Below are 69323 nucleotides of genomic sequence, written 5' to 3'. Positions count from 1 at the left end.
CAGTAGTAGACCGTTGTTCAATAGTCACAATTCGATTAAGCAAAAACAAATCAGGATAACAAACTAAAACCGAGAGAAACGCATATGACAGGGATGATGTAGTTTTAACTCAAATAATATTATATGAACTGTGTCAAAACATTTGAAAATACTGTCAATTTATACTACTACATCTATTACAATGTCGCAAGTGGAACATTTATTAGATTAAAAAGAATGGTCATTAACGCCATTATTCTTTCAGCATCGAACTCTGGAGGGTCAACAGTAAGGAAGTCATCCAGTAAATGTAGAATAATGTAAAACAAATCGCTGCAGAGGTATTGTCAAATATTTTTGGGCTTCTTCGGCTTCAGAATAACAATCGCAAACACAAATAATAAAGAGATTCCCATTTAAAACAAAATAATGGCCATTGATACGGTAGCACTGGACATATTTTAAATGCATTTCGAATGTCAAACTTTTCATAGTTTTTTGTCCCTTTCCCGTATTTAGTAATGAGACGAATTACGTCATCTATCTTGACATAAGACATAGAGCATACATCTTCGTCTATAAAGTGGTTGATGCTAACGTGTTTATCGTTGTGCGGTGCGAACAAGTTAAAAAATAAGTCGCTTTTTGAAAGAATATTTACCTTCTGCAACTCCGAACGGACTTACTCGATAATCACCAAAAGGTAATTTTTCAAACGGACCATAAACACAGCCGTTACATAGTTCTTTGTGAATTAGATCTAAAACTGTATCTTTCTGTGACCTATTGCTTTCTTTATTCCTACATTCCATTGTTTAAATGTAATCATATTAAACCATAGCATCAGAGCCATATTGTAACCCATTACATAAATAATTAACGAAATATTTGTCGGGATGATTCATTATTATTTCACTTTTAAGCTGTTTGACATTGACCTGGGTTGTATCGTTCATGTCAAATTAAGGTAGTCACATTTTGCGAGATGTCTTTGGAGTTTCTTTGTCAAACGGAGGTGTCTGAGCGGAGGAAAACGTTGCTGATGGGCGTTTCCCGCAAAGAGCCTGTGAATGTCCTGGCGAACAGCATTTGGTGCGTTTTGTACACCCTCTAACGCTATTAAAGTTATAACAAATTTCTTTACCGTCCGGAAAATATTTTGGTCGGCCGCCACGATCATCGTTTCTGAAACTATTAACATCTTGATAATTGACTTTGATTCTGAGCTGCAGTGGACACAATTCTGTAGTGTGATCGCTCATGTGGCATAATTTACATACGCTGATTTGAATTCCTGCCGCTACGAGGGTGAATAAGTCACAGTCACGTTTACTCCAATCTTCTTTAACGTGATGTTCGCTAAGAAGTGTCGACGCTTTGGCTGAAAACATTTTATTGTAATCATAATACTTATACCCGTAAAATTACTAATGTCAATAATGTCTTCTTCGTACGCACTTAGTTCGGCGCGTTTTTCTGAATAAGCTTTTGACATTATCCTTTGGTATTTGCCGATTGATTTGATAAATTCCTGAATAGTCAGTGTACCGGATAATCTTATGTCGGGTTTCCCAGGGAGATTAATTTCAATGCTGTCAGCGATTACTGTATGCGAGTGTGGGCATTCATAATTTTGAATAAGTAAGACAGCAATATTAACATCCTTACCATCAATAATCTGTCGCTGCAGTGATAAAGATACAATATCTATACTGATAAAATCATCTGATCTGGCTCCGTGTTGGTGTCTACGGATACACAATTCTCCTGTATTGCGGAATGAGAAAAAGTAGAGTTGTCAACGGTACTAGACTGATTGTACCAATTTTGTAGGGTAAATCCGTCTTTCATTGTGTTTTTCTGCTTTTCTCCGGGATTCTTCAAAAGAAGTTGGGCAACAGTACTTTGTAAACCCGTAAAGCATTGGAACATTAAAACGAACGCATTACACATGTTATTCATCGGAATAGCCTCCGGTTTTGGGTTGAAGACTGGGCGTTGCTCCGGGGTGGATTGTTGGGTTCCGACATCTGGATTTACTTCTGCTTCATTTTCAGTTACGGTTGACTCTTTCCGTTTGGATTTAATGTCACTGTTGAATATTTGTAAGATGATGGGCTTATTAAGATCGGCAGGAACTTCTATATCAATCCCCTTAATTCCTGGATTAGTTATGTCTTAATTAATCCACATGGATGGGTCCTCGCTATCGTCTACAGGCGGACGTTCGTAAGGCATTTTCCTTTTTGTTTGTTCTTACGATTTTGGTAGCCATTATGTTAATAAATGAAACTTGATGATAATGTTACAATATAGATGATGTTTTTTCACTAAATAATTCAAAATTTGGTGACTATGTGGAACGCATCTATCCACTCGAACTAGAGATAACGGATACTACAGATACAGTTAAGTCGGCCTCATATCTTGACTTACATCTAGAAATTGACAATGAGGTTCGGTTGAAAGCAAAACTTTACGACAAAAGAGATAATTTCAGCTTTCCAATTGTGAACTTTCCATTTCTAAGTAGCAACATTCACGCAGCACTTGCATACGCGGGGTATATATCTCCCAATTGATACGATATTCCCGTGCTTGCTTTTCATATCATGATTGTCTTGATAGAGGGTTGCTGCTCGCAAGGAAGCTATTAAACCAAGAGTTCCAAATGGTGAAGTTGAAATCATCTCTTAGTTAATTTTACAGGCGCCATCACGAGTTGGTTGACCGTTATGGAATAACCGTTTCACAAATGATATCGGATATGTTCCTTACGTCGTGACTACAAATCCCCTTCCCTTTCATGAATGTGACCTACCGAATTTGACTATTTACCGGATTTGTTATCACATAAGCAACACGACGGGTGCCACATATGAAGCAGGATCTGCTTACCCTTCCGGAGCACCTGAGATCACCCCTAGTTTTTGGTGGGGTTCGTGTTGCTTATTCTTTAGTTTTCTATGTTGTGTCATGTGTACTATTGTTTGTCTGTTTGTCTTTTTCATTTTAGCCATGGCGTTGTCAGTTTATTTTCGATTTATGAGTTTGACTGTCCCTTTGGTATCTTTCGTCCCCTTTTCTTTTACAAAAATAAGATACCACTCACGTGTGGAAAACGAATACGAATATCTAAGTTTACTTAAATCAAAGGATGGAAACAAAATCAAAGCTTAAACTTCCGATCTAGATTACGGTTGATATGCAAAAACTCTCAATCGTAGATTAAATGAACAATAAATACTGTTATGGTATAGCACAATTAAAGAAAAGATTTGCTTTACAATATAAAATAGCGTCCTTCTTTCTAAACAGAATGATCAAAGATGAATTCTGCCACGTGTATCTCTTCTGAATAAGGAACAACCAATAAGACTAGCAAGCTAACATATATACTACATTTGTAAAACATCAATTAAATTGGTGAAAACATTTACAATCATAGTACTGTAACAAATTGCAAAATAAAACAGCAGAGCAAATACATATATTTTAACTACGCCAATGATCCAATGTTTATCGATCCCTTATTCTAATGAAAAATTCATAAATATCGCATAACATGTGTATGAAAAGTAACAAAACCAAACCAATGATTAAGCTTGCGATGAAGATGGTAAGTTTTACTCTACTGTCTACGGCGACAAAAGAGCGAATTCCGTAGTAAAACAAAGACTTGGTAGTAGAGAAAACGGCTTTCAGCATGTTGAACCAATCTTCAAAGTGCATAACTGAATCATTGGGTTCCGGTGTCAATATCTGAAATGATAAAGGATTAAAAAAAAACAACAGAAATGATAAAACATTGTGTAAAGACAATTCTGGAAATACACACTGGGATCCCCATTATTGTCACATTAATGATTACGTGCTTTCTGTATGCCATTTATTTTGTTGTTGTTGTCATATTTGTTTGTTAATATTGATTAAGATTATATATGACACAATAATGATTGCTGTACCCCTTTTTTACATTTCTACCTATTTTGTCTAATTGTTTTGTTCACAAATTGTTGTCAATATAGTGGAGTGTTATGCGACTGTCATCCATCTGATAGTTTTATCTAGGTTTAAAACCGGTTTAACCCACCATTTTATTTTACTTAAAATGTCTTTTACCAATTCAGGAATATGGCAGTTGTTATAAAAAAAAGTCAATATCTTAATCGTTTAATTTTGTCACGTTTTATAAACTTCAAACCTTTTTTAATCAACCTGAGAGTTCGGTATCTTTGTCATTACATTTTTTGTAAAACAGATGACTAAGTTCTCAACGCTCAAAAGTAAATTATCTACTTTATAAGAAGAAAACACACACATCACAACACACAAACAAAATCATTTAGATCAATACGCGCACACACAGTCACACATACACAAACACACACGCACTAATTATGCACTTAGAATATTTTCTTAAACCATGAAGTAATAATATGTTGATCCTTTGTAAATGAAAAACCCAAACAACTGGTACATAGAAACTTATTTACATATGGTTGTTCGGTAGTCACATATGCAATTTAGCAACCAGACACATAATTGGTAAAACATTTTTTCTTGTCATTTCTTCAAAACGGGCTTTACTTAGGTGATCATCACATGTTTTACCCATTTGTTTCAAGAAATATAAACGCAGATTCAAACATTACCTGGATTTAATCAGCAGTAAAGTGGAATTGTAACATGAGAGAAATCGTAATGCGAAAGTGTTAAGTTATTTCCGAATGAACAAAAATCTACCTCTCTTGTCTTTTTTTATTTGCTTAGTTTAAATTTTTGCATATTTTGTTTACTTGTTTTGTTTTTGTTTTAACTTTTTGCGAATTTTGTTTACTTGTTTAAATTTGTTTTGCTTAAGCTTTTGCGAATTTTGTTTACTTGTTTTGTTTTGCTTAAGCTTTTGCGAATTTTGTTTTGATTTTTTATTTTTATGAGGGGGGGGGGGGGAGGAACAAAGTTACAGAAACTATACTCCCGTTTTCTATTCCGTAATTTTATTGAAAATTTTATGTACTTAACGATCAGGATAAAAAAAGAGAGGTTCTCTCCATACATTAGTGGTTGGTTGGGCGTTTTTCTTGGAAAACTATATGTTACTTTTTCTTAAGTTGCAGCCTTTCATGTTTATGATTAAATATTTGTTGATTAATAGGTTACATTATACACGATTTCTCCTCATCTATATTCCTTAACTGCACGAACACCAACATAACAGACAATACTTCGGAATTATTTCGTAACGGGACATGCAATTACAAGTATGAAACACAATTTTGGTTCTTGTATCTTGTGCTTGTTATCGCAATTAAATTACAAACGGTTGCATTTAAAAATAGACTTTTGGGCAATACCTGTCTCAAAAGCCTCAGAACGGGTACATCGACAGCTGGTAATAGAATATCCTCAAAAGATCGATTAGGATCCACAGCTGTGCAGTAATTAATTACATTTGCCAATCTATTTCCAGGTAAACCAAGGTATTCTCTTAACAGTTTCTCCCTTTCTTGTACTCTGTTACCACATTTTTCTCTACATACATCAGCATGTGTCATTACTCCATAAAATGTTACGTCTATAAAATTAGATATACAAACGATCATTCGTTAAGACTGGCTCATTCGAGTGTTATTGTTTAAGCAATACTGGAACTCTGTACTTCATACAATTTTGAACCATTTCCTTTTCTTACTGCTAATAACGATAATTTGATCGAATAGCTAAACGCCAGTAACATGACTAATGAAGACTTTAATTGCAATGACTATATTTGATCTTTGTAGCATTTTATATTTAATCCAGTTACATATGCATTATGAATTGTGCCTTAGTGATTGATTAAAACACTTGCTTGAAGTAAAATTTAAATATTTCAATGCATTTGCAAAATGAGCTCATGCAATTCATTAATGCATTCCATTCTGTATTCCATTGATCAATATCATTAAAATCAATCAGTCAACTAGGCAAATGTTAGAACTAATGGCGATATAGTTCGTGTTGCTTAGTCTTTAGATTTCTATGTCTTGTGTAGTATTATTTGTCTGTTTGTCTTTTTCTTATTTATGCATTGCGTTGTCAGTTTATTTTTGATCTATGAGTTTGACTGTCCCTCTGTTATCTCTCGCCCTTTTTTTTTTTATAGTTATAGTTAATCACATCAAATTATAGAAGACTTCATCTAATTTTGGCAGCTTTTGACGTATCCATCAACTTTGGATTTAAAGTCGTAATTCATCAGATCTTGATCCACATTTATCTAAACTCGACCAAGAAGAGAGAAGCAAATCAAGGTTGCAAACAGAAACTGAGGAAATTGCATGAATTTTATAAGAATCGAGAAAAGTTTCGACTTTTTGCACTCATCATTTACAATGAGAATCTACACTCCATCAACATTTCACAAGCACGTATCAAGCACAATCGCACAAATTACAGATGAAACGTTTATACTAATATCTATAAATTTAAGATCTATTTAAAATCAATTGATGGTTGCTTTTAAAAAATGGCTTATTATGTACAATGCATATCTTACAGGACTCCCAAAAACTCTTTTAACAAACTAAAATAAATTAAAGCAAGTGATATATATGTTAATATTACATGAAGCTTTAAATTTTATCATTATATAATAAAGTAATATTTATATAGTTTCAAATGTGATATCTAGTATATATATTACCCAATTCATTGGCAACATTAACCACTGTTTTTAATAGTGCAGTAGGAATGGCAGAATCTGGATTTGACGAAGACACAATGATGATCCTATCTATTAGTCTGTATGAAAATAATCTAGTTCTATACATCGTTCTCATTGCTGCAATTCCGTTCAATCTTCCGTATGTTACAATGTCATTTAACGCCTCCTTTTCTTTAACTTTTCCACAGAAGACAAGATATAAGAGTTCTTCTGTTATCACCGAATCATCATTTTCAAATCCAGGCATATCTATAAATGTAGGTAACATACACTGGTCGTTCTGTCTATAGTATTCTTCTTTTGAAAAGCTGAAATATTATAGAAAACAAATAGTGAAGGGGACATTGATTTGATTAGCTTTAATCCCTTTAGTGACCTGAGAACAAGAGTTGCAATATAAATGTTGTACTAATCAATTTACACCCACAAAGACTAGAAAGAATCATATGTTAACATTTATTTATCTTATCTTTTTATTTTTTGTAGAGATAAGATGTTCCATTTGTATATAATAAACTCATCATAGATACCAGAACTAAATTTTGTATATACGCCAGACGCGCGTTTCGTCTACAAAAGACTCATAAGTGACGCTCGATTCCGAAAAAGTTAAAAAGGCAAAATAAAGTACGAAGTTGAGAGCATTGAGGACCAAAATTCCTAAAAGTTTTGCCAAATCCAGCTAAGGTAATCTATGCCTGAGGTAGAAGAGCCTTAGTATTTCAAAAATTCTAAATTTTGTAAATAGTTAATTTATAAATATAACCATTTCAATGATAATTCATATAAGGTTGTGTCTGTTATAGTAAAATAAAATGACCAATGTTTTATCTGATCATTTTAAAATAAAAAAAAAAGAAGAGATCAATCAGATTCTTTCATGTTCTCTTATGAGAGCAAACATGCAAAAGTTAATGGAAGAAATTAACATTATGCAAATTGAATGTCTATCATTCACTAGAAGTATACCAACAATTCTAATATGACGAGCTATTATCGTCAACTAGTATAATCACAATATATCTACCTCTATCCCAAACGTAGTAATAAACAAAAAACGGCTGTCCGTGTTACGACCAACTTATTTATACTACCAGATATTCTCAATTTTTGACATCAAGCCCCCAGTTTACGTAGGCCAAGACTCAGATACAATATTTATCTCTTTAATACAGCAAAATTAACAAATCAGTCCATTTCAATTTATTTTTCATGGTTAAAAAATCATAAAACAAAAATTCAGCGAAATGATGTTATTGTCTTGGCATGGCAACGAAACAAGGTGACGTCACAAGTATGTTTCCGTAAACAAAAAAATCAAATGTAAATACCGGGCGTTTTAAAGCTTCTTGTACGCCTCAGAGCAAATTAAATTACAAGAAGAAAATATATAAGTGATCATGAAAAATACGATTAAAAAAAAAAATCATTGAATTATGTAATATAACTAATATTGTCAAAATTGGATAAAACGGAACTGCAAAACAGTATCGTATGTATAGGGCTTTCACGGTTAACAAAATTACCGAATTTGTCAAATTATAATCGAAATAAGTTATTACTGGTTCTAATATGCATTACCTATAACAACAAAAAGTTTAAAATATGTTGACAAGAGTCATGGCAGATATGAAAAGCTTTTGTCAAATATTCAAAAAAGAGAACATAAATATAATTGATATATAGATCCGAAACCCTTAATAAAAAAAAAGATTACCTTCTCAGACGTCTTGTAACTTGCCTACCCATGACACCTTCATGGTTTCCAAATTTACCACTTTTAGCATATTCGTACCAGCGATCACTGTTTAGACTAGCAAACATAGTATTAAGGAACGAGTCGACGATGTACCACATCCTGGTGGTCCAATGATAGCAACGTTCAATGGCTTTCTGGCACTTTCTGTTAAAAGCTTGCAGTCATGAAGAAGTTCTTGTTTCCGTCCATAACAAGAATCCTTCTTCTTCTGTTAAATCATGATTTACCTCATTTGCATCTACAAAAAAAATTATCTTCATAATACGGATTCCGTGAGAGAACGATCCCTGAGCGACCATTAAACAATTCCTATATACTTTGCCAGTCGCTGATACAGTATGGAGTTAAGCATCGTCATACATTGATTTTATTTTGAAAACCTCCCTGCATGTCAGTAAATGGTTAACGTGGAGATGTCACACATTTTGTAATTTATTTAAGCCATATTTTAACATTGACATATAAGCGGGAGGTGTGGCTATCCATAACACCAGATTCAACCCACCATTTTTCTTAATTTTTTTTGCACCAAGTCAGGAATAACACAGTTATTATCAAATAGTTCGTTTCTATGTATGTTGGTGTTTTTGTAGCAGTTCAATAGTTCTGATGTTCTGTTTTTTCCTCTTATAGTTGATGTGTTTCCTTCGGTTTTGGTTTATATCCCTGCTTTTTTTTAAGTAAATGCCTTATTTTATTTTAACTCGATAAATGCTATATATGCTATGTCATTACCCTTTTATATATGTTTATAAACTCATCATAAATACCATGATAGAAATTTAAAATTTGCGCCAGACTCGCATTTCGTCTACAAAAGACTCACCAGTGACGCTCGCGTAAAAAAGCGTTAAAGGCCAAAGAAAGTAAGAAGTTGAGAGGCATTGAGGACCAAAATTTCTAAAAGTTTTGCCAAATCCAGCTAAGGTAATCTATGCCTGAGGTAGAAGAGCCTTAGTATTTCAAAAATTCTAAATTTTGTTTACAGTTAATTTATAAATATAACCATATCAATGATAATTCATGTCAGCACAAACAGTGCTGACTACTGGGCTGGTGATACCCTCGGGGAAATAAATCTCCACCAGCAGTGGCATCGACCCAGTGGTAGTAAATAAACTCATCATATAAAACAAAGCACTGTTGAATATTTGTAAGATGATGGGCTTATTAAGATCGGCAGGAACTTCTATATCAATCCCCTTAATTCCTGGATTAGTTATGTCTTAATTTATCCACATGGATGGGTCCTCGCTATCGTCTACAGGCGGACGTTCGTAAGGCATTTTCCTTTTTGTTTGTTCTTACGATTTTGGTAGCCATTATGTTAATACATGAAACTTGATGATAATGTTACAATATAGATGATGTTCTTTCACTAAATAATTCAAAATTTGGTGACTATGTGGAACGCATCTATCCCATCGAACTAGAGATAACGGATACTACAGATACAGTTAAGTCGGCCTCATATCTTGACTTACATCTAGAAATTGACAATGAGGGTCGGTTGAAAGCAAAACTTTACGACAAAAGAGATAATTTCAGCTTTCCAATTGTGAACTTTCCATTTCTAAGTAGCAACATTCACGCAGCACTTGCATACGCGGGGTATATATCTCCCAATTGATACGATATTCCCGTGCTTGCTTTTCATATCATGATTGTCTTGATAGAGGGTTGCTGCTCGCAAGGAAGCTATTAAACCAAGAGTTCCAAATGGTGAAGTTGAAATCATCTCTTAGTTAATTTTACAGGCGCCATCACGAGTTGGTTGACCGTTATGGAATAACCGTTTCACAAATGATATCGGATATGTTCCTTACGTCGTAACTACAAATCCCCTTCCCTTTCATGAATGTGACCTACAGAATTTGACTATTTACCGGATTTGTTATCACATAAGCAACACGAAGGGTGCCACATATGAAGCAGGATCTGCTTACCCTTCCGGGGCACCTGAGATCACCCCTAGTTTTTGGTGGGGTTCGTGTTGCTTATTCTTTAGTTTTCTATGTTGTGTCATGTGTACTATTGTTTGTCTGTTTGTCTTTTTCATTTTAGCCATGGCGTTGTCAGTTTATTTTCGATTCATGAGTTTGACTGTCCCTTTGGTATCTTTCGTCCCCTTTTCTTTTACAAAAATAAGATACCACTCACGTGTGGAAAACGAATACGAATATCTAAGTTTACTTAAATCAAAGGATGGAAACAAAATCAAAGCTTAAACTTCCGATCTAGATTACGGTTGATATGCAAAAACTCTCAATCGTAGATTAAATGAACAATAAATACTGTTATGGTATAGCACAATTAAAGAAAAGATTTGCTTTACAATATAAAATAGCGTCCTTCTTTCTAAACAGAATGATCAAAGATGAATTCTGCCACGTGTATCTCTTCTGAATAAGGAACAACCAATAAGACTAGCAAGCTAACATATATACTACATTTGTAAAACATCAATTAAATTGGTGAAAACATTTACAATCATAGTACTGTAACAAATTGCAAAATAAAACAGCAGAGCAAATACATATATTTTAACTACGCCAATGATCCAATGTTTATCGATCCCTTATTCTAATGAAAAATTCATAAATATCGCATAACATGTGTATGAAAAGTAACAAAACCAAACCAATGATTAAGCTTGCGATGAAGATGGTAAGTTTTACTCTACTGTCTACGGCGACAAAAGAGCGAATTCCGTAGTAAAACAAAGACTTGGTAGTAGAGAAAACGGCTTTCAGCATGTTGAACCAATCTTCAAAGTGCATAACTGAATCATTGGGTTCCGGTGTCAATATCTGAAATGATAAAGGATTAAAAAAAAAAACAGAAATGATAAAACATTGTGTAAAGACAATTCTGGAAATACACACTGGGATCCCCATTATTGTCACATTAATGATTACGTGCTTTCTGTATGCCATTTATTTTGTTGTTGTTGTCATATTTGTTTGTTAATATTGATTAAGATTATATATGACACAATACTGATTGCTGTACCCCTTTTTTACATTTCTACCTATTTTGTCTAATTGTTTTGTTCACAAATTGTTGTCAATATAGTGGAGTGTTATGCGACTGTCATCCATCTGATAGTTTTATCTAGGTTTAAAACCGGTTTAACCCACCATTTTATTTTACTTAAAATGTCTTTTACCAATTCAGGAATATGGCAGTTGTTATAAAAAAAAGTCAATTTCTTAATCGTTTAATTTTGTCACGTTTTATAAACTTCAAACCTTTTTTAATCAACCTGAGAGTTCGGTATCTTTGTCATTACATTTTTTGTAAAACAGATGACTAAGTTCTCAACGCTCAAAAGTAAATTATCTACTTTATAAGAAGAAAACACACACATCACAACACACAAACAAAATCATTTAGATCAATACGCGCACACACAGTCACACATACACAAACACACACGCACTAATTATGCACTTATAATATTTTCTTAAACCATGAAGTGTTAATATGTTGATCCTTTGTAAATGAAAAACCCAAACAACTGGTACATAGAAACTTATTTACATATGGTTGTTCGGTAGTCACATATGCAATTTAGCAACCAGACACATAATTGGTAAAACATTTTTTCTTGTCATTTCTTCAAAACGGGCTTTACTTAGGTGATCATCACATGTTTTACCCATTTGTTTCAAGAAATATAAACGCAGATTCAAACATTACCTGGATTTAATCAGCAGTAAAGTGGAATTGTAACATGAGAGAAATCGTAATGCGAAAGTGTTAAGTTATTTCCGAATGAACAAAAATCTACCTCTCTTGTCTTTTTTTATTTGCTTAGTTTAAATTTTTGCATATTTTGTTTACTTGTTTTGTTTTTGTTTTAACTTTTTGCGAATTTTGTTTACTTGTTTAAATTTGTTTTGCTTAAGCTTTGCGAATTTTGTTTACTTGTTTTGTTTTGCTTAAGCTTTTGCGAATTTTGTTTTGATTTTTTATTTTTATGAGGGGGGGGGGGAGGAACAAAGTTACTGAAACTATACTCCCGTTTTCTATTCCGTAATTTTATTGAAAATTTTATGTACTTAACGATCAGGATAAAAAAAGAGAGGTTCTCTCCATACATTAGTGCACGTGGTTGGTTGGGCGTTTTTCTTGGAAAACTATATGTTACTTTTTCTTAAGTTGCAGCCTTTCATGTTTATGATTAAATATTTGTTGATTAATAGGTAACATTATACACGATTTCTCCTCATCTATATTCCTTAACTGCACGAACACCAACATAACAGACAATACTTCGGAATTATTTCGTAACGGGACATGCAATTACAAGTATGAAACACAATTTTGGTTCTTGTATCTTGTGCTTGTTATCGCAATTAAATTACAAACGGTTGCATTTAAAAATAGACTTTTGGGCAATACCTGTCTCAAAAGCCTCAGAACGGGTACATCGACAGCTGGTAATAGAGTATCCTCAAATGATCGATCAGGATCCACAGATGAGCAGTAATTAATTACATTTGCCAATCTATTTCCAGGTAAACCAAGGTATTCTCTTAACAGTTTCTCCCTTTCTTGTACTCTGTCACCATATTTTTCTCTACATACATCAGCATGTGTCATTACTCCATAAAATGTTACGTCTATAAAATCAGATATACAAACAATCATTTATTTAGACTGGCTCATTCGAGTGTTATTGTTTATGCAATATTGGAATATTGTACATTTTTGAACCTTTTCCTTTTCTTACTGCTAATAACGATAATTTTATCGAATAGCTAAACGGCAGTAATGAAGACTTCAAAATAAATTGTTGAAAAGGACTATGTTTAATCTTTGTAGCATTTTATATTTAATCCAGTTACACATGCATTATGCAATGTGCCTTGATTATTGATTAAAACACTTGATAGAAGTAAAATTTAAAAATGTCAATGCATTTACAAAATGATCTCCTGCAATTTATTAATGTATTCTGTATTCCATTGATCAATATCAATAAATTCAAACAGTCAACGTAGCAAATGTTAGAAACAAATGGCGATATAGTTCGTGATGCTTAGTCTTTAGATTTTTATGGTATGTCTTGTGTACCATTACTTGTCTGTTTGTCTTCTTTTTCTTTGCATGACGTTTTCAGTTTATTTTCGATCTATGAGTTTACCTGTCCCTCTTGTATCTTTCGCCCCTCTTTTATAGTTATAAATAACCACATCAAATTATAGAAGGCTTCATTTAATTTTTCCAGCTTCTGATAAAATTGAGAAAGGAAATGGGGAATGTTTCAAAGCGACAACAACCCAAACGTAGAACAGACAGCATCCGAAGGCCACCAATGGGTATTCAATGTAGCGAGAATTCCCGCACCCGTAGGTGTCCTCAGCTGGCCCCTAAAAAATATGTATATTAGTACAGTGATAATGGACGTCATATTAAACTCCGAATTATACACAAGAAATTAAAATTAAAATTAATACAAGACTAACAAAGGCCAAAAGCTCCTGACTTGGGACAGGCGCAAAATTGCGGCGGGGTTAAACATGTTTATGAGATCTCAACCCTCCCACTATACCTCTAGCCAATGTAGAAAAAGAAAACGCATTACAATACGCAATTTAAAATTCAGTTCAAGAGAAGTCCGAGTCCGATGTCAAAAGATGAAACAAAAGAAAATAAATAAAATGACAATAATACATAAATAACAACAGACTACTACCAGGCCTCAACTAAACTGATTGAAATATTATGTCTTCATCATATAAATATCAGGCACAATCCCTCCCGTTAGGGGTTTAGTATCATACTATCATAAATGTATTCATCAACTTTGGATTTTAAGTCGTAATTCATCATATCTTAATCAACATTTATCTAAACTCGACCAAGAAGAGAGAAGCAAATCAAGGTTGCAAACTGAAACTGAGGAAATTGCATGAATTTTATCAGAATCGAGAAAAGTGTCTCTTTTTTGCATTTTCTTTTACAATGAGAATCCACACTTCGTCAACATTTCACAAACATGTTTCGAGCACAATCGCACATATTACAGATCAAACGTTTATACTTATATATATTATCACTGAACTAGTATATATTTGTTTAGGGGCCAGCTGAAGGACGCCTCCGGGTGCGGGAATTTCTCGCTACATTGAAGACCTATTGGTGACCTTCTGCTGTTGTCTTTTCTATAGTCGGGTTGTTGTCTCTTTGACACATTCCCATTTCCATTCTCAATTTTATATATCTTAGATCTTTCTTTAATCAACTGATTATTGCTTTAAGACATGGCTAATTATGTACAACGCATATCTTACAGGACTCTCCCAATATCTTTTAACAAACTAACATAAATCAAAGTGATATCTATGGTATTATTACATGAAGTTATAAATTTTATCATTATATATATATAAATATAATTCACGAATAAGTTTCAAATGTGATATCTAATATCGGTATTACCTAATTTATTGGCAACATTAACCACTGTTTTTAATAGTGCAGTAGGCAAAGCAGAATCTGGATTTGACGAACACACAATGATGATCCTATCTATTGGTCTGTATGAAAATAATCTAGTTCTATACATCGCTTTCATTGCTGCAATTCCATTCAATCTTCCGTATGTCTCCATGTCATTTAACGCCTCCTTTTCTTTAACTTTCCCACAGAAGACAAGATATAAGAGTTCTTCAGTTATCACTGAATCATCATCTTCAAATCCTGTCATATCTATAAATGTAGGTAACATACATTGTTCGTTCTGTCTATAGTATTCTTCTTTTGTGAAGCTGAAATATTATAGAAAACAAAAAGTGAAGGGGATATCAAATTGATTAGCTTTAATCCCTGAAATGACCTGAGAACAAGAATTTCAATATAAATGTTTTACGAATTAATTCACACCGGTAAAGACTAAAAAGAATCATATGTTGACATATATTTATCTTATCTTTTTTTTTGTAGAGATAAGATGTTTCATTTGTAAATGTCGTGTACAAGTTGCGATTTTGTACAGGTTATAAAAAGTAAAATCACAAAAATACTGAACTCAGAAGAAAATCAATTAGGAAAGTCCATAATCACATGGACAAAAATAACATGTACAAAAATATTGTACATGTTATAACTTGTATGATGCAAAAATACAAGTTATAACATGTACAAAAGTACCCCATACATGTTATAACCTGTACAAAATATTGCTTAAAAATGGTTTTAACTTGTACAAAATTTAAAATAAATCTTAAAGAAGTAAAATATACATTTAAATTCACCAATGCATAAAGAACAACAATAAATAGGCTAATATATCTTTATATCAATATCTTTGGATCTATTCTTCAACATTGTTGGCCTTCAGCATGACTTATGTAAATTTATAACTCACTTTTTGTTTTTAAACTATAATATCATTGCATGAGGCGAATGTCATTTTGATGTTTTAAATATTTATCATTTACTTTGAAAGCATGTATTTGTCGTCTTTGGATGTTGTCTGCTCCATTTGCGGGTTGTTGTCGTTAGACACATACCCAATTTCAATTTTCAATTTAATTTGTAGACACATCTATCCTGGATATCCTCTTATGTCTTTTAGTGTCAACTAGAATGAAAGTAGTTTACTATTGCCTTCAAAGTGGACACTCACAATTATAATTCATCAAATAAAGATGTCCATAAATAGGCATAAGATGATCTTAAGACATGTCCTAAGATACAAATGTATATTGGTCGTTTTCAAAAAATGTCGAATTTTCAGTATACCCATGCTAACTTTTTTTTATTTCTAATGGAAATTTCAGTTGTAATGGTTTAAATGAAAGCTTGTCGATTTGTGATTCAGAACATTAATAATAAACACACCTTAAATCTATTTTGATAAGATTAAACTGCATTTAAGACCCATTTTGGGGGTATTTGTCTGCGTAGTGTCAGAAAATCACAATTCAAATGATTTTTTTGCAAAATGGAGTACTTTTGATATAGAAGCTACGATTTTTCGTTAAAGTAATATTTAACGTTCTTAAAAAGTACCTTTTGCAGATATCAAACCGATCAGAAAATTGCAAAAAAATCATTTGAATTGTGATTTTCTGACACTGTACGCAGACAAATACCCCCAAAATGGGTCTTAAATGCAGTTTAATCTTATCAAAATAGATTTAAGGTGTGTTTATTATTAATATTCTGAATCACAAATCGACAAGCTTTCATTTAAACCATTACAACTGAAATTTCCATTAGAAATAAAAAAAGTTAGCATGGGTATACTGAAAATTCGACATTTTTTGAAAACGACCAATATACATTTGTATCTTAGGACATGTCTTAAGATCCTCTTATGCCTATTTATGGACATCTTAATTTGATGAATTATAATTGTGAGTGTCCACTTTGAAGGCAATAGTAAACTACTTTCATTCTAGTTGACACTAAAAGACATAAGAGGATATCCAGGATAGATGTGTCTACAAATTAAATTTAAAATTGAAATTGGGTATGTGTCTAACGACAACAACCCACAAATGGAGCAGACAACATCCAAAGACTACAAATACATGTTTTCAAAGTAAATGATAAATATTTAAAACATCAAAATGACATTCGCCTCATGCAATTATATTATAGTTTAAAAACAAAAAGTGAGTTATAAATTTACATAAGTCATGCTGAAGGCCAACAATGTTGAAGAATAGATCCAAAGATATTGATATAAAGATATATTAGCCTATTTATTGTTGTTCTTTATGCATTGATGAATTTAAATGTATATTTTACTTCTTTAAGATTTATTTTAAATTTTGTACAAGTTAAAACCATTTTTAAGTAATATTTTGTACAGGTTATAACATGTATGGGGTACTTTTGTACATGTTATAACTTGTATTTTTGCATCATACAAGTTATAACATGTACAATATTTTTGTACATGTTATAACCTGTACAAAATTGCAACTTGTACACGACATATATAAGGTTCTCTCATGGGAGCAAACATGTAAAAGGATATGCAAATTATTAACCCTATGTAAAATGAAAATCATTTACTACAAGTATACCAACTAATAAGTTAATACTTATTCTAATATTCATGACCTATAGCAACAAGAAGTTTGATATGCTGACATATTGTTGACTTAAACTTACAAGAGTCATGGCAGATGTCTTTTTTTTTTATTTATAAAATAATATCTTCATCTTCTGGCAGATGTCAAAAACTTTCAATATTTAAAACAGAGAACATAAATTAATTGATAGGCAGATCAAAAACCTTTAATTAAAAAAAGATAACCTTCTCAGACGTCTTGTAACTTGCATACCCTTGACACCTTCATGGTTTCCGAATTTACCACTTTTAGCATATTCGTACCAGCGATCGCTGTTTAGACTAGCAAACAGAGTATTAAGGAATGACGATTTACCACATCATGGTGGTCCAATGACAGCAACGTTCAATGGCTTTTTGGCACTTTCGGTTAAACGCTTGCAGTCATGAAGAAGTTCTTGTTTCCGTCCATAACAAGAATCCTCTTCTTCCTCTGTTAAATCTTGATTTACCTCATTTGCATCTTCAAAAAAATATCTTCATAATAAGAATTCAATTTTTTCCCTCTAGTTGAAAAATTGAAGTTGAGTCAGTTAGTCGCTGTCATTGTTGATCACCAATTAATACAAAACATTCTCTCATTATGTCAATTTTGTTGTCAAATGTGATTACAGACTTCGAAAAACATATTGTGTAAACATTTATTGAAATTAAAACTTATATCCGTCAACTTAAGTTTGTTTTAACTAAACCTTCCGTGTTATAGAACGATACATGAGCGATCATTACAAAAATCCCCCATATCCTTTGTCAGTCGCTCATTGTGTACTGATGCGGCATTGAGTTCAGAATCAGCATACATTGATTTTATTTTGAAAACCTCCCCAAATGGTTAACGTGGAGATGTAACACATTTTTAAATGTATTTATGCCATATATTTAAATTGACATATAAGCGGGAGGTGTGGCTATCCATAAAACCAGATTCAACACACCATATATTCTTAAATCTTTCTGCAACAAGTCAGGAATATGAGAGTTTTTATCAACTGGTTCGTTAATATGTATGTTGGGGTGTTTTTGTAGCAGTTCAATAGTTCGGTTGTTCAGTTTGTTCATCTTATACACTCATCAGTGACGGTCGAGTAAAAAAGCGTTAAAAGTCAAAGAAAGTTTGGAGTTGAGAGGCATTGAGGACCAAAATTTCTAAAACGTTTACCAAATACATCTAGCATGCAGCTAAGGTAATCTCTTTCAGAGGTAGATAAGCCTTAGTGTTTAAGACATTTAAATTTGTAAACAGTTAATCTATGATAATTCATGTCAACAAAGAAGAACTGACTACTTGGCCATGTTGGCTGGCAATATGAAAATCATTCGAATCAAATTCTGAAACAGAAAGTGTATATCAATAGAATATGCCAACCAGTTGTGTTGATCATGGTGCATATTTTGAAAAATAAAGGAAGAAAAATGTGGAGTAAAACTTAAAATAGAATTTGGAAATACCAAAATATACTTATTATATATTGAAAGTTGTATCAAAATATTTATTCAATGATTGAACAACAGTTATGCAGACAACGTGCATGTAGACAATCTAACACATGCATAGATGAATAAACACATTGATTACCGATCAAACAGTTCATTACATAACATTTCGTTTTTTCTATTCTATATTGTATTGTTTAATCCATTTTACAAATGCCAAAATGATAATGACATAAACAAAAATGTAAAGACATTTTATTTAACAGGTTCTCAAAACGTTGTTTAAAATTTGTTTTTCTATCAACATATTGTTCTTATCAAATAAAAAGGTTGTGGTAATCATTTGAAAATCCTTGTTTGTAATAAACACCTACTATATATACGTATGTTTTCAATTCTAAAATGCTGGGTTGGGGGAAAGGGATATCTATGAACCTATATTGGGTCTTTTTCTCATTACACATCCTCATTCATTAAACGTATTTCCCCATTTAAGATTTCAAACGGAAGGACATTTAAAATCGTCAAATTCATTATAGTTTAACTACTGATGTATTGATTTAATTATGTTCCCACTAAACCTCTGTAAAAAATGGTATTGAAAGAAAATATACCAAAAAATAAATAGTATGTACTAGTATCTGTTTGTTTTTTGGAAAACAATATTTTCTTATTCAAATTTACATGACAGTGCATTTCAATGATCTCGAATTTATTTTTTAAAAACATATATTTGTAGCAAAACATTCCAATCTTATGTTATACAAAATAATTTATAACTTTGTGTGATTACAATACTCCTTCTCACTTGATTTGAGTAAAACCTCTGAATTATATTAATAAGTATAGAGTACCTCGTTCGTGAATTAGATCTTCGATGGAGTTTTCTTCATACGATTCATCCTCATCCATGTTTAACTACTCTCTTTTTTCACTAGACGTTCTTGTTGAATTAGCAGACTTTTGTTTTTGGAACGATCCTTTGTTCACACATATACATACTTGACAAATGAAACGATACATACGAATTAGTTAATATGAATTTTGAAACATAACTTATTCGAATCAAAGTTTTGGATTCACCTTTATGGAAACTTTTCATAATCATATCTTATTACAAATATTTCATACTCGATTATACACTTTTATCATATGTTAAGTAGTAAATACAGTAGTTTTGAATATTTGATAAAGAGCCTGCTGTTTAATCCATATCGCGCAACTTTGATGCGCACCCTTTATCGCATACCCTTTATCACACCCTTACTTTTTTTTAAAAATAAAGTTAGTTTTTATTATTTGAACTTAAGAAATATTCTTTCTTAAAATAGGTCAAATAGAACGGTCATTCGGGCGTGACGCAATTTATTGAATGACGTCATTGTTTGGTATAAACATGTGACGTCACGAACGTCAAATTTTCATATTTTTGACATACTAAATGCAATTATATAAAATTCAAAACACACAAAAAAATACAATAATAGGTGTAATACCACCATTGATTTTCCCCTATTAGTCTTTGTTAAATTTGCACTTTTCCAAAAATTTTGTACAATTTATCTTTGTTTCAAATAAAGAAATACTTGGCATGAGTAAAGTTTTATCCTGTCCAGTTCTATAGAAAAAGTTTCACATACCATTTCATTGCATATAAGAAAATAACCATCATTGGAAGTTAACCAATCAAATCTCTCCCCTTATTCTATCTGTGTACAAGGTTTAGTCACCATGTAACCTCAAGATTACAAAATTTTATATAGAAATCACTCAGAAATAAATTAACTGCAATAAAATGTAGGATTAATTATCTACAACGGTCAAATTCAAGGGAATATTTTTTTAGACCTACTTTCGTATGCAACCGGATGTGACGTACCATGATTTGGTGGTATTACACCTAATAAACATTTTTTTTAAAACAGCAGCACGCAAATTGTAAGGTAACACAGGTGCTTTGGATTAGTAATTGAGCAGTTCTTTGAAGGCTTTGAAACAAAACAAAAGTAGAACTGAAGGTAACCCCGTGCTATAGATCAGAAAATAGTCCATGTAATATAACTCTCCTGTTGAAATACATGATAAAGCGTATAATACATGGCAAAATCCGTATCACATGCCGTATCACCATCGACCAATATCATCCCTTAGGCCTAAAGGCCCTTGGGCTGATATTGGTGTCTCGGGATGATACGACATATGATACGGATTTTGGCATGTATTATTCTCTATGTATTGAGACATCTCATTAAAAAATAAATCAATTTCTACTTACAAAGTTCTTCCTCTGATGTATTTTGTCACATTACCACTCCCATGGTTTCTACAGTAAACATAGGATACTTCATGCATTATTGACACTACTTTCACTTTTCATTTTCATTAAATATACGTAATTGGTCAGGCCTAGTGAAGTAATCCCATTAAAACATGGTAGTATGCATAATTTTGTAATTATAACATCGAGTTACACATGTATAACTGTACTTCACAGAATCAATCAGAAAGTATTGGAAGCAACAGGAGCATGGAACTGAATAAGAAAATCGAGAAGAACATTTCATTTTTTAAATTTGTGGGCCATTCAAGATATACCTTTCTATATCTCCTGAAAATTCCAATTATATATAAAAAAAAAACAGTAAACATTTTAGTATTTATATTCCTTTGTTGAAACAATATTCAAGAGTTTTCTTTTCCTATTACAATTTGCGTGTCAGAAAGTTGCTGCATATATTGAGCTTTACATATCAAGAGTTTCAAGTGGCTATGGCGAAGTTATAACGTCATTCATTTGAGAGAGAGACAAAAATACAGACAACAACACGAGTTGGTTGAATATTACTTATCTATTTCACAGGTAAAGAAGATGATCCAATTGTTACGATTACCGAGTTCTATTTTTTTTGAACGTTTCATTCCAAGTTTGACTGATAAAAATTGTGTACATGTGCAACACGACCATGTGGCATGTGAATAATTATCTCACTTGAACAATCTTTTGGTATCTTCCGACTCTCTTTAGGAATGTTTGGTCCTCAATGCTCTTCAACTTCATACTTTATTTGGCCTTTTAACATTTTTTGATTCGGGCGTCACTGATGAGTCTTTTGTAGACAAAACGCGCGTCTGGCGTAAATATAAAATTTGTATGCTGGTATCTATGATGAGTTTATTTACGTATACTGAAAACGTATACTGAAAGAATGCTGCCTCAAACTAGTATTTTTATAAATATTCTTCTTCTAAATACTATTGTCGTACTTACCGATATATCAAAAATATGTTATATGTGTTTTCTTTAGAATCGACAATTTCATATTTGAATTCGTGTTCTAAAAGTCAAATCTTACTTACAATGTGTATGTTTGAGCGGATGATATGATTCCTACTGTCTTCAAACCTGTGCAGTATGTTTGTCATACTTATAGTTTATTTTTATATTGTATTGTTATATCACTGTCCCAGGTTATGGTGAGGATTGGGATCCCGCTCATATGTTTAACCCAGGCACATTATGTATGTATGTATGTGCCTGTTCCAAGTCAAGAGCCTGTAATTAAGTTGTCACCGTTTGTTGATATGTTACTTTTTTCATTCATTGTTGTACATAAATCAGGAAATTGGTTTTCTCGTTTGAATGTTTTACATTTGTCATTTTGGGGCCATTTATAGATGAGTATGCGGTATGGAATTTGGTCATTGTTGAAGGCCGTAAAGGATTGTAAATTGACTCATAGTTGTTAATTTCTGTGTCATTCGGGTTCTTATGGAGATATATATCTCTTTGACAATCATACCACATCCTCTTTTTTTTTTTATAGGTATTCAATCTGAGAACGATTATGCAAAACAATAATTTATCGAACTTAACATTACACACTAAAGAAAGAGTATCCCCAAGTCAGTATCCCAAAGTTCGTGGGCATTTGAGATTATCCGGAATGTTAAGCAGGTCCTTTTTAGTCCGTGTCAATGATTAGTATCCATACCTGTCTTTTACTCATACATTATGTGGAACTAAGTATTGAAAAACCTTTAAAAAATATATAAACATATATTTATTTATATCTGACCTCAACTGTTGCATCTGTTTACTTTAAAATTTGGATACGTGTTATTTGATATAAAGAAATAAAAAGATAACCTTAGTGATAATGACAATTATTGACCTTGCACTTGTGACGTGGCTAATGATTACAACTAACAGTGTTGTAAATAAAGAAGTGATCGATATTGAAAAAAGTTTTAAACTGGTTTTTATCTGAGAGGGGTCGTTTAGGATTTGAGATGCATTCCTTACTATGCTCATGCAGAATGAAAAGATGAACGTAAGTATTTCAAAAATATTACAATGATTTTCAAATTTCAAATTTCGTTTACACATTACCAACTCAGTTATTCGTGTATGATGAAATGTCTTCCTGTGCGCTGTTACATATTAAGTTACACGTTACAAAATATATCATATAGTATAAAGCAGTTTGCATATTCGTATCACTGAAATATATCCAAATAGGATTGGAGTAAATATTTGAACTTTGCAAATGATATGTAAGACTATCCTTTGTAGGTAATTTGTACATTTACATGGTAGATGTGATTAACAAATTTTTATTCCAAAACACAAAGCTGTGATAAGAAAGGACATAAAGGAGAAAATACTTTAAATTTATGATATATATTTTGAGATAAGCATACGTTTGTATTACATTGAATAATAGGTAACTTGTTCATGCTTAATTGATGAAAGTGAAAATACATACTATTATCAAGTGATAATTGAAACCATTCCATTTTCGCTTGTTATTCTCGTTTTCATTTTAGAAATAAAGTATTGGATCACGTGGTTGGTTATCGATATGTCGTCTTCTCGTATATTTTTTCCGTATTGTTATGATGGTTAAACGATTTATTGATAAAAAAAGATATATACGTACAGTCAAAAAATAAAGTATAATATAATAATTTTATCAATACCCGCAGACAGCTTGCTGTTTAAAATGAAGTTAAAATTTTAAATACTGGGTACTAGTATAAATTAATAATGTGATAAATCTATTACTGCTTTTGACGCTGATCTAAAATACAAAGTATTAATATGACATTCAAAACCAGAACAAAACACACTCTACACTGCAACTGTAATATCCTTAAGGGGGCTCGCGGGTCTAAATCATTTTTTTTTAATTTAATATAGGATTTCGCCTTATTTTTGTATATATGAACTTTATCTTATACTTAATTGAAAAATGAAATAAAAAAATGGGGTCACCGTTTATTTACGCTCACAATCTCCCTTCGAACGGGACATACTTTTTTTTAATGTTCTTTTTTTCTGTTGAATTAATAGGAGAAAAATCGGTAATATCGAAATAAAAAAAGAACCTAATTACAGAAATCGCTTAAATTTTACAATTATTTAGTTTATGTACAGCTTTTTCGAAAACAACCATAAAAAATATAGGTCACCGATGAGTTAAAAAAGATATTACAATTTTAATGCCAAAAAATGGCATTTTTGCACCAAAGGGAGGTAATTTGGAGCTTTTCCAATGATATATACATTTTAAAAGTCACCTTTTGCCAACACGAAAAGATTTTTTGGAATGATTTTTGTACCCTAAGATAAAGTAACAACTACTAAATGTAATTAATAAAATTTGAAATGAAATATAAAAGTTTTTTTCTTCTTCTGAAAATCTTATACCCGCGAGCCTCCTTAAGATGTTTGATATCCAAGTGGTCTTTACGTCAGACTGTAGAGGTTATACAGTCAATTTCTGGACCCTTTTTTCTTTAAATTAATACAAAGACTTGACAATTTACCCTAAATTACCCCATTATAAACTTCCCATTTTCAGTAGTTCCTGATGAAGGTAAATCCAGTTAAGCGCTTTGGACGCAAAACAATTTAACACGCGTTGTTTTCAATTTTTTATTAGTAGTCTGCCTCGTCGAAAGTCCTTACATTTGACAGTTGTGTGCATATTCAAATCATACGTACTTAATCAAAAGTTGGACACTTTTAACGAAAAACTATAACAGCAATACAAATTAGTTGATCGAAACGGAAACGCTGTGTCGATGACTCAACTCTATAAAAACATTTTTTGTGGTTTATATCACAAGGAACTGTAAATGTCATATCTATAAATTTCCTAATTATTTCATATATATTATTATTCCCTATTATTACAGTTACACTATGTTTGCTTAACAAAGCAGGTGCTGCTAGCATTATTTGAGGGGCTAACCCTAGCGAGATTCATTATCTTACAATTTTGTATTAACAAGCTTTATTATTGGTTTTGTCACATTTATGAATGAAGTCTTTACAAAGCTTTGGATTGTTCAAAATGTTAAGGATTTTCTATCTTAGGAGTAAATAATTTTGCAAAACCATTCGTAATTTTGGGTCCCCAAAGCACTTCATTCCAATACTTTATTTGGCCAATTGACTTTTGGATTTGATCACTGATGAGTATTAATAGTCTGAAGCATGAACAAATCTTGCAATTTAAAACATACATACTGTTTTAGCGACAGGTAAGCACATGCATGATGTTGGATTCTCTTAATACTTGTTAAGTTCCCCTAAGGTACGATGTAAAAAAAGATAACACATTTAAAGCATGTCGATATTACCAGCAAAACTGTGACAAATATGACTAACCAGATTCACATAACATAATGTGTTTAACAATGACCTTTTTCGGTTTCAGATTAGCAGAATTTTTTGTTTAGGTGCAGTTCAAATTTTATAGTGAAATGGATAGCTCATATGGACAAGCTTCAATTGGTAAAATATTTTCCTAATCTATAGAATAGAAAATAAATTAGAAAATATCTTAATAATTTAAAATCAAAACACTTTAATAAAGCAATTACCGGCCCATCAAGGTTATGATAAATATAATGAACTAAAGTAAAAATACAACAATGATAATGAATATGATTATATTGATTTAACTAGAGGTTGTTGTTTCTTAGTAAGAACTTAGGTCATATCTCTTCATGTTCATAAAAATTTTGGTTTTCACTAGATTCGAAAGAACAAACTTTTTGCATGCTTTTCTCATTGTCAATCTTTCATTAACGAACCTGCTCAATAGGTTATTTATGAGCACTAAACCTCATTTTTGTCGAATGATTAACAATAGTAATATTAGTCTCTGTATTGAAAAAATCGTTTAATTTGAAATAAGTTTGTTATTTTCTTTTTCACTGTAGCATTTTGTATAAATTTGCAACCGTTCTCTATTATATCGCAGTTCATTTTATCAAAATAATGTTTCATGTATGTATGTAAATATGAAAAAAAATAATTAGATTGCACATCTATCGTGGTATGATGTTATTGCCAAATTTAATGTTTAGCCATGATGAATGGATGTTGATCGATGTTTAAAGCATTCATTATATTCAAATTGTAGAAAGCCTGAAACAACAGGCATCTGAAGCAGAGAAAAGGGGAAAACATAAGGAGGCTCTTGATATTTACTCAAATGCTTTAAAAGTTGCGACTCAAAGTAAACTTAGCAATAGTGAAATCGCAAACCTGCATTGCTGGAGGTCAAAAGCATATCATAAACTTGGAAAGTACACAAAAAGCATTGAAGAGGCGACTGAATGTATAAAACTGTCTCCAAAATGGGCAATGGTAAGACATAAGTGGAAATTAATTAATAATGATTTATATAAGAACATCATAAGTGGTGAGAGATATTTTCATAACTCTCAACTGTTTTAAATGAATGAAAAACGACCATTAATATCACAAATTTGTCAAAAAACATTTTTTTTATTAGTGTGAAAACATGACGACTTGTCATAGAAGAATACCATGACAATTTATTATATATAGTATCAAATAACCGTATGATATTCTATGAATAAAAACAAAGTCTTTGTCAATGTTCTAATTGGTTGCATACATTGCACTGAGTTTAACTAATAGTTAAAATGTCCTGTACCAAATCAGGAATATGGCCATTGTTATATTATTGTTCGTTTCTGTGTGTGTTAGATTTTAACGTTGCGTCGTTTGTTTTCTCTTATTTTTAAGTGTAAATTCACCTGGCGATAAGACGTGTCACGGCACTTGTCAATCGCAAATTCATGTATTTGGTTTTGATGTTATATTTGTTATTCTCGTTGGATTTTGTCTTATACTTGGTCCGTTTCTGTGTGTGTTACATTTTAGTGTTGTGTCGTTGTTTTCCTCTTATGTTTTATGCGTTTCCCTCGGTTTTAGTTTGTTGGGCCGAATTTGTTTTTTGTCCATGGATTTGTGAGTTTGAACAGTGGTATACTACTGTTGCCTTTATTGGAATATGTTGGGAAAATACTTGATGCTTTTTTATTTTTATTTGACAGGGATATCATAGAGAAGGAATGGCCCAAAAGATGCTAAAGAACTTTGTTAATGCATTACATTGTTTTATAAAAAGCATAGAAATCTCTCTACAAACAGATAAAAGAACATCTTACCAATCCTATTTTTATGCAGAAATAATTAATATCGTATGTGAAACGGAAGGTAATAAGCAAAGATATGATTTGTATACATCATACACAATGAATGGTTTCAACATCAAATTATATAAACCAAAAAATAATTGCATATTGGCAAGTTTTATGAGAATTCGTCTTATAATAGATTATGACAGTCGTGGATATTTGTAACATACTAAAATCATGATAAGATACGTAACGCCGAGGAATCTAGGAATATCATATTAACGGAGATAAATATATTGAATGATTTCAGCATCAGATTTTTGTATCTTAATGATTTATGATTTTTTTAACTTTCTAAGATGTTTTCAGAAACAGAAATAGGGGTCAAAATTATAAACACCCACGTGACTTTTATAAATTCTATTTTTCATGATATACTTATTCTAACAAATGTCAGCAATCAATCACCCAATTTGCATTTCTAGTAACTTTTTTGTTTAAGTGTATCCTGCAGTTGTGTAATAATGGATTTGTTTTGTAATCATAGATTTGGAGGAATCAATTGATATAGATCATTTGGTGCAAAAACCTGAATCTGATAGATTGAAACAAGCCATAGTACAACACTTATCTACTACACAAAATTGGAATGGTGTTTGCTATGCAATCATTGGAAATACGAAAGGAACTGACTCAGAATTTGCCGGTCTTTTCTCAAAATGTTGTTGTCGTAAAATTAATGTTTGTGATTTACTAAAAAATACATCGACAAGGCAAAAGAAAGAGTGGGGATTGAGATTGTCGATAGAACTATTGAAAAATGGAGCTTTACTGGACAATTTTGAAAGTGAAATGCAACAGAGTCGTATTCATTATGGAATCCAGATATCACTTGAGACAGGTCAGATGTATTCGTTGTTTCATTTGGTTAAATAGGATAAATCATGAACATATTAATAAAAGAAAATGCAAATGAAATAAAAGAATGGAAATCCCAATTTGCAAATCACTGTTAAATGGTCACGTGAATCAACTTAAGTAATCACCGAAATATATGTATCATTAATGGGCAACTTTGAGTGAAAAGTTGATCAATTTAAACTGTTAGACTAAATTAAAACAAATTGATTTAGACTAATGCAATGTAAATCATTTGCCGTATTTATGATTCGACGCTTTGCTTTCTATTTAATCAGGGAAAGTGGAGTTCTTAAAATACCTATTGTCAACTAGTTCAAGCTCACAGAGAAACAATGTTGACATAAAAGGAGACACAGGATTGCATCTAATCGTGAAAAGCAAGGATATTTTGGCCACCACTCTCGGTGATACTCTCCTTAGATTGCTGATCAATCATGAATGTGACGTTAATCTAAAAGACAGATCTGGGAAGATTCCAATTGAATATGTGAAGAACACTGATACAGCTTGTAAGTCGGGTTAAAATAAAAGCTATAAAAAAAGCATTCAAGGTATTTAAAACGAAACGGTAAAAAGCATAAAGGCCATGTAGATAGTATAGTGGTGTATATAAGATAACTATTCTAAAAGCATTCAGATTATTATTTAAAATTTAAATCTGAAATTATAGAATTTCTAAAAGAGGGACGAAAGATACCAGAGTGACAGTCAAACTCATAAATCGAAAATAAACTGACAACGCCATGGCTAAGAATGAAAAAGACAAACAGATGAACAATTGTACACATGACATAACATAGAAAACTAATCTAACTCAGCATGTACTTAAAGATAGGGATGACAAGGGGAAATGGCATTGGTTTCCTGTCGTTCTTGCCATTGGTGTGTTAAAAGAGAAGTTTGATGAGCACATTCAATGGAAGTGAGTAATAAACAATAAATAATAAAGATCACTGGAGTCGGAACTATTCATTCTGAAGTATTGAAACATATAATTTAGCGAAATGTTCATTAAGCCGTAAGTGATAGTTATACAAATGCATGTTCTGCAAATAATACGAAAGTATGTTATACGAATTAGTTTTTGAAAAATGAAAAAAGAGTTTTGAATGTTTTTCGATAGTATTATAAAATATCTTTTTTCGATTTAGATGCTGTTCTTCTGCCAAAGAGTGAAAAAACAGTTATTGTACCTGAAAAATTGAAAACTAAAAATTTCGACGAAAGTGCATCCGTTCCAACTTCAACGGTAGAGGAGAGAGTAACTTTAAACACGTGCAGACAATGCAGAGCTTTGTTTGCAAAATGTAAAACGAAAATCATAACGGATACTGCGAATACCTTTACAGAGTTGGTCAAATTGTGCAAAATTGAAAATCACAATTCAGAAAAACACACAGAAATTGTCGAACAGTGTATGATATTGATATCTAATACAATTACACTAACAGACAGATGTAGCCCTGGTTAGTATGACATAGCTTTTTATAAAATGAAATAAAACTTAATTTTTCCCTTCGAAACGCAATATGTTTTAAGATATCCTCTAAGAGTTAAAACATATTTAGAATCATTTTCATAACAGCGTAGACAACCACTATATTTATGTTGGTAATAATACTGAATCATTTACTTTTAACTTGTTCGTCATTGGCTAATGATAACAGAGATTTTACGCGCACTCTGTTTGTCAGATTCCTTCCAATGGGGATTTGAATATAATAAAAGAGAAAGTACATGCAAGTGCACGAGAAGAAAAAAAAAGTTCAAGTATTCAACATTTAAATCAATACACAAGATTAAGTCCTCTGCTAGTTATATATATTCTTATTATTTGATTACTGCGTTTAGAACCTTTGGTAACCCCATAGTTTAAATGTCTGTATCAGGTACGATATGACAAGTGGGCAATACAGACGAATGCTCATATAATCTGACCGACTCAATTGATAACCTGAGCACACCAAGAATGGTCTTGTCAACGCTGTTATGACAATGCTACTTGTAGTCATCATTAGAAATATATCTTCACACAAAAATACGCTTTAAAAATAGGCTTTGGAAACATGCTGTACATAGCTTATACAAATCCGTTTCCTTGAAATATCAACTGCAATAGTCATTTTGGTCTCTTGTGGAGAGTTGTCTCATTGACAATTATACCACATGTTCTTTTTTTATTTTCAAGTAACTATTTGATGAACACAACAAGCAATATTACAACGATATAGAACAAGAATGAATATTAAGTAATTACATGAAATAGGAAAAATGAAAAAAAATCATAATGAAAGAAAATGAAAATACAACAAAAGAAGAAATAAAAAATAAAAAAATAATAAAAAAAAAATAAAGAAAATTAAAAATACACTCAAATGCTACACAAATGTCAAGTTAAAAGATTCCCTTCTTTTGTACGTATTATTTTATTGACAGCGTATAAATGAGATAAACATTATATGCTCTTTTTGTCATATTCATCTTAATGTGTTTACGTATCTTTACATGTCATGGTTTTCTATTATAATGTTTGATTTTTCCAGATAGGAATTTTCCTTAAAACCAGGTTTTATCCACTATTTTCGTCAAAAGGAAATATATGTATCAAGTCGTGAACGGTGTTTTTGACCTTTCGATTTTGCCATTTAATTAAGGACTTTCTGATTTGATTTTTCTTTGGATTTAGTAGTTTTGTTTTTTTACTTTTTCTAATTTTATCGCTTTGGACGCCCGAATTTTATATTTAAAGTGGTATTTTTTATTAGATTTATAAATGGCCATCCAATAAGTCATTAAACTATTCTACTAAAATAAGACATTGCTAATTAAGATATTATAACTATAAAAAGTTTGGGTACAACCGCAAAATATAATACAACAATCAAATTTTCATTTATGACTTTTATATTTGTATACAATGTTACGATGCAATATGCCAACAGTTTTTTTTAGAACGAATGTAAGTCTGAAGTAAGATCTTTATATTAAAACAATTTGTGTTCTGTTGAACATTTATGGAATGTCAAGGTTCAATAATAATTGCTAGCAATTAACGTTATATTTATGCCATACAAAAGACTATTATCTTTATGCAGAAATTGTAAGAGCTCTGTGTGGCTTACCTAACGAACTGTACAGACGAATTATTGAAGATCTGATAAAACAGAAAAAGTGGTTAAAACTGAACATGATTGTGAATGAACATTGGAAGGAATTTAATGAGTACTGTTTCGCAGATTTTGCCAAACACATTTCTGTTGATTCAGTTATAACACATCTGACGAAGACCAATATTCCGCAAGAAAATATTTTTGAGATTGTCTCAATGTTGATTAATCATGGTTGCATCTTATATAATGGTATTTATTTATTATAATCTTTTATTGAACGAATAACGAGATAATGTGCGGAGAAAAATCACTCGTCAGAATGTCTAATTTCATGACTGTCTAGGTGAAGATTTGTTTAAGACATACTTTTATGTTTCACAAATACCTTTTTTTCATGTGACACCGGGGGTCTCGGTGGCCGACTGGTCTAAGTAGTTATTACTGTAATCACTAGCCAGTCAACACTGAGGTTTTAAGTTGTTCAAATCCCGATCGTGTGGGTGCACTCGATTCCAATCTTAATTGACTAGGATTGTCAGTTTTCCTATCGAGGGTCGTTAGTTTTCTCCGGACACTCCGGCTTCCTCATCCAATAAAAACTGGCAACCACGAAATAGCATAAATGCGGTGCTAAAAAAAGACGTTAAAACACCAAAAATCAATCAATCATGTGACTCGGATATGCTTTCTTAAAATGTGTTGATATCATTTTGTATGTCATTTGAATTTCGGAACACATCACTCTAATGTATAGTTTTAATTCCTTGTACTGGTAGACTTTTATGTTGGTCCGTTTTTGGTATTGTCAGCTCTCCAATACTTGCATTGTTAAAAGTTCCATTTCAGAAAATGCACCAACAATAAATCGCCTCCCTGACGGGTTGAAAAGTCAATCTTTCAATGGAATTTTTCTTTTGTTTTATCAGAAAGTACTTTCCATTAAAGAAAAAAAAATCATTACACTATTGATTTATGGCTTTGGTATAAATGCTAGTCCTCTATTTTTTTCTTTTTTTTGCTTGAATTTTATAGATGGTAAATCGTGTATTAAACATGCTATTCGACGAAAACAGTATCTTTTGCTGGAGAAGTTTATTTGTGAACAAAATGCTGATCCTCGTCATGTAAGCCTGTCAATCGGTGATACTCCTATCCATGCAGCTTTAGAAATTGATATGAAAATAGATAAAGGTAAGAGAATTGTGTAGAAAGGAAATGTATCCTGTATTGATCAATTATGTATTTTTAAGATGTTTAATGTGTCTCTAAATGTGATTTTGTTGGCAAATATCAGGGGTCAAAGAATAAAGTTAGGAAATTCTGTACGCACAAACGACGACATTGATTCACCAGTATGATAAAATATAGATTGCAGAACAACTTGGGCTTTCATATTGAGGAAGTCGACAGGTAGGCTTACTGTTGCGGGGATTTGTATCAGAGATTGCTTTGTTTAGGTTCATGATGATTAGTATAGATTTCAAATGCGGAGAGTAACGACGTGGCATGAAAGTATATACTTATACGTTTTGATGATTTAATCAATTGGTCTATAGTGAAAACGAATGAAACACTTTAACAGACCAAGGGCAACATCAGGAGATATATCAATTCAGAAAGATAATTAAAATACCATCATGTTTTCAATATAATGACATATGTTGAGATCAGAGAAAATGTCGATACTTTGAAGTGAACATTACAAGAATTATATCATAAAATGAATGTTTTAGATAAAGTTTAGGGCTCTATAAAAACTTTTTGTAGTCTCTCAAAACATATTGGGGGTTTTAAGTCAACTGTTTTGATTATTTCACAAACACAAGTTCTAAAGAGTTGTCAATTCCAAGATCAATGTCGACATTTGTATTCGAGTCTGGTCAGTATCAGGTGATTTTTTTAAAAATTGTATGTATTAGGAGAATCTTGTGAATATGTAAAAGCCTTAGTACAATTAATGATTTGGAAAACAAATCTGACTTAATGATACTTAAACATATAAAATAATTAATATAAAAACATTAAAATGTAAAAGAAGGACGAAATATACCAAAGGGACAGTCAAACTCATAAATCGAAAATAAACTGACAACGCCATGGCTTAAAATGAAAAAGACAAACAGACAAACAATAGTACACATAACACAACATAGAAAACTAAAGAATAAACAACACGAACCCCACCAAAAACTAGAGGTGATCTCATGTGCTCCTGAAGGGTAAGCAGATCCTGCTCCACATGTGGCACCCATCGTGTTGCTTATGTGATAACAAATCCGGTAAATAGTCTAATAGTCTAGAAATGATCAGAGTGAGCAGAAAATATATATTCCAGTTATTATTTTTTTTGTATTTCATTGCCTAAGATGTACGGCTCGTATTTCGTTTTATTTCAACAAAGTTTAGGAAAAGTATTGGCACAGTAGCCCGTACTTTGATAATGGAACAAAATTACGCATATTTTTTTTTATTTGCTGAAATAAAGATTTCGAAATAATTTCCAATTAAGGAATATGTCCTCCTCATGCAAAGCTCTTATTTCTTGTCATGGTTTGGCTGCCCTATTGGTTCTCTTATGATTTTATCATCGTTTTAAAGTTTTTATTAGTTTTTGATTTTAAATAGGGCTGGCCTCGACCATCACTGAATAACATTACTTGCATCTGGAGCTACTAGTGTTATTAGTACTATTTGATCGACATTACTGCTAGTAGACTTTTATTTCCCGATTGTATCATTAGCTTAGTATACGAATCTCAATCTTTTCTTAATTGGTTGCAATTAATAACATTTGGCAATCATAAATGAGCATAACTCGCTGCCCTACAAAAGACAACGGATAAAAAGCCCCTTTTAAATCCGGGCTTTGTTGCGTTATTTTACATCTCACACTTCTAAACGGACACCGGTCTTCAGTATTAGTTAAACTGAAATTCAGTTGACCCGTCAACCCTTTAGATTAAATCAATTTGTATTAAGTGGAAAATGTCATCTGTAATCCAATCGGTGAATTTAGCAAACAAAATTAACCAAACTAATAGATTGTCACATATATTTTTCAACAATACTTCCAATTCATATTGAACGAAAGCAGATAAACCACAGTTGAAAACGTTTGGTCTAGTTGTCTGGTCAGTCGGCTTGCTTCAAAAAGTAATGTTTCTTAGTACTACATGTATTATAATCATAATAAAATCGAATGTAACTCAATCATATTTTTTAAGTTTCCTATTAAAATAGAACATATAAAGCCCTAAAAGTCAATTTGACAACTATCACTGTATCACCCTCTGCATGATTCTTAGATGTAGCCATACTTGACAGTTACAATTGTTTGGTTGTGATTGCGTTTTTTCTTGTGCAGTATATTTGTCGTTTTTCATGTAAATTATCAAAACATCCATTTAAGTGTTATAAAACATTTAAAATCACAAGTGTTATTTTTCAGGTACCCTTACGATATTCAATCAGTGCTTAGAATTATTTGAAAGGGAACCTGATGTTTATGCAAAGTTAAACCCTCACCAACTTGATGGAAAAGGAAACACTCTTTTTCACCTGGTAGCTCGACACAAGTTTAATAAAACATCATTAAAGGCGACGGAATTACTTGCCAAAATGCATGTTGAATGCAAAGTACTAAATTTTGAAAACAAATATCCTCCAGATTATTTAAAAAACACTGATCCCCGATGGAAAATCATCCAGCATGCAACGTATGTTGAAAAAGAGAATAAAGACAAATCGAAATTTGCGGAATCTTCCTCAGAAAAAGATATCCCAGTTGATGCCAGAGAACATCTAACAACCAAAGTCGAACAAAATTCAGCACTGCAGTTATCTGAAATAAAAAAAGAAGAAACAAGTAGTGGAAGTATTGAAAATTCAATTGTAAAGGCAACTCTGAAAGACAAAATCACAAAGTTTATAGATGATTTGGAAGATCAATCCGTAAACACTCCATTTAGCCAAGATACACTAGAAAAAGAAAAACCACATGTAAGCTTACGGACTTAAATTGTTGAAAATATTTTTTTATAAAAAATTGAGAAAGTACAAAGACATATAGGAGAATACTTATGTATTTTTTACAGAGAAATGATAAAGACCAAACTCAAGAAATGATTATAAACCAGATTGTTATTTCTTTCAATCTGAGGGTTTGATAAGAGCTATTTTAGTCATTCTAATTGAAATACTGTTTAAATGTGTATCGTTACGACAAATTCATATAATCTTAAAAGGTTTTAAAACAGAAAGTAGAACTGAAAGCTGTCAGCTACTTGTAAGAGAAGCGGTATTTATATTCTAAATATTGCAAATACTGATTCCATTTCTTGGATGTATAATATAACGTCTTATAGTGGTTCCCGTTGCTAATAGTTATCAAAGGTACCAGGATTATAATTTAATATGCCAGACGCGCGTTTCGTCTACATAATACTCATTAGTGACGCTCCAATCAAAATAGTTATGAAGCCAAACAAGTACAAAGTTGAAGAGTTGAGGACCCAAAACTCCAAAATGTTGTGCCAAATACGGCTAAGGTAATCTATTCCTGGGATAAGAAGGTCCTTAGTGTTTCGAAAAAATCAAAGTTTTGTAACAGGAATTTTATAAAAATGACCATATAATAGCTAAACGTTAAGTATTCTGTGTATGCAATTTCTTCTCACCTACTAACTGAATTTCAATGACGATTTAGATAAATCTTTTATTTCTTAAGTTAGTCATGATATTGTACTGTTATGGTCATATTTTGAAGGAAGAGGTATTAAAAGATGCATTTGCTTCTTTTTTAAAGTGTTAAAATGTATAATAAGTCATACCATTTAACCTGATGCCAAATTTATTGAAAGATGTGATTAGCATATGTAGAGACTTACTATAACGCCATAAAAGAAATATAAACGACAAGGTTGTCATATGGTCGTCGACAATTGATGAGTTTTTTTTGTGTTTTTCGTCTTACAAAATTCCGAAAATCCGTCTTGTGTTTGCGTTTTTTTTAAAAATGAACGTGTTCTCTCACTCACTTATGTAAGTGTATGTGTGTGTTTATCAGTGTATGCTTATATACACAAAGAGAACTATTGCGTCAAGGATTCCAAAAATATTTGTTTTAATCATCTTTACGTAAGGTTTACAGGCGGTATCATATTGTGGTTGCCAGTTATATGTAATATCTTGTTACAAATGAGCACGACTAAGTTCCAATTGATATAACCGCAATGCAATGTTGCACTCCTTTTTTCTTCATTTCTGATTTTTACACAGAGTTTTTGAATTAGCAATTTTGAAGCAAAATATCGTTTGAGCGCAAAATTTGCTCGTATAAATGACACGACAAAAAGTGAGACTGTTGTTGCATTTTGTCCTACATTAGGATTCATATAGATGGAAAACAAAGTTAAAAAATGAAGTTCAATAATTTTGGTTATTCCTGTAATTTTTTTTTATGACAGACTAATATGAAAGTGTTATTTTGTAGATTTTTAATCTTCTTTTATATTCGAATTAAAGGTGCAACTAAGTGACCTTCCGTTCCATTTTCTTTTGACATATATTGTTTATGCGGTCGTCAAGTGCATTACATTTGCAGTATGATCTTTATACATATAAGTGAACAATATTTAAAGTTCAACTTTCATTAACATGTACGTTTGGCATTTAATGGCATTATATATAACATTATATATCAACAGGTTGAAATTGTGCAGCAAGGGGAAGATATTGAAGTGGTATGTAACATTACAAAATATTTAAGTAGACTACCACGCTAGGTAGAAATAGGGAAACAAGTGAACATGTATTAAATGATGATGTACATATGACAAGGAGCATCTTGTTTCCTTGGGGTTTTCGTTAGAATATAAATCTAACTGAAAAGATTTTAATAACTTTAACAATAGTCATAGCCAAACAAGTTTTTAATTTGAAATTCAAAGCAAACATACGTATACTATAAGATAGATTGATAAGAATCGACCTCAAGTCATTATCGCCAAAAAAAAATAATCTACCTCATAAACATATGTGTTTAAACATAAACATAAACACATCATTCGAACATAGTAAAACAATAATAAAAATGGTAGGCACCAACTATGAACAATCATTTCTGTCGTTAAATTGTATAAGAAATTTAGCTGGAAAGCAATGATCTTGATGAATATTTTTATTTATCTAAACAGCAAAATGAACAAATGACTTCACACGTTAGGGACTCGAAGAAAAATCTTGAACTCGAAGTAAGTAAAATATGTATTTTTGCTTTCCTATCTAATTATTACATTTTTTGTGTACTTTTACTGACACATTTAAGTTGACGAATTTGAGTTAGCATTGCAAATGTAATTTTTTAAAAATGTTTATGACGTCTAAAAGATGAACTGAGGTGAAATTATCAAGATCTAGAATTTAAAATTGATACTGTTAGTCGGAAGAGCATTTGTTAAGGGAACAAAACTAAGCTAAAAATATTGAAAGGTTATAAAGCTCCCTTTAGGGGAACTTTTATGTTGTATAAGCATTGTATAATTTGAGTCTCAAATCGAAAGAAAAGAAATCTTAAATCTGTTAAAATTTTAGTAAATGACTTTTTATGAGCTATTGAAGTTCTGGACTTTAAATTGATACTGGTCGTGTACAAAAATATATATATATCCATTTTTGACATAACTGGTGTAAAAGAATTCAAACAATAAAATATTCACATTAACTGTTGTAGTTTGTGGACGTATCGAAATGACCAAATGAAAAAATATTATTCGAATCCAGTACTATTTTTAGCATTATTTTTTGCATTGATATATTTTATCATGCCTTTAGTAAATATATGTATACATCTATACATAATATTCAATTATTTCAGATCTTATTGAAGTCAATAGACGACAAGCCATGGGAATTAGAATGCACTTTCGATTTGCGAAAAGCAATGCAACGCAGCGATATTTCTACAGATTTAAGGTGCACTATAGCAGAAAGAATATTACAGTTGGCGTCAGGGGAATATACAAAGGATGTAAAGAAAAGGCTAAAAACAAATTCAGAAAAAGTAAAATTATATGAAGCTAAGATTTCAAAAGGCAGCAGGCTGATTTGGGAAGAGGCAATTTCATTTTCACAACGTCTTTCATCTTTGCCTGAAAACCGATCATTTTCAATATACGCTCAAATTATACGGATCTGGGATATTGTTCTTGATCATAAAAAGGTTCATCGATCTGTGGAGAAAATAATCGACAGAATTGAAAATGCCCATACCAAAGGAAAAACTTGCCTTATTCAGAAAAAGCTTAAACCATACGGAAAACATGGGATTCTCGAAAAGAATACTGAATATAAATATCCTAAACTATATGTTCCATACGGAGATAATGACGATTTGCTACCTAGTGATATAACAGTGTTATATCCACTTGCCAATTCAAAGCCAAACGAATATAACACAGAAAAGTTTTATGCCGTTTCGTCAACCCTAGCAGCCAACATTCTGAATTCTATTTCATTCAATACCGATTACCCGTTTCAGGTAACAGAATTAGAATACCAAATGATAAGTCTGCCACAGTCTGCACCAATTATACTGATTGGAAGAAGTGGAACCGGGAAGACCACATGCTGTCTGTATAGGCTGTGGAACACCTTTAAACAATACTGGTTACAAACAAGTCTTTACCTTGAACCACTCTTACCTGGTTTTGAATGTTTAACTGATTACACAAACGCATGTTCTTACAAGCCAATAAAAGGTAGATTATGATTAACTACTGATGTTTTTCAATGAAAATAACACTTTATAAATTATCTGCATCCAGAATGATTTCTGGGTTTATCTTCACCAAGCACGCCTCCAACAAATAACGCATTCGAACCGAAACATGTTAAGAGCTCTAGAATCAAATAGGAATTCATAATAATAATAAAAACATGCACAGCTGACGTGTTTGAGGGAATTCGAACCTTACTTTCATTTATTTCAAATGTGAAAAAAAGTTTTGTGTCAATTAAGACCACAATGATATAAAGTGACAGATGTATGATTCCGTAGAAGAATTATTGTTAAATGTAATGACCATATCCGTCATCAATGTCACCGATAGTAAAGATATTATATTTAAAAAAAATCGGTAAAAATCACAATAGTTGCTAACATACTTCCTGAACTCATTCAAATAGGATTTTCTGTCAAATAGTGATTCTTTAAGTGACAAATGGAAAATAATTTTGTGATATTTAGTATCTAGTACTAATAAAGAAAGGACGTGTACCAATATAAAAATATAACCATTTTACCAGTTACTTCCATATTAACATAAAGGAACGCAAATAGGATCAAAACACAAATTTTTGGCGGCATATATAGTCGAGTGTATTTCATTAACATTATTCTCATTTGTTTCAGATGTCAAAAATGTAGTTAACGACGACAGCCCACAAGATACTTGCCAAAGGGAACAGTCGGCTGCAAATGTACATCATTTACACCAAATATTTGTCACAAAAAATTCTTTCCTTTCTAAAGAAGTTGATAGAACATTCAAAGAGTTTCTAAAGGCCTATAAAACTAATGCAAAACACCTTCAAATGACAAATAAAGATTTGCCATATCGGATGCAAGATGTAAACGATCACCAATTTCCACTTTTCCTCACAGCTCGTCAGCTTTGGCTAATGCTAGATGCAACACTCGGTCCACCATACTTCTTTGATAGGAATATTGATGGAAGTCCAAAATCGCACATGGAAGGATGGACAAATGATGACAACGATGTCATAGATATACTTCATTTTGATGAAAGCGGCAGTGACGACAGCGGAAGTGAAGATGAAATTGAATTACACAAAATGAATAGAAGATTGAGATTAAACAGAAAAATGGACCCGAGGAGAGAAGTCACTTATGATGTTTTCGTCGAAAAAATATGGCCAAAAATGAAATTGAATAGCCGCGAAAAGAAATATCATCCGTCCCTCATATGGACAGAGATTTTCTCATTTCTTAAGGGTTCCTTTGAAGCAGTTTCATCCGAAGGTGGAGTTTTAAATGTGACAGAGTATTCTAGAATTGGTCGTAAGCGTGCCCCTGCTTACAGTGAAGAAAGGAAACATATATATCAATTGTTTCAACTTTATGAACGTTTTCGGAAAACGAAAGGATATTTCGATCAAACAGATTTTATTTTTAACTTACATAAAAGGTTTCAAAATCAAAAGCACTTTCATTGGATTATACATCAGATATACATTGACGAAACACAAGATTTTACACAGGCTGAACTTTCTCTCTTGATAAAGATGTGCGGGCATCCAAGTGGTATTTTTATGACTGGTGATACAGCTCAAAGTATAATGAAAGGCGTTTCATTTAGATTTGCCGATTTAATAAGCTTATTTCGAGATCTTGCTGAAACAGAAAAGGTAAATTAATGTTGAATCGTTTAAAGAAGGATGTTTTGGGTACATTGATTTGAATGTAATTGTATCTTTTCACCTATAGCAGTTCATTATAAATGTCTATTCAATTAGGATACGTGTTTCATGAATAAAGTTACGTTAAAACAAAAATTACTAACTTCAATACTGAAAATTCAAATCAGAGAGTATTATATCAAATGGCAATATCAAAAGCTCAAACACATCAAACGAATGGAATTCAATTGGAAACTAGCTATTCAACTGTTTAAGGTTCATCATAAAAAAACGGACAAAAATGGCTGTACTTACACGCAAAAATACTACTCTGAGTACAGAATTACCTGTCCAGTTGGAAAAGTTTTAATACATGGTACACTAGATACTTAGTATATTAAAGTTAAATGCATTTTGTCATTCAGAAAGAAAAAATCTCTTGGATTTTGATGGGCATTTTTTTTCCTTCATGCATAAGGTGGGAAAATTAACTAAATTGTGGTAAAACTCTGAGATGCTCCCTCAGGTAAACACTGGTTTGTATTGTTTCATTGTCCTTAATTGACATGGACAATAGGTATCTACACAACTTCAGGTGAGTTTAAGAGTTTATCTGACATTATCGAAACAATTCAAGTGTTTGTTTATTTTTACACCTTCTACAAAAAGGAAAAAAAATGCCCATCGAAACCCCAAAAAGATTTTATCATTCTTAAACACAAAATGCATTTAAATTTTATATATCTAGTGGAATGCAAGGCTTCCAAATTTTCCAAACGGCACAGGTAAGTCTGTACACAGAGTAGTTTTTGAGGTGAAAATACGGCCATATTTGTCAATTTGTTATGATGAACCTTGACAATGTTTTACTGAACTGCTGAACAAGACAAACAGTCAATTAGTTCTTGTTAGTAGTAAAAAGCTAGACAAGAAAGCATCATTGTGATTATATTAAATTGAATTCCGATTCATTACAAAAAGCATTGTGCTGCATATAAACACTGTTATTGGAATTCGTCATTTGAAAAGGAAGGTAGTATTTTTGCAATTGCTATTAGAATTATCACTTCTAAAAGTTTATTATTTTGTTTTCAGAAGAAACAGTCCAAAATATCTGTTATTCCAAAGGATGTATACCAACTTACTCATAATTACAGATCACACACAGGAATTGTTGCCTTAGGATCTAGTATTCTTTGTTTACTAACTGAAATGTTTCCAGAGTCCTTTGACAAGCTTACAAAAGAACAAAGTCTATTCCCTGGTCCGAAACCAGTTCTTATAGAATCTTGTAGATTTGAGGAATTGGCTGACATGATACATCAACATAAACGCAAAACATCGCATATCGAATTCGGGGCCCATCAAGCAATCTTAGTTGTTGATGATGCATCTAGGAAAAGTATACCACCAGAACTTTCAAATGCTCTCATACTTACAATTTATGAGGCCAAAGGATTAGAGTTTGACGATGTGTTGCTCTATAATGTATTCAAACATTCAAAGGTAGTAAAATTCATAAAAATAACAGACAACTATATCATTAAATTTAAAGACATTTTTTTTGTCTTGACACGCATAAGACATTAACTAGAAAATTATTTTTTATGTTTATTTTTTTTCGGAAAACAAAAGTGACAAAAATATGAACGGAAAAAATAAAGTGCCAACGTACTGAAATCAACACCTAATATGTTGCATGCGTCCGACCTGCTTTTCTTGGTTTGCCTTTATCAGGAACGCCCAAAGCCGAATTTTCAAGGAAGCCAAGCGTATGGATGTATAAGAACCAAAACATCAAAAGAGCTACACATGAATTTAACTATCAATTCAGATCAATTATGTAATACATGTATCTTAAAACATTATAGTTGATCAATAATTTAGTATAAGCTGATTTACATTTTGGAAATGTTTACCTTTTGAAATTCATCAAATATTGTAATGATTTTATTGTTTAGGCGTCCAAAGATTGGAGAGTGGTTACAAGTTTCATTAAAGATGTACGGAAGTCCCAGTCGGTGGCAGTTTGTGGGATTACAAGATTAAGAGACGGTATAGTGTTTTATTCAATTATTGTAGCTGTATTTGAAAAAAACCTTTTATGATTGTTTTTGTCCTAAATGCCCTACAACTTCGTACTTTATTTGCTCACTTTTACTCTTTTTTATTCGAGTGTCACTGAAGAGTCTATTGTAGACTAAATGCTAGTCTGGCTCAAATACATTTTGTTTTAATCAAAGTATCTGTGATGAATTTGTTGTTATATCCATTAATTTTTGATTATTTCATTTTTTATACAGAAGTTATGTATTTTATCTGGATAATATGTATCCAAGTATCCAAGTGCAATACCCTCTTGTAAAGTGCTGCATAAAAAAACATTTTACAATTAAAAAAAATGAAGTTATGTCTTTTGCAGTAAAATGTAGTTCTACCGAGATTTATACTGTACATTTTTGGTGCACAGTTTATATAAATGTTATCTGTATTTGTGATATATATTGTACGTAGTCAAACTGGATAGAAGGTAAAATTGAGAATGGAAATGGGGAATGTGTCAAAGAGACAACAACCTGACAATAGAACAGCAGAAGGCCACCAACAGGTCTTCAATGTAGCGAGAAATTCCCGCACCCGGAGGCGTCCTTCAGCTGGCCCCTAAACAATATATACTAGTTCAGTGATAATGAACGCCAAACTAATTTCCAAATTGTACACAAGAAACTAATATAAGAATAATACAAGACTAACAAAGGCCAGACTAGGGACAGGCGCAAAAATGCGGCGGGGTTAAACATGTTTGTGAGATCTCAACCCTCCCCCTATACCTCTAGCCAATGTAGAAAAATAAACGCATAACAATACGCACATTAAAATTCAGTTCAAGAGAAGTCCGAGTCTGATGTCAGAAGATGTTACCAAAGAAAATAAACAAAATGACAATAATACATAAATAACAACAGACTACTAGCAGTTAACTGACATGTTAGCTCCAGACTTCAATTAAACTGACTGAAAGATTATGATTTCATCATATGAACATCAGGCACAATCGTTCCCGTTAGGGGTTTAGTATCATACCATCATAACATATATGAGAAGAACATAACCCGTGTCATGCCAACAACTGTTTTTAGAATAAATGTCTTTAGTTCCGACGCAAAGACCTTATCAGTGACTCAATATTAACGCCAAAATATGCAATCTTTAATGACTTGACAACAGTATCGTAATTATATCCCTTCTTAATCAGTCTATTTAAAGGTTTTGTAAGTTTCTGAGGTGAATACTGACACCTTTGTGCTTTATAAAGAATATTTCCATAAAAAATTGGATGTGAAATACCTGAACGTATAAAAAGTCTGCATGTTGAGCTATACTTACGAATGATGTCTTTATACCGATGATAAAATTTAGTAAAAGTTTTGACTAGTTTGTGATATCGAAAACCCTGGTGTAATAATTTTTCAGTAATACATAAATTTCTCTCGTTAAAATCTAAAACATTGTTACAAACACGAGCGAATCGTACAAGTTGAGATATATAAACACCGTAAGATGGTGACAAGGGAACGTCACCATCTAAAAACGGATAATTAACGATAGGAAATGAAAAATCATCCCTTTTATCATAAATTTTAGTATTCAGCTTTCCGTTAGTGATATAGATATCAAGATCGAGGAAAGGGCAGTGGTCATTATTAGTATTAGCTTTATTTAAAGTAAGTTCAGCAGGATAAATTTCATTAATATACATACTGAAGTCGTCATTATTGAGAGCCAAAATATCATCCAAATATCTAAAAGTATTATTAAATTTGTTTATCAGATGTTGTTTTGATGGGTCTTTGCTTATTTTTGTCATAAATTGTAACTCATAACAATACAAAAAGAGGTCCGCAATAAGTGGTGCACAGTTAGTCCCCATTGGAATTCCGATAATCTGACGATAAACGGAATCCCCAAAGCGAACAAAAATGTTATCTAGTAAAAATTCAAGGGCATATATAGTATCAAAGCATGTCCAATTAACATAGTTTTTTTGTTTATTGCTACTAAAAAATGACCTAAAAGAGTTTGAACATATATATTCACATTCTGATTTTTTGAATGCCCATTTAATAAGGTGTGTGAATTTTTTCTTAATGAGAATGTGAGGCAATGTGGTATACAGGGTAGAAAAATCAAAACTTTGAACAGATTCAAAATCACCAATATGAGCATGCAATTTATCAAGTACTTAAATTAAAATATATTTAACCCCTTATGGCATACGCATTATAACATTACAACATGTATGGGAAATGCAAAACATGCTTTAACTACTTAGTATTCAGAAATAGTCTTGTCTTATTTAGATATGCTGTTATTAGATTTTGAATTCGACAATGTTGACTAAATTGAATACCGTTAAAGATATTTCTCTCTTACTATTATTATTATCACATTTTCTTCCAGATAATATACGTACGAGACACTTGGAATTTGATCCACATCTGCATAAAATACTTAATTCAGAACTAAAGCAATTGTATACAGCCATTACACGAGCAAGAGTCAACGTTTGGATATTTGACATCAGACTACCAATGTTTGAGTTTTTTAATGCTTTAAATCTGGTACAAACAGTATCAAACAGTTCGTATTTTGTTTACCTTCCTATTGTAGTAGATTTTATTCAATTTCAGACAATAGCCTTTGGAACAAAATCAAAATGTGTAAAGTAATTTCAAATTCGTAATTGTTTAACTTAATAAAGTTTTGAATTAATCAATAAGTTGTACAGATGAGACGAACAATACCAAAGGTTAATTCAAAATCATAAGTCAAAAATAGATTGACATCGCCAAGTTGATAAAAAAAAAAACCACAAACAACAATACGTTTCAATAGTTACCTTTACGTTACACAATGAATCCATTTAGATTTAACTGGAGCATATGCATACAGATCGATCATGGATCAAAGCATTACTTGATAGATTGTCTTTGCTCGTAACAAGTTGAAAACATGTGTCTATGTTCCGGACCATATGAGTATTTGGACCATACGCGTATGGTCATGACCATATGCGTATACTCATTTGGTCGGATCATATGAGTATAATACTTGTTTGGTTACTAACGGGCCGGACCATATGAGTATTTTGACCATATAGGTCCGGAACAGCTATATATTATCATATATAAGGAATTACCATGCACTTCTTAGGAATACTATTTCTTATCCTAAATATTTCGTGCACACCTGGCAATATTTTATAAAGTTAAGAATAGAATTTTGAGTACCTTAACTATGTTTTATAAAATTCGTATTTTATATTTTATTTTTTTTCAGTCTCAGATATTGAGTCCTTTGCAAAGCCGTCTTTAGAAGAAGACTGGATTAAACGTGGAGAAGAGTTTATGAGAAATCAGCTATACAGCTTTGCAGCAGATTGTTACAAAAAAGGAGGAGATAATATGAAAGAAAAACTTGCTGATGCATTTATACATTACGAGCGAGCAAGACAAAATCCAAAAGATATGAGAAAAAGCTTTTATAAATCAGCGGAGTTATTCTTTGAATTAGGGAAATATACCTATGCAGGAAAGTGTCTGGAAAATACAAAAGATTTTCGACTGGCAGCAAAGTTATACGAAAAACGTAAACAGGTAAAAGAGGGGCGAAAAATAACAAAGGGACATTTTTATTCATAGGTCGAAACTATATTGTCAACGCAATGGCTGAAAATGACCAACCGGTATCTTGCATATAATAGGATTAAACCTGCATAAGATATTAAGATCTTCAACTCGGGATTTTATATGTTTCTCTACAACAACAATAACCCCCCCCCCCAAAAAAAAAAAAAAAATTACAAATAGAAAAATTTGAAAGAAGTTTTATTTTGCACAATACCCGCCTCAAAATACGAGCAAATCCTACAATAGGCATTTTAGAATCACATGAATGTAACATTATTTTCTCTGACTTCGTGTTTATTTCGGAAAGGATTTGATCAGAAATTAATACTTATGTTACTATTGTATTATTTATTTACTCTTGTACTCCACAAGGTTTTGGCCTATTGTACAGGCATTTGTGAATTGTTATATAGTATCTTGACCTTTTCCAGTTTTATATTATTTGGTCTAGTGGGGGTGCTTCCACGTTACATTTTCTGTTTTAACGATGTGTCGTGTTTATCATCAATACCAAGCTGCAACTAAAAAGAAATGCTTAGATTTATATTAAGATAGATTTAAGAATTTGTTAAACATTTTACCTTTAATTTCCACTTTCCATTCTTTTTGTTTTGCGTCTCACGAGGTATGAAAAGGCACATGTTATATTACTAGTATTCAAATACGGAGATGTTGTATGATTGCAATTGAGACAACTATCATCCAAAGATAAAAGGAAGTGAATATAGGTAAGTATTGGTGATCGTATAGCCTTCAACAATGATAACAAATCCCATACTGTAAAGGATCAAAAGAAGTAAATTGGAAAAGGTATACTCATTTTATATTCTTATTTCAGTATCGTAAAGCTGGTCATATGTACAAAATTTTAAAAGAAACAGAAAAAAGTGCTAAATGCTTCGAGCGCATTGGCTACTATAATGAGGCAATTGACTGTTATCTTCAGCAAAACATGTTTAAAGAAGCAATGTTAGTGATTGAAAGGAACAATTTAACAGAAGAGGTAATAGTATATTTATTATTAAGGTTTCATTTGAGGCACGAGTTGTATGGTTATGGCGTATACCATTTTACTCCAAATTGAATACATAAGGGTTTGTAGTAAAACAGGTGCTCCAAGTATGGTCATATGATTATTATAAGGGAAAATACTTTTATCTAGTAAAAGGAAGGAAGGAATACAACATTTTACCTTCTTTAATATGTAATAAACGGGATATGTAAACTATGCTGAAACAGTTAATAAACACTGTTTTCCTCGTTGGATTTTAGATTCGGTATTTTGAAGGAGTTTAGTTTCATATATTCAACTATTTGAAATATGGCTCGGTTCACTCGGATTGAACAAACATTGAACATACGTGTTGACGTAAGATCTATAACACACAAATCAAAGGATGTTAATGGCTATTGTTCATATATATCAAACGTCGTTTTTTTGTCCAAGTTTGATAGGTAAACTATTCATACACCATTTCCAAATACATGTTTCTTTTTGAAATAATTACAATAGATAAAAGGGTATTTTCAAGTCAAAAGCCGAAAACAAACTAACGACACAGTTACAAAATAGTATTGAAAACGACAAACGAATTCAAGACGCATCACAAAAAATGAGCGTGATCTGAGATACTCCGGAGTGATAAGCAGATCCTGCTCTACATATGACAAATATGATGCTAAATAAAATTCAAGAAAGAAATAGATAAGATGTAAAAGAAGTCATATTTTAGAATTGTGTTTTTCCTATCCTATTCTTTTTTTATATAAAAAGTGTTATTATCAGTATTCAAATTTGTAACGCAATATTTCATTTGTATTTCAGGGAACATATGGCACAAGAAATAATCAATCTTTAAGATCCATAAGCGAAAGCTGGGCTGATTTATATCACAGAAAGAAAGACCTATCAGGAATGATGGTTATTTTGAAGAATCTTCCAATCTCTGAACAAGTGGAATTTTTAGAAAAACGCCATACTGAGGAAAATCAATATGTATATCATGCCAAGAACATATTTATCAAAAATGGTGAGTCGTTACTTAAACTTTTTAAGTAAGCACATATCAAATATGTATTTCACTGTTAAAAATTGTAGTTGCATTGGACTTATTTCCAAACCTCACAGCCGATTTTGCCTTCAAATAAAAAAAGATTAATATTCAAAATAAATTTCTGCAATAGAAAACCAATTACAAAATGCAACCTTGGGTATATCATACCTTTGAGGTCTTTTGAAGAATTGGGGTTGCTAGTCCAAATGTTTTTATTGAGTATGATTGTTATTTTGACTTATGACAGAAATCTTATAAGCATGTTAATGGAAATATTGAAAAGGTTTAATTTCATAAAATTATACAGGGGAACGGTTATTTTTTACATAAATTTGTCAACATTTTCGTATCTATCATTCCCCGAGGATATCACCAGCCCAGTAGTCAACACTTCGGTGTTGACATTAATATAAAAAAATGTGGTAATCTTTATAAATTTCCTGTTTACAAAACGTTGAATATTTGGAAAAACTAAGGTTTTTCTTATCCCAGGCATAGATTACCTTAGCATTATTTGGCATAACTTTTTGGAATTTTGGATCCTAATGCTCTTCAACTTTGTACTTGTTTGGCTTTATAAATATTATGATATGAGCGTCACTGATGAGTCTTATGTAGACGAAACGCGCGTCTGGCGTACTAAATTATAATCCTGGTACCTTTGATAACTATTTACACCACTGAGTCGATGCCACTGCTAGTGGGCGTTCCGTCCCCGAGGGTATCACCAGACCAGTAGTCAACACTTAGGTGTTGACATGAATATAAAAAATGTGGTCATTTTTATAAATTTCCTGTTTACAAAACTTTAATTTTTTGGAAAAATAAGATTTGTCTTATCCCAGGCATATATTGCCTGAGCGTTATTTGGCACAACTTTCTGGAATTTTGGATCCTAATGCTCTTCAACTTTGTACTTGTTTGGCTTTATAAATATTATGATATGAGCGTCACTGATGAGTCTTATGTAGACGAAACGCGCGTCTGATAGCGTACTAAATTATAATCCTGGTACCTTTGATAACTATCAGAACAATCTGTAACTATGATGTAAACAAAACCCATTAATTCATCTACTGATTTTTATTGTTATGCCATAAACCTTAAAAACTGTAGCCAGATTGTGCTCATAAATAGTGAGCAACAATAGCCTTCTTTGAACCTATCCCTCATAACTGTTGTAATCAGAAAACGTTCATGAAGTTTACATGTCTTGTAGGTTTGAAACAAAATGCAGCAGATTTTTGCCTACGCAATGGACTTTTTACAGATGCTTTCTCAATTTATAAGGATATAGGTGACATAGAAACAGCTAGTTGGTGTCTGATTTACGAAACCAGAGTCAAAATGGAACTAGGTCAGATTTCTGAATACCAATTAGAACATAAACTACGTCAAGCAATTAAATTATGTGGTAACTCTACTAATAATGGCATCTTAGGTGATGCATATTATCTACTTGGACTTCTAACCTCTAAAGAAAGATATATTCAAGAAGCTTTGCGTTTGTTTGATACTTGTGAATGCAAAGAGATTAATTTTCTGGAGAGTACAGATTGGTTGATGCGTTTTTCTACCAGGAGTGATAAGGATATCATGAACAAACTAATCAAAGGAATGCTTCGTTTATTTAAAGTTTTGACACTTTTAACAAGAAGAGCCAATAAAATAAACCAGCGCATTTATGCACAATATGGCGTAACTGTTCAAACAGGGGGTGAAAAGGCATTTTTTAACCCGAAACAAAAACCACTGATAATGAAGCTTCTTAAAAAAAATTTCATCCCAAATAAAAACAGTCCAATGAATGCAAAACTTCTGTTGTCAACAATTCGTTATGAGATAATTTCAGATTTACTCTCAAAATGTACAACATGGTACATTAAAATAAAAGCATTTCTTTCTGACGATCAAAATGATTTACGATTGTGCACTAGATACAAAAAAGACCCGTCAATAGGTAGTTGGTCGCACTGCTGTAAGGGTCTACATCAGCCAATGAATATAGGTAACTTTGGTAAACTTATAAAATCTGACATAATTCTCATAGAGATAGAAGACATACTGGATACTGGCATTAGAGATCTATCAAATATACTCAAGGGTAGAGAAAAGACATTGCTTGCTGAGCAAGAATTACAAACAGACGTTTTCGTTCTTTGTAAAAGGCTGTTGAATGATATTATTCATTTGACTTCTTCAGTGGCTGATTTCTATAACGAATCTAATGCGTCAGCTATTTGGTATCTAATTTCTGACATAAATGGTGTAAAAAGACAGTTACAAAATTATGTCACACAACAGTATTTACGCTTACGCACACAAAAAGAGCAACATTTAAATCATTTTTTGGAAGTCATGACTGTCATAAAAGTATTTGGTATCCATGTTGATACTAAAAAAGACCTGTCAAAATTTCTTGATTTCGTTAAAAATGAATTTGATGCAGAAAATCCTTCGCATGGGCATCTGGAAAAGTGTGGATTTATTTTTGATTGCAACACCGGAAAATTCAAAACCAGCATAGCTCGACATTTTGTAGATGCATTTTATGGACTTACCGATACAAAAGACCCATTAAAGGCGATCGAAAAATTTTCAAATTTTCTGATGAACAAAACAATTGTTACACACAGAAGTTCTCTCTCAGAACTTGGATTGAATTTGATGTGGCTAAGATTTTATACTTTCATTGGTTTATGTCTTCTGTCAAAAGGTTCCCATTTGTCATCGTTTTACATTCCATCTTCATTTCTATCAATCGTTCAGTTTATCGATATGAGTGTAAAGCCGTCAACAAAATGTTCCACTGTGGATCTTATTGCTTTGTGTGGCAATTTGTCATTTGATGTTGGTCTTAAACTTGTTGAAATATTGAACACATTTATACAGGTTACTACTGGAATTCACAGCAAAACCAATTTCCTCAAAACTATATTTGATAAACTTAATGACATCAATTCTAGAAACGGAGACACAATTTCTACGAATAGGGAACAGTCAAATTCAGAAATTGATATCATTTTATTGGCAGAGGACATTTTGATACTCTCTGCGGTGTATTTGGTGAATATTAATGGACTGTCTCTCTCTTACCTCGAATCAGCTATAGTTGAAAGATTGTTAACAATTAAGTCAGATAATAAATATCCTGTTGGAATGAAAACTTTCTTCAGATCATTTACCAGGACTAGTGACACGAAATGCTTTGGGTTTTGCCTTCGGAACTTCCTGAATCAAAAAGGAGAAAAACTCCTTAAATGTACATGGGACAACAAAAGAATGATGTTACATGCTACGGAAATCTTCTCGGATTTAATAGAGATTTTCAAGAGTGAAAGTAAAAACAGCACAGCATCGTCACACCAAACATATGCTGACACTGACCCAACAACTGAGCACGCTGAAGATAGTGACTTTTCAGATGACGAAGAATTAGCGGATTATAAATATAGTAAAGAAAAACAGTCAAGGTCAGCACAGATTATATGTACATTCTTGAAAAACCTTGTATTGCGAAGAAAACTGAAAGAAACTAAAAGTGTAATAGAAAAGCGTGCGATGTGTAATTTGTTATGTGACATGACTATAGTTGATGAAACACAGTGTGATATTTGTGGAATAACATTTCACAATTATGAGAATGTTGATGAGATAGGTCGACTTTTAGACACAGAGTTTCATGTCTCTTTGCAATCATCACAACAACATAAGTTGTCCCCGGGTTGTAACAGCCAAAGTGGTAAATCTATCAACAACCTTTCCAATCATAAACAAAGCTCTCGTCATGTAATGAAGGAAGAGGAGTTCGATACTTACAAGAATGAGTACAATAGACTTATACAGCCAGTTGTAGAGAGAGCACACACATTAATTACAAAATATGACTTGGAGTCTTTAAACTTTTCAGAATTTCGCGCAACAGATAGTACCCAAATAAGACAATTTGTCAAACTATTTGAACTTTTAAAAACAGAAGTTGAAGACATAGTTATGGAAACACGATGGCAATGGAAAGGTGGAAGTGCTTTGGTTGAAATAGTTGCAGAACTGGATTCTATGGAACAAGCTGTAGAGATAATTGTGTTGCATAAAAACATGGTAATTCATTTTTCATTGGCAAGCATTCACAGATATGAAAAACTTAAAACTAAATGTTATCAAAATTTCTTACCAGTACACATATAAACTATTATTTCTAATTACATCGATAATCTCTTTGTGAAGCACAAACTCATGGTTTTATTACTCTCTTTGTTAAATTTCTCAATTTCAAAAAGACACTGCTCGTTTGTTTTAAGTTCGAATAAAGTGACAATCACTTTATGGTGCCTTGTACTGAACAAATCAACATTCCTTAAATGGCATGTAAGACATAACTGGTTCCTGGAACTTAGGATGTACCAAACAGGTACTTCAAATCTAACAAACAGGCAACATTTACGTTTTATTATTAATTAAATAATGTTAAAAAGTGTTCTACTATGATCACCTGTCATTCAGCTTTGATACCAACAGAACCTAAATATTCTACGTGTTTTGAAAGTTACACCCGTGCGGAGGAAGTATTTTGTTTGGCCCAAATATTACTTCAAATCTTAAAGTTATCATACATACTCTTAAATGTGTTCGTACTAGACTAAGGTACAAGGTATTCAGATTTTTTTTATACATTGAACGAATTACCATGGCAACAAACCAAAACAAACTAGCACATATTATGACGTGATCGTGACGTGATCAGAAAAAAATAGACGTTATGCTTTAATTTATATTTCTTGACCCTATCCATTTCCAAACATTGTGTGCCTTTTTAAAATAAATGTCAATCATTTGGTTTTCTTGGGCCAAAACTGTTCATTAATGCACTACAACACATTTTATCTTTATCACTTCATTCACTTGTATTCATTAAACTTCAAATTTTGAAATAGTCTGACCTTGAGCATTAATAAGGAGACATTGTTAGTCAACATGCTCCATCTGATGCAATACAATTGGTATAATTTATGTACCTTGTTGATTTCTTTGTCAATGAGGCAACAGCAAGTATATCATTCCCGCACCTATACATATGTTTCTGGTGAAATGCGAAACTAAAATCAAAAAAATTATGAAGGAAAATATTTATAATTATTCAGGACAACAAAAACATCTCAACATTTTTTTTCTATCTAAATTTCATTACATTGTTTGATGGTTCTTTTTGTTATTTAGGCTGGAAGCGTGACACTGTTTTTTTATGTGTTTCAAACATATTCACTGTATTCTAAATGCTGTGAATCTGCACACGTTATATATACAAATATATGTGGGAATATATATAAATACACGGGAAGTACATGTAGTCAAATATTTCGGTAAAGTGAATTGATTGTTTGTGACAAAATATATATCTTATATTTAAGGATACTGATATGTCAGAAGATATTGAGGAACTCGAGTATAGACCACGGGACAGTAAAGCAAAGAAAACATTAAGACAAAAGACAAAATGGAGCAAATTATAATGACAATGCTATTCTCATGACAACATAATGTCAAAAACTTTTTTTATTTAAATTCATTGATTAGTTTTTAAATATAACGATGCCTAATGGTTTTGAATATTTAATTCAAATGGTGGTAATGTGGATACATCGTCTTATATGCAGAAAAAAATAATCTTAAAAGATAACTGAAAATACTTCTTGCTAGCCTGCGACCACAGTCAATAATTTTTTAACCCTTCATAAACTTTTACTTATCTTAGACATATGCTTTTAAATGGTTATTGGTCGAGTTCTTCTGTGCGGTTAACAATGTAAGTTACAGTAAACTGACCTGATGCTAATTTTGCTTTATATCTTTTTTCTATCTGTTTTAGTTTTTATATATTAGGACTTTTTGAGAAATGATCTTAAAACAGTAAATGTTCATTAAATTAGTAAAAAGCAGTGACACCAATAAGCAGTCAATTGATAAGTTTTGTTATTTGATTTATTCTGATATCATGCCTGCATGATAACAGTTTCTGTTAACCTATTATAGTTTTCAAGATGATGGTAGAATTTTTTTAGCTCACCTGCATGTGAGCTTTTCTCATCACTTGGCGTCCGTCGTCGTCGTCGTCGACGTCGTCGTCGTCGTCGTCGTATGTCGTCGTTAACAATTTTTCAAACATCTTCTCCTCTGAAACTACTGAATGGATTTGAATGAAACTTAGCATGATTGTTCCTTAAATTATCCTGCACAAAGTGTGCGCTTCGATTTTTGATCCGTCAAAAAACATGGCCGCCGTTACTTAAAATAGAACATAGGGGTCAAATGCAGTTTTTGGCTTATATCTCAAAAACGAAAGCATTTAGAGCAAATAAGACAAGAAGTTAAATTATGTTCTAATTCATAACTTCAAGCGAACATAAATTATTTACGAAATAAACTCAACACCTTTGTATGGGATCAGCTCGCCTGACAGTGTGCAGCAAAGCTTTAATTTTATTAAAGACAAATGCAGCGTAAAAAATGTTCATCAGTGTTACTGTCTGCCTAGGCCGCTGCAGGTAACAAACACAAAAACCAATCTACAAAAATAAAAACAATTTTCATTATGTACGAAAATACATTTTATGAATCAAATAAAGATTCTGTTCTTACACACATTATTATTCACATAATAAAAAATAAGACAAATAAAATACATTAAGTCGGGTGGGAGGGTGGGAAACTTTACTGCACCAAAAGCGAACCTCGAATGACAATATCTTTAATATACAAAACCGCCAAAAGTATAGCACGAAATATTTGAAATGACCTTATTCAAATATTATGGTCAGTTCTAACTCGACCAATGAAAAACATTTAACCTATTATATACTTTCAAACACGTGTAATTTTATAAACAAATACACGTGGTAATGTTTACATGTACATACCGGTGTACATAACTTTAATAAATATATGTATTTATTAGGTCAAGGTCTACCTGTCCTGAAATTCTCAGCCGAATTGGGTAACTGGTTTTTCAGGTATAATGCCCCTGAATTGATGATTTTAAAGAAATTTTGCAGTTTTTGGTTATTATCTTGAATATTATTATAGATACAGATAAACTGTTAATAGCAAAAATGTTAAGCAAAGTAAGATCTACAAATAAGTTAATTTGACCAAAATTGTCAATTGACCCATTAAGGAGTTATTGCCCTTTAAAGACTTTTTTCACAATTTGTTCATCATGTTGACTTACTTTAAAAAATCTTCTCCTTTGAAACTGCTGTATCAGTTTCAGCCAAACTTAGGCTAAATGAGTTTCAGAGTATCTAGTATAAATTTTATATTTTATTTCCTTGTATGTCAAGAAACATAGCTCCTATGTCTAAAATAGAACATAGGAGAAAACGATTTTTTTTGCTTTTGAAGAAAAGAGGACAATTCAAAGAACATTTAAATAAATTGAAAAGCCAAAATAATCATTGATGAGAGATTTAACAAAAAAAATTAAGGTGAGTGATTCAGGCTCTTGAGAGCCTTTTGTTTCAAACTTTCGCCATTTAAGGGCTTACAGTCTAAAAGTATTAAATTCAAAATTGAAGACTTCAGTTACATATTGGCTGTTTTTAACATTTTATATTGTTGATAAATTTTTCTTTTAACAATTTCTGTTTATCTCAATTAGTTGAGTTGTGAACCCAATTGACCATGGTGCAAATTGGATTTTTCTTTATTATGTAGTACCCGTATTTACATTTAGTATGTATTCCTGGTAAACACATGTTGTGTGGTTATTAAAATGGCCCTGATCTTTTCTCCTGTGAGGTATCGACAGCCTTCATCAGAACACGATTAGTAAATACCATCAGGAAAGTTTATTCAGTTTAGTATTCGACGATCAATTAATCAAATATGACACAATTGTGACAGTGATCATTGACTTCTGGCAAATTACATTCTACTCTCAAACAAAATGTACATAATTTCGTTATTTTTCAACAGTGTTTTTGATGGGGTTATATCTTAATTGTTGTTTTGTTGATATATGTATAGTCCTATTTTTTATTGTATGAGTTATCTCCCCAAGTACTCTTTTTTATTATTGTTTCTTCTCCGTTACCAACAAAAGGTAACGACAAAATTCTGTTTTCCTTATATGTTTATTTAGCACCTGTCTTTGAAAGAATCATGCAGGTTCCTGTTGATGGGTGATTCATGACCCCTCTTCAAATGTTTTTATATTTTGTTTATGAAGAAGGTATGGTTTGAAAATAAAATTCATTTATTATTTTTGTTCTTTTGAACATTGGTTGCCATGGAAACCATCCTTTCAAAATGTTGCCTAAATACCCACGAAAGTAGCCTTTGAAAATTGAAATATATGGGATTTTAAAGAACAATAGGCATAGAAATAAAATTAATCAATACAAACAATAAATATGTATTTACAGTATTGACAAACAAAACCCCAAACTATAAAAAAAACCGGTAAAATTTACAATTTTCTAAATATCTTATTTCCATTGCAACCATTTAAAATGTGTTAAAATTCGAAAACGAAAAATTTCAAAATATCCTCAATTTTAAATCTTTTTATCTCCCAAGACCAACAATACCATGACATGTCATTGACAAATTTGAGAGACACGTTCTATTTATTCATAAAGTAATGGGAGAGTCGTGTGTTTTTATTTCTTTAAAAAAATAATTTTAGTCAAAAATTATCAATTTTCACCAAAAATCAGATTACCAAACAGATGAATAATCAAACATTTTGAAATTAATAAGCTAAAATATTCCATTTATATGTGCAATTCTGACACAAATTTGTTAATTTTAAACGAGAATATATTATTAATGAAGATACTCTTGTACAAAACGAAAACTCAGCACTCTGGGTATGGTGCACCCCCCTTTTTTTGGGATTTTTTTGGATTTTCAAAATTATGAAATTTGTTGAAAACAAATGTGATATCTTATTTTGTTTACTTGTGAACTAAGCAATTTAAGCATAGTATTACTTCTATAGTTGAGGGAAGTATATGTACCCCTTCCCCTTAATCTTATATGTAAGATTTCTCAGAAGTTTGAAAAAATGGTAATACGCATAACCCGTTGTCGTGCCTGGGACTGATGTTGTCAGTGAAAAAGAATAATGTTGAATCCAAAAACATTTAAGTCTATGTATAAAAATAAGAGGATGTGTTGTAATTGCCAATGAGACAGCTCACCAACAGGTACCAAATGACATATAAATGAACAATCACAGGTCATCGTACAGCCTTCAACAATGATTAAACATGATTATCTGTAAAACGTATCTTAATGAACAGTTTTAAAAACATTTGCTTTGGATACTTTCTCTTTCAAAATAAAGAAGTTACAGTAAAAATTTAATGTTACTCATTATTGGTTTGAAACAGATTATTGATGCTTTAAAAACTTTAACCCTAGACAAAGATCTGCTAAACAAGAATACAAACTCTGAAATGTCTGGTTAGTTTTATTTATCATTGAATTAATTTTGAAACTCTATTATAGAAAAATTTTAATACAAGTACCATTTTAAATTGACAGAATCAATGTTCTAAGAAAATGAGGTCATGGTAAGATGAACCATGTCAGACAGACGAAAAAGAGAGAAAGTTAACGAAAAATAAAGCAATGTTTCCATTTTTAAAGGGGCATAACTTATTGACAGTACTAGTTACACCAATAAAATTCAAACTAGCTCTGTATGTTATGGTAATAAGCATTGAGTATAAGTTTCAAAACATTTGGTTGTGGCTAACTTATGTTAGAGAACGGAAACAAAAAAGTGAGCAATTTTTCCATCTGTAAAATGGTATAACTCTAGAACGGACGTACTAACGGACAAGGGTACAACTTAACGCCCCCTTTGCTACAGTAGGAGCATACAAATTCTACATGTTCTATCTGAAGAAATAAATACCTACGATCTACCTTAAACTGCAAGAATTTGTCAATGTTTGTATGGTATTTTTTTTCTTCAATAACCTAACTTAATTATTATTTGTGTAAGGCATTATTGCATCTTTATAATTCTCTAAATATATTTTTCTTGGAGGCCTTGAGTAAAATTTGCTGGTCCTAACTATGATATACTGTTTTAATTCTCAAAACCTTAGGACCACCATGTGCAATTACCATTCATGGAGTTTTTCTCAATTTAATCAATTGTTATATTTACACATTTGTATGCCTCCGCTGAGGAGGGGGCATTAAGGTTTACCTTAGTCCGTCCGTCAGTACGTCCCAAAGTTGGTTTCTGTTCTCTTAATTTAGTTTGCCTCAACTAAATGTTATTAAAACTATACACAATGATTAAAACCTCCAAATACAGATCAAGTTTGCATGTTGGTGGTGTCAATTGTACTGTTCTAGAGCCATGCCTCTTAAAAAGGGAAACAAATTTTTCTTTTCGTTCTTTAGTTTGACTCAACCAAATGTTATGAAACTTTTACACACTACTTATGACCTCAAAACTTAGATGAAATACACAATTGGTTATATTGTCACTTTTATCATTCTTCAGTTATGTCCGTTTACTTCTTTTATGATATGCAAGCGGGAGCATCATCATCTGTGTTCATTGGACACATTCTGCATTTATTTCAAGCTCTTTTGCATAATTTAGATTCATTATATATTAGAAAAGAAAAAACAGTTCTGTAGTTCTCCTTCATTTTCTATTTTAACACAGTTAAATCGACATAGACTTTGTGACAAATAGGTGTTTGCATAAAGTTTTCGATACATGTCAATTTACATGGGAGGTAAATAGTAACAGCCATTATGTGTAAATAATCTGACTCTGCGCAATAGTATACTGGTCAACAAAAGAAACGTACAAGGCAATGTATTTTCCATAAATAATGAAATTAGATACACTGTACCAAGCTTAATAATTGTCTCATTGGTATAATTTTTACAGAGTGTTGTTTTCTTATCAAAACCATAGATTTAAGACAAGAAAAACTGATTTTTTTTATTTTTATGGTCCCGCAACGAAGTTGTCGGTGCCATATAGTTATGCCCTTGTTTTAATTTTTGTTATTTCAAAAAAAGTATTTTTTGTCAAAAAGAAAATAAATCGACATTAGAACTTAAAATTTAAAACTTAAACATGGTCTGCCTAAAATTTTGATTACCGTCCGTCCTTGTGTCCATCTGGCTGTCCGTGTGTCTGTCTGTTTGGTCCTTGCATCACTTTAACATTTACAAATCCTGTCAGATTTTTACGAAACTAATACCTCAAGTAAATTTCGTCCTGGAAATGCATAAAATATTTGCCACTGGACGTTAAGCAACCAATAATAAATCAATCTTTAAATTAATATAAGCAACATGTCAAACAAGTTATATTTTAGTGGCCAATCAACTTCTTAAAAACAGTTAATACCCTTGAAAATAATAAATTTATGGAAAGAGGCTTCGTTACCGCTCTCAAGGGTACAAGATTTTTTGTATATGTCATTATTTTTTTAGCTCACCATTCCATAGGAACTGTGAGTTTTTGCCATCAGTTTGCGTCCGTCGTCGTCCGTCAGGTGTTAACTATTTCAAACATCTCCAATTCCAGCCAAAATTGAACTGAATGATCCTTATGATATATAGAATAACATGTGTGTTTTATTTTCCATTTTGTAAAAAAAAAACATGGCCGCCATGGTCAAAATAGAACAAAGGGGTAAAATGCAATTACAGGCTTATATCTCAAGCACGAAAACCTTTGGAAATAAAAATCCATCGAAAGAGGTACATTGATAATGTATGTCTGTTTAGTTCACGCATCATTGTAAAAAAAAACCCGGAATTTGATGAGACTGTCGTACAAAGTGCGAGGTTTAGCGCTATAAAATAAGTTTTTATTCACCATTTTTTACATTTGAAAATGCCTGTTCCAAGTCAAGAATATGAAAGTTGTTGTCCATTTTTTTGAGATGTATTTTGTCATTTGATTTATTGTGATTAGGGACTTGACGATTTGATTTTTCTCTGAGTTCAGTATTTTATGATTTTACTTTTTAAATAGATTTATGAAAAGTATGATGCATTTGCAATAGTTGACAGTAGATTTGTACAACTTTTTGAACGTTAATTTGATCCTAAGACGAATATGTATATCCAATACAATAGTGTGGTTATAAAGTGTTGATATAAAAAAGAAGATGAAATCACATATGGAAAAATAAACATCCAGTCGCTGTCAGTGATTTTCTAAAAGAAATTGAAAAGATTGGACACAGATTACGAAAAGAACACAATATTTAACACAGACTGCAAGCAATATAGTTTTCGAGTGATTAATATAATAGATAACACAATGTTGACTACTGCACCCGAATTTGTGACATGTGTATGTATGTTTTGATACACATTGTTGTCAATATAATGTGATTTTACACAAATCTCTTACAAGTGAGAATGTTAGATAGCTGTAAAACCTAGTTTAATCCACCTTATATAAAGAAATTACGCATGTATTAAGTCAGGATTATGACAGTTTTTCCATTTTTAGTGTGTTTGAGCTTTTGGTTTTTCTATTTGTTCTCGGACCTTCCGTCTTGAATTTACTTGTGTTCAGTATTTTTGTTGTTTTCTTTTTAGCTCACCTGGCCCGAGTGCCAAGTGAGCTTTTCTCATCACTTTGAGTCCGTCGTCCGTCGTCGTCGTCTGTTAACTTTTACAAAAATCTTCTCCTCTGAAACTACTTGGCCAAATTTAATTTTAACTTGGCCACAATCATCATTGGGGTATCTAGTTTAAAAATGTGTCCGGTGACCCGGCAAACCAACCAAGATGGCCGCCATGGCAAAAAAAAACATAGGGGTAAAATGTAGATTTTGGCTTATAACTCTGTTACCGAAGCATTTAGAGCAAATTTGAGATGAGTAAAATTGTTTATCAGGTCAAGATCTATCTGCCCTGAAATTTTCAGACGAATCAGACAACCGGTTGTTGGGTTGCTGCCCATGAATTGGCAATTTTAAGGAAATTTTGCGGTTTTTTGGCTATTATCTTGAATATTATTATAGATAGAGATAAACTGTAAACAGCAATAATGTTCAACAAAGTTAGATCCACAAATAAGTCAACATGACCAAAATGGTCAGTTGACCCCTTAAAGAGTAATTGCCCTTTATAGTCATTTTTTACAAATTTTTTGTAAAATTTTATAATTTTTTACCAAAATCTTCTCTTCTAAAACGACTTGGCCAAATTTATCCATACTTGGCTACAATCATCATTGAGGTATCTAGTTTAAAAAATGTGTGCGGTGACCCAGCCAACCAACCAAGATGGCCGCCATGGCTAAAAATAGAACATAGGGATAAAATGTAGATTTTGGCTTATAACTCTAAAACTAAAGCATTAAGAGCAAATCAGACATGGGGTTAAATTGTTTTGCAAGACAACATCTATCTGACCTGAAATTTTCAGATGAATCCAACAACCGACTGTTGTGTTGCCGCCCCTGAATTGGTAATTTTGTATCAATTTCGTAAAATTACTTGTTGCACGATAACATCAATATTTGTTTAGAATTGAAGTCATATACAGTAAAATTGTAGATTTTTGTTTATAAAGAAAAGCTTGATTTGCTGTAAAGTCTGTCATTTAACAGATATCAGGGGATTAAACTTGAATACAATTGTCACGCACACAATGTTTACTTGCAGCTGAATGTTAAATATCTTAAACTGTTTAATGCCAAAATTTACTAGCCCGCCCATCAACGGTTCTTTTTATTAACACTTTACCACGGCCGACACTCGGCTAACCGAGAGATAGGTCGGTTAATCTATATTGAGTATGCGGCTATATCGGCGGTGGGTCTGTTAATCGGGTTGGCTAAAGTCTGTTAATCAGGTGTTATCGTGAAAATCAGTGCAAGGTCAATATGTTTCATTGTATAACTTTTTAATTATATTTATATCATAAAAACTATTCATGTCTGACAAAATGATTTTGAGTACTGAATCCAGTGGTGTAATTTTTTTTTTTCTAGCTTCAATAAACGATCTACAAAATGAAAAGGCGAGTTACTCATCAGTAAATTTATACACATATTACACACACAAAATGTACACAAAAATGACAAGTTGGTTGAGTTTACTTGTATGCAATCTTTTGAACATCGAAAAAAGACGGGCATTATGTTTGTTTACCAGATTTACATCCATATGTGAAAAATCTACACGAAAAACTGTATTTTGGTGACATAAATCAATTTTTGATAAAAATATGGTCTGTTAATGGGTCGGATGTATAAAACTCGGTCTGTTAATTGGTCTGTTAAGAGTTATGAATTACATTACTAGTATAATTAAATTGCTATATGGGGTGTTATCTGAATAAAGGGATAGGCTCAATATTAGTGGCTAGAATATATAGAAACAACACATGAACAATGAAACATAAGTTTACACAATGGAATCTGAAAATTGATAGAAATAGTTTCAAAAAGTGTAATATCAAAGTAATATTAATTTCACCAAAGAATGGTCGCATAACACTTCGGTGTTGACATGAATATCAATTATATGGTCATTTTTATAAATTTTCTGTTTACAAAACTTTGAATTATTCGAAAAACTAAGGATTTTCTTACCCCATGAGTAGATTACCTTAGCCGTATTTGGCACAACTTTTTGGAATTTTGGGTCCTCAATGCTCTTCAACTTTGTATTTGTTTGGCTTTTTAACTATTTTGATCTGAGCGTCACTGATGAGTCTTATGTAGACGAAACGCGCGTCTGGCGTATAACATTATAATCCTGGTACTTTTGATAACTATATATCATGTGGATTCTGTTTCATTGATATGAATGGCACCAAATTGTCATTTACATAGTTAACAAGTATATAAATCAGAGATAAACTTCGTAATGTAACAAAACATCAGTAAGTAAAATAGTTGGTTTTTTTTCTAAATTTTAGTATGTCACACAAATTCTATCATAATAGATCAACGTTAAATCCACGCATAGTATTTTCATCTTGTCAGCAGATATTGATTGGTTGTACATATTGCTTTTTGTTTTTAAGGTCATTATTTAAAATCAAAAGTGTGATCTAATCACTTCAAGTTGCTACTTGGTATTAATTTACAATAAACTATGGTAGTATGTTGCAATTGATGCATCTGATATTACATGCATTGTATCATCACATTAAGTTTCCACACGTTTGCATACAGTACTGATAAATCGATTGGTAGTTACTTTGTAGTGTTCATACATCGCGGAAAACGCAAACTAAACGTTTAATATTATAAGACCACGTGTCACTTATGCATAATTTAGTTTTCACTTTTGATTTTTTATTATCAAATGAACTGAAATAGGTTTATAATGCAAGCAAATAAAGACAAACCTTTTAACATCAACCTTTCTCTACACCACCTTGAAGGTCACTCGATAGAAAAACAAGCATGTTTGCGGGCTGCGAGTCGGCTAAATGACTTACGATATCATATATCATTACTCGAAAAATAAAATTGATATTATGCATTTATTGTGATTTACAGGAATATAAAATTGTCTTTTTGTTACACATTAAACCAGTACTCAACACAAATATAGAAAAAAATTACCAATGTCAATTTCATGTTTTGAACAACATCACCAACGATTAGAAAACAACGGTCATTCCGTTGGTATAGACATTTCCTTAGGCGGCAGAAAATGAGAATGATGACTCGGTACAAAGGAAAATACATACCGAATAAACTCCTTATAGATACCAGAATTAATTTGATATTTACGCCTTATATTTACGCCAGACACGCGTTTCGTCTACTAAAAAATCATCAGTGACGCTCGAAAAAAATGTGTAAAAGGCCATAAACGAAGTTGAAAAGCATTGAGGAAATACAACTAATTCCGGCGTCACACTTCAACGTATAGCTCCGGCGTGTTTAAATTCATTTACGCTGTCAATGCGCTAGTAATTTTTGATGCATTTAACCTGTCAATCATATGTGTAACGGGTGAAAAACGAGCTTTCAGCTTGTATTGGGCTACGAGAAGCGTACCTAAGGCTAAGCGTTTATCCGGCGTGCAAGAAACGTATGTTGGCGTATGTTGTATGCTTTTTATACGGAAGTTTCTCTCCACATTGAAGACCCATTGGTGGCCTTTGTCTGTTGCCTGTTCTATGGTCGGGTTGTTGTCGCTTTGACACATTCCCCATTTCCTGTCTCAATTTTACCTTTATATTTCGACGCGTACATGTACTTCAAACTTATGCAACGCGCTTTGAACGATTGCTAAGCGTTCTTATGGCGTGCAACTAACGTATACCGACTTTGTCAGTTTTCTCTGTGTACGTTTAGTGCACGCCGGTCTATCCGCCAAAGTGTGACGCCGGCATAAGGTAATCTATTCCTGAGGTAGAAAAGCCTTAGTTTTCCAAAGAAAACGCATGGAATTTAACCAGCTGCATTGCAACACATGACAGATTCATAGATGTTACCGATTTCGAACACCAAAAATTAAGGCTGATTGATAACTTGGCGTATATAATAAATTCATGCGAATTCGAGCGGCCAATCAGTCCATATAACGCTAATTTGAAGTGACACACCCTTTTAAAGAAATGCCGAGAGAAAAAAAAATAAAAGTGCTCTTTCTATAAGGATACTATTGCACCGTATTGTATTTTTTCGTCACAAGTACATCAAATTTTTCAATGTGAAAATATAAACTCAAGGTAGTAAGACTATTGTCGTGGCTAAATAACTCTTAACTGACACGATTTAAATTGTCCAACCCATTAATAGACTGTATTCCCCTAATATTCATTAAAATGTGGTATAAATCAACTTATATAACAATTATGAAATATTTATCAACGACAATTGATTTTTTAGAATTAAAGTACTACTTTGTGTCCTTTAAATCATATCTTAAATGGTTTTTGGCCTTTTATCTAAAATATTGCTTTGCGTACAAGCATAAAAAAACACATACTTGCGCGACGCCTTTTCATTTTACTTAAAATTGCGCAGGCTATGCATTTTTTTAATGGTGGAAAATGTTCTATGATAGATATCATTTTGTCAGACACTTTCCTTTTTTTGATGTGATTCTCATAACATGCCAAACAAGAGGCTGTCACAACGACAGCAAACCGGATTTATTAGCATTTATTTGTGTCCTGGCAATATCACAAGAACCATTACTGATGATTGGTGAAAGTGAAAATTGTCAATATCAAATTTGACCTCTCTTTTGTCATCAGTATCAACATATTAAAATTTGAAAAGCTTATATTGAATGGTTTGTGAGTAAATGCAACAATGTGAATGGAAACACCATTTTACGATCTTTCAAGAACCATAACTCCTGAACGGTATAAGTCAAAATCGTCATTATTGAACTTGACCTCTATTTTGTCATCAGTAACAACATATTTAAATTTGAAAAGCTTTGGTTGAATGGTTCATGAGAAAATGCACGGACACGACTGGAAACACCATTTTTCAATCTTTCAAGAACCATAACTCCTGAACGGTAAAAGTCAAAATCGTCATTATTGAACTTGACCTCCGTTTTGTCACCAGTAACAACATATTAAAATTTGGGAAGCTTTGGTAGAACAGTTCATGCGTAAATGCACGGACACGACTGGAAACACCATTTTTCAATCTTTCAAGAACCATAACTCCTGAACGGTAAAAGTCAAAATCGTCATTATTGAACTTGACCTCCATTTTGTCACCAGTAACAACATATTAAAATTTGGGAAGCTTTGGTTGAACTGTTCATGCGTAAATGCACGGACAATACTGGAAACACCATTTTTCAATCGTTCAAGAACCATAACTCCTGAACGGTAAAAGTCAAAATGGCCATTATTGAACTTGACCTTCATTTAGTTGTCAGTAACAACATATTAAAATTTTAAAAGCTTTGGTTGAACGGTTCTTGAGTTAATGCACGGACAACATTTGATTGCCGCCCGCCCGACCGCCCGCACTGTCGCTCGCCGAGCATCCCCAATTTAATAACCGACATTTTTGTCACAAAAATCCGGATAAAAATCTGTATTTTTAACAGAGTTTAACATTAAATTGGGAGTTTTACTCTTAACAGACTTTAGCCAACCCGATTAACAGACCCATCGCCGATATAGCCGCATACTCAATATAGATTAACTGACCTATCTCTCGGTTACCCGAGTGTCGGCCGTGTTTACCTACAGTGTTGGTGTGTGTTTTCTATAGTTGTCTATACCAGGAAGTCAACCTTAAACTATTTCAAGTGATAGATATACCAGACATACGTGTACACATATAGATGTATAATTCATGTTAGATATTACACAGATTAAAAGATAAGTTCGTTCGACTGTAATTCTCATTTATTGTTAGAAAATGACAGGTAAAAGAAAAACTTAGTTCCCACTATATGAGAAAAACCTAAGAACATGTAGAGTTTGAAATAGTACTTAAATTAAACAAAACATCTGGTACATGATGATGATATCGTTCTAAATATATAAGATTTGGATTTGAACACAGAATATTAAAGAAAAAACATCTTTTCTCCAACAAGATGATTTTTCTCGACAATAGCTTTTTAAGTGATGTATATTTATCACGATTTTATTTCAAAATAAACTAGAGTATAACGGGTATACATATATTCCAATTTATGTTCTTTTCTTTCCGGATTTCTAAATGAAATATTCATGTTCAATGAAATAATAATTTGTTTAACATAGATAGAATTGGTGCGATTGCTAATGAGACAACTATCGATTATTGACTAACAGAAGATGAGATAAACACATATAAATCACCCATGTTTACAATGCAAAAAAAGAAATGCTTTATTGGATTTTTCAAGAGTTTTAATACTTGTATTTTGAATGAAAATTCTACAATTACTAACACGAATGTGCCCTCAGTACACGAATGCCCCACTCGCACTATCATTTTCTATGTTCAGTGGACCGTAAAGTTGGGGTTAAAAAATTCTAATTTGGCATTAAAATTAGAACGATCATATCGTAGGGAACATATGTACTAAATTTGAAGTCGATTGGACTTCAACTTCAGCAAAAACTACCTTGACAAAAACTTTAACCTGAATCGGGACAGACGGATGAACGGACGAACGAACGGATGCACGGACCAGAAAACATAATGCCCATCTACTATCGTAGGTGGGGCTTAAAAAAGATATTCACTCACAACATGGACAGTCAATAGACCACTTTCGAGTTGTGTACTTCACCGGGAAAAAAATGTCTGTAATTCTCGCCTTTAAGACGTTACTAACAAAATAGAGGTCATCACCTTTATTCATGTACTAAGAAAGTTCATTAAGCGTCTTCGTGATAGTGATTATGCTAGATTATTCACAATTTCCAAATGACAACAGTGCTGATAATCACTTATACTTAAAGAATTTTTGCAATATATAATCATATTTTTTCAACCACTTGCTCAACATGGGAATATAGGGAATATGCTCCTAAATGAGCGAATGATGTTCACTTAAACCAAACTTTTTGACGGAGTTGCAACGAACCCGAAAATGGTCTATTTCTTCGAGATTGATAAATAAAAGCCAATTGATCACAATTAGAGTTCCTTTTAGTGCCTTTAGAGTTAATATCGTGTATGACCACTTCTCGCTGCAAAGATTAGTCGGAGATGATCAGGGGTCAGAGTCAGGGGTTTACGCTGACGCACACGTTTATCAAGTTGTTTGCATATTCAATAGGAATCATGACCGCTGATTTGGAAGACCAAGGTAACAAATTGTTTAACTCGCTGTGTGAGAAACAGTACTGTCTTGCTGAAATAATTCCCTCTGTCTGTCAATAACATGCATGTTGTGAGGATGTCTGTCAATAACATGCATGTGATGATGATGGAGAATTTTGTCTCTCTACCTTTGAGCCGTTGAATTACCCGGAACATGTATCTTGTCAATTTTACAGTCATTAGAGATAGCCGCCCACATCATGACATTTCCTCCACAGAAACTCTCGACTTCTTTGATTCACGAGGATGCAAATTGTTCGTTCATGCAACGGTAGACATGAGTTCTTCTATCACGTTTTTAAAGCACGAAACGAGGGCCATCACTGAACCAGATCTTTTTCATGTGCAGAATGTCTAGCCCCTGTTAGACGATTTTAATTTTGAAATTATCAAATTTCACCCATCTTAGTAGCAATATACCTTCAAGAGCTTGTAGCTGCTACTCAGACGTTGTTCAATGTCACCAGTGTCTGAGCAGAAAGTTGATGAACTAGGGGGTAGGTCAAAGAACGTCTCGTTTTTTCTATAAAAAAATCATTGGTAGATACCAAGACTTTGTTGATAAATATTCCGTATTAACTTCACAAATAATACACGATGGTCTTGAAGTTTAGAATGTATATTATGACGTTGTTTATCATTTTAATTACATGTTATAGAGTTATTTGTTTTCCTTTTGTAAAGTATTGCTTTTACTATTTAGTCTGTTTTTACTAAATTACACACTCTTTCTTTGTTTGGTTTACAAATCATTTCATTGAATATTAATATTAATATAGTTTTGATATTTTTTTTGTTCCAAAAATATACGCTTAATATCCTCAACAACATTATCAGATTATGGTAGAGGTTTCATTTGTCGATTAGTTTCATCTTAAATTGAAAACAAATATAAGGGCCCTGAACATTTTGGTTC

At 32.1% G+C, this 69323-nt stretch overlaps 2 protein-coding genes across 2 annotated transcripts; one reads left to right on the top strand and one right to left on the bottom strand.

The window, feature by feature from the left end:
• Positions 1 to 8608: 8608 nt before the first annotated feature.
• Positions 8609 to 21360, bottom strand: LOC134697812 (uncharacterized). The gene is made up of 7 exons (XM_063560099.1): positions 21254 to 21360; positions 19833 to 19979; positions 17731 to 18007; positions 14898 to 15226; positions 12855 to 13075; positions 11131 to 11257; positions 8609 to 8685 (listed from the first exon to the last, which is right to left on the bottom strand). The coding sequence occupies exons 3-7, from the start codon at positions 17754 to 17756 to the stop codon at positions 8609 to 8611; spliced, it is 780 nt and encodes a 259-aa protein (XP_063416169.1). The 5' UTR covers positions 17757 to 18007; positions 19833 to 19979; positions 21254 to 21360.
• Positions 21361 to 45472: 24112 nt separating this feature from the next.
• LOC134695651 (uncharacterized) lies at positions 45473 to 54684 on the top strand. Its single transcript, XM_063556975.1, has 6 exons — positions 45473 to 45530; positions 46230 to 46546; positions 47418 to 47582; positions 48405 to 48609; positions 49853 to 52734; positions 54042 to 54684. The coding sequence occupies exons 1-6, from the start codon at positions 45482 to 45484 to the stop codon at positions 54141 to 54143; spliced, it is 3720 nt and encodes a 1239-aa protein (XP_063413045.1). The 5' UTR covers positions 45473 to 45481; the 3' UTR covers positions 54144 to 54684.
• Positions 54685 to 69323: the final 14639 nt, after the last annotated feature.

The sequence above is a fragment of the Mytilus trossulus genome, chromosome 14 (assembly GCF_036588685.1).
Source record: "Mytilus trossulus isolate FHL-02 chromosome 14, PNRI_Mtr1.1.1.hap1, whole genome shotgun sequence".
NCBI lineage: Eukaryota > Metazoa > Mollusca > Bivalvia > Mytilida > Mytilidae > Mytilus > Mytilus trossulus.
Note: the sequence above shows the minus strand (reverse complement) of the source record. Positions and strands in the feature narration are given on the sequence as shown.

Bases quoted from the DNA above. Each gene is read 5' to 3' on its own strand.
- LOC134697812 (XM_063560099.1), bottom strand. From the start codon at position 17,756: ATGCAAGTTACAAGACGTCTGAGAAG. The intron at 15,227-17,730 runs GTTATCTTTTTT...ATAATATTTCAG, and splicing joins GTTACAAGACGTCTGAGAAG to CTTCACAAAAGAAGAATACT. The intron at 11,258-12,854 runs GTATTGCCCAAA...TTATCATTTCAG, and splicing joins TTCTGAGGCTTTTGAGACAG to ATATTGACACCGGAACCCAA.
- LOC134695651 (XM_063556975.1), top strand. From the start codon at position 45,482: ATGTTTGAGTTTTTTAATGCTTTAAATCTGGTACAAACAGTATCAAAC. The intron at 46,547-47,417 runs GTAAAAGAGGGG...TTCTTATTTCAG, and splicing joins TATACGAAAAACGTAAACAG to TATCGTAAAGCTGGTCATAT. The intron at 48,610-49,852 runs GTGAGTCGTTAC...CATGTCTTGTAG, and splicing joins GAACATATTTATCAAAAATG to GTTTGAAACAAAATGCAGCA.